Here is a 71,799-nt window from a genome sequence, read left to right on the forward strand (position 1 = left end):
GCGGAAGTGCGAACTTTGCAAAGCACCACTTTGCTCACATGCTCAAAATCTGCTCTCATGCTCAAAGTTTGAGAGGCTGCCTGTTTTGTTTTAACTATGATCAAGGACGAGAGGATGGCGTTAATTAGAAATAGATTGAAATATAAGTGCTTTTGTCGGAGTAATGGAAGTAATGACTTTTCTTTAAGAGCGTTAGCTCTTAGCCATCACGTTTCGAGATTTCGTGGGGTCTGCTACGGCCCTTGATTACAGCGCCGTCTGTGGCAGCAACTACTCATCACGTTTCGAGATTTTGTGAAATCTCCTACCACCCTCAGATTAAAGCGCCATCTGTGGCCGCAACTAGAAAAGAGCACATCTCGCATTGCGACTTGTAGCGCGATCTACAATAAGATTGTAGAAACAACCACCTGCCGCGTGCCAATGATGACGCCACGGTACAATATGGTGGATAGAGGCGGAACTATGTGAGTATGATGTCAGGGCACGAAATGACAGCGCCGTTTGTTTCTCGAATCGAAGACAGCTGCCATTAAAATGATTGTGCCCTCTTATCCCTTCCCTCCTTCACCGAAATATATCCTTAAACTGGTAGGAAAACTGTCCCATTACGGGAACGCTATACATGTGTTCATTCGCATGTGTTCATTAGTTCCACCGTATATACTCCGACAACAACGGGAACCCATCCGGGGACACTTGTATGCCGAATTTGGTAGGCAAATGAAGCCCTATACGTTGCAGTATAGAAATAAAACCACCATTGGTTAATAGGTAAACATTGTATACATGCAATTTATAATTGAAGCGTTACGATATCCCACCGCAAGCCGAATTCTAGGCCCACCTGGACCCCCCTCCCCCCCCCCCCCCCCCCCCCACACACACACACGAAGCTAATTTCGTTTGGGACGTATCTTGAGGGGGTGCAACTCGACAATGGTAAACGTGCATCGCAATTTCTCTGATAGATGGCACTAGGTGGCGATTGTTACGCTAGGCGGCGTGCGTGCACGCGTAAACGAGCATGGTGGCAATCCACCTTGTTTCAAAGGATATTACATTCCCTTTCTCGACACGGCCGGTAAGCGCTCTAATTCCTCTGTGTTCACACCCTCTCCCCCGTAGTATCACTCGGAAGGAGGAGGTACCCGTGCGCCGGATTTGGGCAGGGACGACTCTGACATCATCTGTCCGTCATCGGTGGTGTGCAAAAGATCTGCCAGCAGCTGACAGGTGCCCTCATTGTAGCGCTGCACCGGACATTTGTGATGTGCGGCACTTGTGCACGTGGCCAGCGACGGCTGCTATTATAAAACGGCTCCTCAAGGAGGTGGGCCTGCGGTGGAACCGTGAACGTGACTATGTAAAGTGGACTATGAACAATCGTTTCATCAGCAACCTCTGTGACTACCTCAGCGCAACAGGTTTTATGTTCTTCATTTAACTTTCAATCTCCCGCATTCCTTTCTCTTTTTTCAACTTATACCTCATGGCACACTTTTCGAATAAAACAAAGACACGAGCGGTGCGTTCTTTTTCGCTTTCTTCGTCTAGTAAACCAAACAGCTAACGCTCGTTACTTCAACGTCTTCCAGACGGTGGCGGCCATTTTTTTTTACAGGCAAGATGCAAAATAGGAATTCGTAAGCACAATAGTTGGCAGTGAGTATTCACGAAGAGAAAATATTGTGAGCTGCCGACAAATGACGTCAACAATCAACACGTTTTTAATGATACTAGAAAAGTTACTTTGGCTAACTGAGTCAATTTGCTTGTCTTCAACACTCGCCTATAAACCTAATCTCAGCGGCGGGGGTAAATGTTAACATAAAATGTAAAAGGCACTGTGGCTCAGTTGAATCCGGGTCACTTGCAGCGTCCGAAAAGCCTTGACCAAGCGTTCGGTCAGCAAGCGAGCAGCAGATCTCTGGGTCATTTTTTTTCAACATCGAAACTGAGCCCGCCTGCCATGCTAGATCGTTTTCATTTTATTTGCTTTTTTACTGGAGTCGAACAAACAACGTCATCATGTCTAGAAGTAGAAGGTATTTCCTTACTAATGCTCGTTGATTTGTCTCTTTTTAAGGTTCGCCGTTCTTCTCAGTACATATTTCTTCTGGGTTGGGGTGATCTCCAATAAAACACTTTGGCTTGAAAATTAATTTCGAGCCCAAAATTTGCTCTCATCGGTGTTGTTATTCCGTACAAACAATGACGCAGTCCACTTCCAGAAGGGTTTTGCCGTCACTCATCACGCTAGCATCTCACAAATATTTTAGCGCAGTTTTCACATTGAATGTATAGGCATGTGTATACATCAGAATGTATAGGCAAAGGTTGTGTAGGCGTTGCATCAACTAAACCGAAAAAATAAACCCAATATAGTTGGCGCATTATTTAAAATATCGCGCTGCAGCTCAAACTCATCAATGGTTGAAAGGCTATTAATGAATTGCTGAACGTCTTTTACCTCGCCCGTTTCTTTCGTATGTTCCCATTCCGCATATTAACCCCATCCACGTAATGTGCAGGGTCGAAGTGACCATTACATAATTTAAGGCATCTCTGTCTTATGCTACAGCGTTACGATTGAACAGTCGCTTGGCCGTCTGTTGCACTAGTAAAACATGACCATAGGAATACATTCGGCTATAAGAGTAGCGCTACATCAACGTTACTTTTCCTCCACGTACATGCTGACGATATGGACATCGTCATTCCTAGACTCTGTCTTTCGTCTTCTAGAGGCAAAAATGCAAATGCCTGTAATCCCTTACTCCTGTTTGATGAAGGACGATAACACATAGCGCCACTCACTTGTTCAGTAGGTCACGCAGGCAGTACAGTTGGGAAATCTGTTCAAATTTCCGGTGAATCCACCCGTCAAGAATTGACCGCAACATCTGTATTTCCAACCTGAGTGCCATATTTTGAAATAAGGCGGATTTGTCCCGCGCCCTGGATTGTTGCATCTAAGGTCGAATTCTTGAGGCCATTGAACCCTGTGCTGAAATAAATTCCCCTTTCATCATTTTTAAGGGTGAGAGAGATAGACAGAAAAAATTTTTACTGAACTACCTGGGTGTGGTGTTTATTTATTTATTTGAGATACCCTCAAGGCCAAAGGCATTGAGGAGGGAAGTGGTTAGGGAAGAAAAGTACATTTATAAATGGCTCCTAGTTATACACTGTTAGCTAAAGGCAGTCTACAAAGCGTGTTATATTCATAAATTATATAATCTTAGCCTAGGCACTGCGAAAATGCGAATTATCAATGATGGAAGTCAACAATCCAGGAAGGCAGTTCCAGTCATGTGAAGTACAGGGGATGAAAGACTGCAGGTAAGTTTTCGTGTGGTAAAAAGCGATGCCAACTTTTTCAGCGTCGGTGAATTTAGGCTGATGGTGCTTGGCGCGGAAAGCATGTTGTCCAACACGTGGTCCAGCACGTAAGGGGGGGTGAGGTCAACCCGTGCCAGAGTGCTTCAAACCAACCACTCCGCCACTGAGGCAAAGCGCATATATATATAGCCTCCGCGAGGCGACACCTCCGCTCCCTCTACACCAGCGGAGCACATCTTGTGGTGCGAGAGGCGACTGCAGCGGCGTCAACAGCGGCGCCTTCTGTTGGACCGCGGCTGCGGCGTTGCTAGGCAACGGCGGCTCGAGGTCGTTTGTGGGCCACGCATACGACATACGGCGCGACGAGCCGAAATGGCTCGCTGGCTGGAGTAGTAAAGCTTTCGCTTTAAAATCTTAAGAAAGCTGTTGCGCACTGAAGCATTGCTTCCAGAACCTTAATAAAATGGTTTTCGTAAAAATTCCTGGGGGCACTTTGTTGAGCTAAAGTGCAGTGAGGAGAAATCTTTTAGCGCGGTGTTGCTGCTTGTGTCGCTGATGTGTGGTGAAGATGTTGATTCAAGACCACACAATTGTTCGCATCACGAAACTTTTGCTGACATTCATTAGCGCGCTCAGCTTGGTTTCTGGAGACACAGGAGAGCGTTTAGATGGCATCCTTACAGATCGGCGTTCAGGATGCGTCTGGCAAAATTTCCTGGGCAGCGTTACTCTCGAACGATGGTGGCGCCACTCAATTACGTAACACGCATGAGCAGTAGGCTGAAGCGCACGTCGTGTGTCTGCTGGCGCCTTGCGCATGCGCAGTGCATTATCGTATACTGAATTCCCGGTTACGACATACTACACCAAACACAAGCATCACTAATTAAGCAACATTTATACACTAATTAACAAAATACTGATTAACAAATCACTGATCACTGATCATTAGTGAATGATTAACTAATTCACAAAAGAATAATTACTGATTACTAATTTACTAACTACTGATTGCTATTTAACTGTGAGGACACTTGTCTGTTTAGGTGTAGGAATACGAAACCGTGTGTTTTGAGTAAAGGAAAGGTTTTTGAGAAAGGACTCAGTAGCTCTCAGGTTTCGAAATCTCGGTTACAATGTGACACTTTCCAGCGAACATCCCCGCTGGCTAGTCATTAGCTTATAAAGGCTTTCGCCCTAATAGTATCTACGTCGTAAACAACAATATAATCAGCGTCCAAATGAGTTAGAATCACCGCATAGCCGAGATAAAATGGAGAAGGAATAAGACAAGCACCACTGCTCCAAGTAATGGCGGTTTCTTGTGAATTATAGGGCTTCCGTAAGGCTCAATGCCAAGACGTTTTTAAAATGTCCTCACCGGCATTTATAAATCAAGGTGAAACCCTTGTTTGGGCTAGTAGGTTCATGGTGAAAACAATTAGACGGCGCCACCAAAGGGACACAGAAGACACGCACAGGGGCTGGTCCTGTCGTTTGTGTGTCTTCCCCATCCTGTTGGTCTTGTCGTCTTCGTATCACTTTCTAAATCAAGATGGTGGGCGGCTGGCGGACGGTAAGCACACCGACGTTATCCTGGTCAATCCGGCTGTCCTCGATATACACACGATTATTCTTCATACAACCGCAGAAAACCTGCTTGTCTATCAAGACCCTAACGGTTCCACTTACACGCGTCCGGTTGATGTCACCGAAACGCCGGCCTACCCCAGCATACGCTTAGCCGAAGTGCGATGGTTCCGCTCAGCACTCAATACTTTTATTGAAGACCTTCCTGATAAGCATGACCGCGTGGAGCAGTGAAATACGTAGCTTTCCGATATACGCCTTTTTGTTCGTTTTATTGTCCTTTTTCGCACCGCTTTTCTTCGCTCTTTAGCTCCTAAATTCCCTTCCCCACGCATTGTAGCATGCCAGAGATTTTTAAACGCCGGCTAAAGTTTCGGTTTTTTGATTAAAGGGTTTCTCTCTCACTCTAGACTTCATTTACATCATAGGTCATTGAATCTCGCATTATTGAGCTAAACCATGCTTTTGTAACAAACAAGGTCCAGTTAATGCAAACACGTCCCTAACCCCTCGCAGGATTTGTACGATGCATGAGTTATTCACGGGTCTCTAGATAGGCCCTTTGAAAAGGAGGGCCAACATGAACTTCCACTTACCCATCTCAGCAAATTACTCGCGATTGGTCATCATCATTAAAAACACCATTATTAATGAGTTTATTAAAAATCAGCACAAAAACATCTTGCGCTAATGTTATACTGCCGTTCTGCTTTACTTTCCACAGACAAGCCCATCGAATATTCATACCTCAATTGGTGAATGAAAAAAGTTGCGCGAGTTGGCACATATTCATTATTCACAATAGCGCAGGAAATATGGACAAAAGGAGAGCATGGACAAAACAAGCGCTCACGTTAACTGATATTTATTACGGGAACCGAAGAATGTGTACATCTTCGAAACTCACAAAAAAACATAAACGTAACCAGCATACAAGGCGTGAAATAATGGGCACGTGACAAACGACAAAAACAAAAAAACACTCTGGTAAGTGCAAGATTACAGTGGACGCGCTGGTTATAAGGTGATCCGGGTACCCTCTCATTTTCAGCCTAGCCAACTGCTCAGGCATGCTATCATTGATCAGGTGGGCGCAGGATTTGTAAACGGGTGACCGGATACAATACACTACAATACCCTCTTTTAAATGGTTTGAGTGACCTGAATTGAAGTCTAACAAAGCCTTCGCAGTTCGTGGACGACACTGCCATCACAAGTGACCAGGAAGAGAGCGCAACAAGAGGTAAAAAAATTGGATTCTGCCATCAGTCGGCACTCTAGTGGTAAATTTTAATCCCAGAAAATACTCACGGAATAAATTAACAATGCCTTGAAGACCACGGTTGAAATCGGAAGCCTGAAAAAAATCAGGTAGTCATCCACATATTTTGTGGTATTGTGGTGTCTTGCATCCGGTCAGCCGTTTACAAGTCCTGCGCACACCTGATCAAAGATAGCTTGTCTGAGCAGCTGGCTAGACTGAAAATGAGTGGGTACCCACATCACCTCATAACCAGAGCGTGTAGAAATGTTACGAAATTGGTAAAAAGTGGCACAAGAAAGCAACAGGTTCCCAGTAACTCAAAGAAAGTTGCTGCTGTCCCGTAGGTTAAAGACAAGGGGCAAATTCGGCGTGAAGGTTGCTTTTTCGGCCCCCAAGAAGTTGAGTGCCATCTGGGCACAACAGAAACGGAGAACTGACATTAGCCTGCCTGATAAAATGGGTGGGTATCAGGTCAAGAATCGACCAAAGATCATTTCATGCAATGTTGGAGTTGTTTATAGGTTCCCGCTTTCTTGCGGTGCCTTATAATAGCCAGACCAGATGACGCGTTAACAAAAGGCTTCGGAAACACTTCAATTTCTGTGACAACAGCTCGTCAGAGCAATACATTCCCCTCGCACTGCACCGTCGTTCATGCGGTTGCACCCCGGCATTTTCTGCTACGACCAATCTTTTTATAAAATAAGGACCTATTGGCTAGAGAAATAATGGAAGCCTATCATATGCAAAATTCTGGGGACACTTGCGTCATTTGGCCTTCAGTAGTGGTGTCACAAAATGGGCTACGTTTCCTCAAGGGTGTCCATTTTTAATTATAGCGCGATTAACGACGCGTCCAGTGTTATATTCCGCTGACCAGAGTGTTTTTTTGTTTTTGTTGTTGGACACGTGCGCATTAGTTCACGCCTTGTATGCCGGTTCCGTTTGTTTGTTTTTGTAAGATTCGAAAATGTACATATTCTTCTCTTCCCGCAATAAATTACAGTTGAAGTCAGAGCTTGTTTTGTCTATTCTACCCCTTTGTCCTTGTTTACTGCGCTGCTGTGAATAATGTTCATACCTCATCCCCTATAGACCCCCCCCCCCCCCCCCCGCCTCGCCCTATACCATCTGATATGCTTAAAGAGATTTAGCATCATTTCCATTGTTTTTTTATTTTCCTAAAAGCCCCATGCGGTATTACATAAGTGGCGGGTTTAGCATTGAAAAGTATAGCCTATTTTTTTCACAATGACAGGTATGACGAGACTTTGTCTTGGAAATTTTATGGGTTGATATGGGTTGATAGACCAGCGGTTATATTTTCTTCACCACATATGCTTTGACCGAGACCAATTTTCAACTCTTGGCTTCATTTTCGTCAACGTCCAAATAAGATATCTGTATTTGCCTATTAGAACTGTAGCTTTCACTCTTCATGAAATTAAAGAGAGTTATTGAAGGTTGGAGAAAGAGCGTAAACGCACAGAAGAGAAAGAAGATATCGCAAGGTATCACCGTGCACAGATGCTGCTGTGAAGCTGCGCACGATGACCAGAAAGAATGCTTATGTTCGCATCTTCAGAAACATAGGGTAAAAGTTGCTGGCAGGTTGGTCGTTGTGTTGGGTTTCAAATCGAGACACTATGGCCTACTCGCAGGTAATGTTGACTGTGAATATGTTCCCAAGTGTGCTTTGTAATACGTTAACTGATATTGTAGCCCCAATAAATCTCTACAAATTCAAGGGAAATCGGGGGTTCATTAAGTATAGCGCACTTTAACTGCTGTGTTGCAGAGCACATACAACCATTTTATAATGTTTTTGGGTACAACAGAACTATCCCTCTTTCTTAACCCTTCAGGAATTTCTGCCAAACGAGTGGTCATTGCATTCATAAGGTACTAATCCTGGCACCTCGGCAATTTGTTTGCGTTTTCTAATTGCGCACAAGACAGAAGAGCATTTGTTGAAATATCTTGTGGTTAAAATACTTTTTTTCCAAAAGGTGACTATTGTTTTCACCCTTTTAAACAACGCTCAACACACATATTTAGCGGAATGCCTGCAAGGTAAATGATAATATGACGTCTGCGATGCTTGCGGTAAAGTTTATTATTTTTCTCGGAGAACCTGCGCATAAGTGTTTTGCCATTTTTGCTCGGTTGCATTGGAAACAATGGAGAACGAAAACGCTATGTATGACTTCTGAGCAATCGCTGGAGTCGGCCAGGCACCTGTGACTCCAACGGGAAACACTTGAAACCACACTGAAACTAGTGAAATCTGGTTCTCCGAAAGCCTTACAAAAGCACAAATTATTCGGCGCTTTTGTTCTAGCCCATGTTTTCAATCGTCTCAAAACTTTTTTCTTGTGCCGCTGAAGCGTCACATTTTTGTTGAAAAGTCAGGGCCTTAATTTTTGTAATTTGGTTTTGCACCACAAACCTCCGACACTGTTGCTACAGGTGCTGAGACAAGGTTGTCTATTTCTTCAAAATTGTTCCAGATGCATAACATACTTGAGACAATATAAATGTTTAATGAATAGAAATATGCAAAAGGAGCACCTTTTCTTAGTTTCATTTTGTCGCAGCATTCCCAATCTGCCATGAGACGATTCAGTAAACACGAGACCATTCAGCCAATGAAAAATGAGAAAACGTCATTGGGTGGTTACGACTATGTAATGCGAGATTCTGCGGTAGGTGTTTAGGCATTTAGTTTTGGGAATATTTTGAGGTAGAATAGATACAATGATGTCATACTTGCGTAGTTTTAGAGCATTCCTGCTTGCATTGTTGTGCTCAGATAAATGATTTGAGAAACATGTTTTGTCATTTGAAGTTAGAATGTGATCTTTATTTTCCGACATGTATCAGTGTCTGAAGTGTGACTGTTTTTCTACATAAATGTTATTAAGGAGGCCTTGTGGCCTGTATTGTAACGGAAGATGTTTTTCAGCTGCTGGACGAAAGGATTGTTCTGAGAGACGAGATCTATGCATGAGTTTCATGAAGTTCGAGAAGCCGTGGGAAGAGGGAAGAGGGAAGGAAGGGTTCGGTTTCGTTCATGAGTGGTATGAAGTTTTTATGTCTTTATGTCTTTATGTCTAACGTTGGTGTGTCTTGATGTGGAGTTAATGAGACGCTCAAGAAGTCGGCGATGTCTCTGGTGTTTCAGTTAGGTGAGAGATGCAAGACGACTATTATTAAACCGTTGTCCGACTAGACGGCACAGAAATCAATAAGGCCATCTGGCGTGGTAAATAGTTCGATGGGTATTCCTGACAAGCCATCATGCAAGGAGACGGCGACTCCTCCTGCTCTGTTGTGGGTTCTGCGAGCACCACACCTGAATTTGTACCCTGCGATTCAGATTGGGTGTGCCGGATCCATCCACGTTTCAGGAAGGCAGAGAAGAGAGGAATGGCGTAGTACGTAATAGTGTTTTATTTCCTGGGCATGTGCCGCAAGCGAGCGAGCGTTAAGCGTGGAGGTGCAGAAGTGGGGCTCCTGTATAATGGTGTAGCAGTCGGAGGTGATGGTTTGGAGTTTGTGGGATTGCAGCCGACGAAATTCATCGGCTAGCGTCCTGTCGGGATTGTGTTTTCTATGGTAGATTGTGAAATTGCTGTCGACATTTGTGAGGTAGAGGCTGCGGATGTCTGTAGCGCGTTTCAGTGCGACATATACTAACTTTTGTGGATGATTTCCATCGTAAAAGGACACGACTTGCTAGTATGCGCCAACCTGAAATTTATGAATCGATATGACACTTGCTTGGACAATGGAAAAATTTCATCTCCTCACATATATATTTGCCTCCTTATTGATAACGCAGGTAACAGTGCGTCGTTCAATGGGCATCCAGTTTTCTTGCATGTTTTTGTTGTTCACACGTAAATGCCCGGACTTTAGGGCCGCCATGGTTCCAGTCGTGTAAGTTTGGATTCAAGTTCGTCGAACTACCACCAGACGCGTTTCGGAGTGCGATGATGATGATATTCGATGTCATGTAGTGTGCCTAGCGCCCTGTTCACAAGACCATCGAACACGTCCACGTTGAGCGTAAGCATGTATGGTGTGCTAACACAAAGAATTATGATCGCAGGCATATTTCCGATTTCGGCTTTGGGTAGCGTTAGGACCTTGTGTTTTGGGGTTTCTTCCTCTTGTACAGACCTGCACCTAATCATTTTGTTCCCTGCAGCGCATGCCACGGAATTATAGTTGGCTGCGATGACGGTGCGTCTGTTGCAATTATCGCAATCCTTGTTGAATTAAAATAGACGAATGGCACCGGAACAAGACGTTTCTGCTTTCTGGCGAGTGACGAAGTGGCGCTCAATCAGTTCAATTTCTTCGGTGTCTAAGGGCGCTGTCACCGATTTTGGTGAGCATGTTAGAGAAGCGCACATCATTCTGACGTACCACCTGCGTGAAGGAAAAATATGAGAGGTGATGCCATGCTACTTCCGTGTTCAACACGCTGTCCGTCTTGGCACGCTTGAGTAGCTCGGCAGCACGAACGGCCAGGCCGCTGAAGGGTTGCAGGTATTTGGTAGTTATGGTGTGGAGTTTCACCGAACGTAACGCCGCAGTTGCGCCTCCTGTGGCGTGGCAAGATGCCCTTTGTTCTTTTTGATCATTTGTGTCGTCTGTTACTGTCTGCGACGCTTATTTTTTTTTAATTCTCAGTTTTTTACAACAGTCACATCAATCACAACACCAGTCACATTAGCGTCATCTGCGACGCCGCTATTAATCTGACGCCATTTTCCCGCTGAAGGTTCATCGTCTTCTGCGAACGTGTCGCAGCAGTTGCGCTTCGCTGTGGCAAGACGCGCCATCTTTCTTTTTCATTCTTAGTTGCGCTTTGCTACTACAAATATGCGGGTACAGAGAAGGCCCTAGGCATAGAAGAGCATTCTGCCTAACTCTTTAACTGAAGGCAGGAACCAATCTGTTCATGTCACCATTAGCTAGCCATCGCGGGTGGCCGCCAAAGTTGCGGATGCGCGCAAGTGCATGTTCCTGTTCAATGCGAAAGGAATTCTTCGCTGATCAATGTGCGCAGGATTTGTGCGCAGAAAGTATGTGAAGAAACTCTCCACCTAACCTCGAAAGCCCTCATACCTTATCTGGCGCACTGTTGCAGTGGCGTATGTGGCCCTGCACTGGCCAGCGGCTGTTTCGAACAAAGCCACCCATATGCTTATACGACCCACGTTCGCCGTCACATAAGGTGAAATCAGACATCGAGAGCCAAACAGCCCTACAGCATTAATATAGTACTTGACACATTCTACATAGTGCCATGGCGCAACCTTATTATGGTTGCCTTTTTAACCATGGTAATGTGAAACTGATACAGAAGGTTTGAACACCTAGGAGCTCCATAAACCAAGAAACAAAGGACTCTTGGGTTTCTTTGAATCAAAGATGCCTTTACATCATGGGCAGCCAATGTGGTCGCAGTAAGGATTAGTCTACGTAAAAGAGTAGTATAAAGCGAATATTAAAAGCATTTGTTAACGCAATCTAGGCAGAAAAATCTGAAAGTAAATTAAGGCAATGTTGCAAACAGCGTTATATTACTTTAAGCACACTTTCCGTTAGTTTGGTATAAAAAGCAGCATCTCGGTGTAGCTTTGATTCCTTCAGAAGGGATGCCGTAATGTCCCTCTTGTCCATATTTGCATCATGCGTTTTTTTTTTCTTGTAGCTTCGAATATATCGACTACAAGCTTAGAAGATGCATGGATGTTTGCAGACGTAATAGCCTGTTCTCAGTTCCATGCATCTAATTATGTTGTTAACCAGAAAATTAAGCGCGATCATATATTAAACTTTGCTGTTACTAGCACAAGAACCGGCATAGTCTTCATGGAAAATCAAATATTATGACGAGAAGGCCACAATTTTCGGTAGTGTGAAAAAGAAAGTACCGCTGGAGTTTTCTAAAATTACATAAAATGCTTGCCCACGGCACCTTGTGAAATTGAGATTGGCTGAGATGATTTTTTTAAACGAAAGCTTCCATCTTAACAAAAAAAACATGCTTTTATTGTCATTGCTTGTGACCGCTGCAACGGTCATATTAGTAGTGCAGAGGGGGGTCATATTTCTTGAGTCGTCACCAGGTATCTGTTTACTTCTCCAGCTGTTCCATAATCCTGTGCATTCTCCAAGGCAGGTTCTCGATCCAGAAATCCTTAACAAACGCCGGCATAAGCTTGCTCACGATGTGAGTCGCCGTCTTGGCCACATCCCCGGCGCCGTCTAATTTGACGTCCACCGTCTCGATCCACTTCGGCGAAACTCGAACTGGGCGCACGGTCACCTTGCCGTCCACTTCTTCGACATCAAAGCCGACGCAGATCTTGACGTGATTGGCCTGGGTGCCCACGGTTCCTGTCACTCCGCCGCAGTACTTCCATGGAACAGACATTTTCAGCGGGCCCTGAGAGCCCATGGTGATGTCAACGTGCGGCTTGCCATCCTTGCAGAAGACATGTACAGTGCCGTAGCGCTTGAGGTTGTTGAGGCCGGCCAGGGTCATGTCGCCCACGGTGATCCCGGAGAGCACCTCGTTGTGCTTGGAGGAATCGCTGGGACCGGGAAAAGAGTAGTCGTTCGGAACCTTGGCCAGGAATCGGTCAACCAGCTCCTCCCAGTCCTCGTCCGGGATGTGACATTTCTCTGCAGCGCAGAAAAAAATATGGAAATGTGATTTCATCGCGTTTTTCTGAAACGAAAGCTTCAAAGCGTGAATAAGTGTGAAATGGGCTTGGGCAGGGCATGTATGCGAAGAGGCGATAACCGCTGGTCCTTAAGGGTTACGGAGTAGATTCCAAGAGAAGGCAAGCGCAGCATGGGTCAGCAGAAAGTTAGGTGGGCTGATGAGAACAAGAAGTTTGTGGATACGGGACAGGAGATAAGGCAGAGAGGCCTTTGCCCTGCAGTGGGCGTAGTCAGGCTGATGATGACGATGTGGCGGTTTTAGCCTCAAAATAGCGTTCTGTTCTTGCTCCATGGGTCTTTTCGACAAAACCAGCAATGTGTTGCCTGCACAAAGAGCATCACCAATATGTAGTATAGCCGTGTTCATGCGCGCGCATGGTACATACTCCTTAGCAGATTGCTTTCAAGTATGATATGCCTTTTATACCGTCAACCTCTGTTAGCATGTGCCTATCTGGAAACTCAATGAACTCGCTTCAAAGCGTGAATATCGGGACCTATAGCTTGGAGGTAAATGCCGAGCTTTAACTAGCTAATTGAGAACAGTCAAATATTAACTCACAGCTAAGGGAAAGTAAAGTCAGGTGGAAGAGTAAGTGGAACGCGAAAAAGAGGCTGCATTCCTCATTTGACTCGTATGAATAATCTTTTGCTGTTATCAAATTATATGTTATGATGAGTTGAGGTAGGTTGAGGTAGTGCACAACTCGCACGTTTTTCGCTTGTCCTTAAAGTAAGTAATCATTTCGAGTGGCATGTACGTCAAGTCTTCAAGGATGTTACAAGCTGTATAAGACCAAACACAATATAGTCTTTGATGTTAATATTACTACCTGCTGCTCGGGTAGGACAACGCCATAACCGTCAGCGCGGCTGATGGCACATCAAAGTGCAAAGCGCATGCAAAAATTTCGAACATTCGATATTGCCCTTGGAAGCCTATGAGACATTCAGTCAGGCAATCGCAGCCTTTCTGCACCCTTTCTTTTATGTGTTCATAATTTTTGCTGCCTTTGAGTCGTATGCTTTTCGGGAACAACACAATCAGATTAACGCCAGTGCGACGTGATTGCAGGATCATGAATTTTTTCGAGACTACAGGCTGAAACTTTCACAAACGTTTACTTCAGCAAGAGGTTGAGGGATATTTACAGCACCATACTTAAGTATGCAAAAGCCTTGCATAGCGAAAGGTGGCTTGGAAAGAGGCGCTGTGGATTTTATTGTTGGTCGTCATAACGCCCTTTCTTCTGCTGAGGCGCAGGTGCTTTAATTATAAGGTTTCATTTTTCAAAAGCACTCTCGCGACCTTGCCATTGGAGATACCAACCTTCAATATCAAAAGCGGCGAGTGAAACTGCTCGCTATGAGCAAGTCCTAAAAAAACAATTGTGTTTTGAGGCAATTGAAATCGTATGTGAAATTTTGAATGCTGCAAGAGAAGGGGGATGGTAAAATAATTATTAAATATAATTTATGGATGCCGTTTTGGGCACTGGAGCTTTCAGGCTAGAGGTAAGGGCAGTGTGCCAAAGTGGAAGAAATTTCGGTTTTATTTGTTTCCCATGTTTCACTATACCGAGAGCATTTCAGGGTTTAATACTGCGCCATTCCAGCATCAAGAGCGTAAGCGGATTGAACAGCTTTTCGATGTATTTTTGAGCATTCGCGCCTAAATATGAGGTTAGCAACTAATAGTAATAAAATATATAAATTCCTAGGTGTAATCTGACTCCCTGACTGAGTGCCTACGTAATCACTTAAAGGCGAAGACCACTTCGTCTCCCGAAAAGCCAACGTCTAATTTTGAAAACCACTGAAAAATAGTTGACGTCATACGTTAATTTGTACTTGAAATGCTTTTGACAACGGCACTTGCACGGACGCCTGATCAGTTGGTTCTTTTAATGAGAACACAAACAAGCGGCATGACTGTGGCGTGAAGCGAAGTTGCTTATTATGGTGGCGTATGAGAAATATATCTGCGTTGTTGACCGAGGCACTTTTGTTTACTAAAATTGTCGAAGTGATATACCGTAGCAAAAGAAAGAAAAGCCATTCTCCCTACTATCAAACTCTTTTTTGTTACTCTCACGTTTTACGGGACCTACATGTTTTTTCTAGAAATCTTGTTGCCCACTATCAGGCAAGAATGGCTTTTAAAAATCAGAGAATTTACTCACATGTATCTTTGTAATAAAAAAAATCTTCTTTGAAGAATATGCACTTGAAAATTTATGTATGCGATCAAAAATTGTATTTCTATTTGCCCATGTGGGGTATATTTAAAAGTGTTTTTTTGTTCGATGCGACGTGGTCTGTCCATGTTCTTGTTTCGTTTACGAGGCGAGCCACAATCAGGCTTCTTAGTCAGCTAAAAACGGTGAACGAATGAAAATGATGTCAGCACTTTATAAACTAATCTATCAAAATATCAATGAACACTTAGAAGTAAAAATTTTTATTTAATTGAAAGGGCTTGAGAGTGGCATTTAAGATATGCAACAATTTTCAGATACTGCACACACTTAGTTTAGCAACCCCTCCTGATGAAATTGATATAAAGCAAGGGTAACCTATATGGAAGGAACCTATCTATCTGTCCAGGGTTTGGCAGCCTTAGTAAGTTAGGTAATGTTAACCAATGTTTCTTAGTACTTAAATATAAGAAATGCACAAAAGCGAGAAAACAGGGAGGCCTATGCATCTTTGGTTATGAGATGAAAATTGGCAGCTCTCAAGACCTCTCATTTTTGGTGCAAAAAAGCGTTCTGCTGGGTTTCATTGTAAACCTCTGGTCATCTCTCCGTCACGGAATTCTCCACAATTCTAGTGAGACGTGTGTGGGTCATTAAATAAAAAATATGCGTCCCTGTTGCTTTCTTTGAAAATATCAATTATTTTCTGAAAACTCTCGTGTTGCGTTCGAACGGAAGATAGTAGAACCATGACTATCAAACGAAATAACTAGACAGGTGCATTCATTATATTAGTTATCAGCCTATATTCGCGCAGTCCTGACAGTGCCAAAGAGAAATTCTTAGTGACACTATGAAACCCCGTGTAGTCTCGCGTTGGCTCCAATTACTGGGTCTTTCAGAAACAAACATTAAAAATTCTGCTATCCTTGACGGGGATTTGTGGTTAGGTAAAAAGCTGCAAACCATTTAGCCCTGCTCATTTACTTTGTAAAGCGCGCCAATGCCAGCTTTAGATTCTACGAAGTAGCATTGTTTTGGAAAGCTTTCAGCAAATATGTTACCTATAATGCCAGGGCTGGCTTGCTTGTGCTGACAAAAATTTTAGAGCTAATCATACTGTTTTGCGAGAAAAACATATTGCCCTCATCCTTGTTACTTCATCTTGTCCGTCTGTAAAATGTGCAGTGAGCATAAGTATTCGGCTGGACCGATTGATGCTGCGATGGTTTTTTTCTCCAGATGTCATTGTTGCAGAAAAATTGAACTGCTACTGAATCTGCGACTTTTCAGTTTTTTTCTCTCAATTTCTTCACGTACTTCCAGCAACGTGTCAATAAATTGATATTAGACACGACCCTTGACCCAGATGACTCCCGCATTCCAATACGTGGTAAACCTTATGTGTGCATTCTCTGGCTTAATAATGAATTTTCCAAGAATATTAGCAAGGGCATTGGTTACGTGACAATAAAAGAAAGGCGCAAACACCGGTGCCGTTGCAATGCTGGACAAGCGTTACTCTAGGCGCACTTCAACATGACTGCTGAAGTCATCTATGAGCAACATCTGACCTGGAATGGCGGTGACAAATCCGACCAGTAGTAACACAAGCAGAAATGATGCCATCTTCACTTGATGAGCCTGCAAGGGCGACATAATACAAGTGGTTGTATATTTATTGACACTAGAAAGAGGACATTGTTGCGAATGCTTCCTTGCAGCCTAAACGCTTCATGTATAAGCTTTTTTTCTCAGTCCGAAATCTGGCAGTTTTCTATTACACTCCCTCTTTGTGCATTAGTTGGGCGCTGTCGCGTTGATGTACAATGCGTTAAAAGAAGAACATCACAGCGCGTAACCTGATCTACATATGCGTTTTTTATGTAGCACACTGAACATATGGTGTTAGTTGAAAAATTCATGGCGTTGAAATTTGTGCAATAAAAAAGCTTTTTTTTTATCTTTTACAGCGGAATCCAAGGTTTTCATTTTTTTCGCCATTTTTTTTGAAGCCAATGAAAATGCATACAATGCATGAAAACCATGCTACATAGGCACTGTTTTTTTCTTATTAAAAATGTTTAATTCATGAGTACTAATCCTCAACCCATAGTCTTCGTTTAGGAAACGTTCATAGCTGCTATATAGAAGTTTTGTTGCCTCACTTGGTAGCTGCCTGTCTAAACGGCCGTGAAGGACAATTTTCACAACCGCCTAGGCTGATTTGCATGCAAGATGGGAACAATACGTGGTCCGGCTTGTGAAGAGCACTTTAGAAACTTCCAAGAGTCTCTCTTTAACGCTTTCTAATGTAGCTAAGCGGCAGGGTATGGAGCAGGTGCACTCACCCGACAACTGTATTACAGCGCAGTCTCCTCTTTGTGCCCTGAGTCTTGCGGCGTCACACGATGCGCCGAAAGAAACCAGTCCGACACGTATGTTTTGCCAGCGAGGCGACGTTATCGTTTATATACCCGGGAAGAAGTTGGAACCCATATTTAGAAAACCAGCACCAACCGCCGAGACGGAAGGTTATCGCAGACTCGTGCCTCCCAAATCGAACGTTAATGGTCCGCTCTGCACGCCTTCCGCGACCGCCCGCACAATTATGGATGATCTCCGCAGCCACCTCTGTCTGTGGGTTGCAAGGCCAGGCAGGAGAGATCAAGTCGCGCTCAGCCTTGTATTCCCAACACGTACATGCGCAAAATGTGCGGTCGAAACGAAAACAAAACATCGGCACCGAGGTCGCATATGCTTGTAAAAAACACGGATAGAGCTTGTGCAGTGCCATTACAGGAGGGGGATGGGGAGGGGAAGAGACGATTGCATCACCGTCGCTTTCAGTGGCGGAGGAAACGGCTGCTTAGGGATCGCCTTGTCGTCAACTCGGACATGATGCGAAGGCGATAGCCTAGGCAAAGTGCAAGGTCTGCGTAGTCATGCCCAGGAAAGTCGGGGCACGCGTACGTGCGCAAGGTCACCTTGTTTTGGCGTAGTCTCGAAAGCTACATATTGTAATTTCCTCCCGTGCATTTTGGCAGCGTATGGGAGCAGGTAAAGCAGGCAAGTTTGGATGAAGAATCGGAGTGCACTGCGCAAATGACGGCGCAACTGAAGAAAACGTGTGCGACTGGAAATCGAACCTGCGCCGGCGCGAACAGATCAGCTTCGCTGGCTACTGCGCGAGATCACTTGCATATCGCCGCATCCGAACACGCCTCGTGTAAAACTGCAAACACTCTCTCGTGCTGTGCATTGCACATCGTCTTCTTCGTCTACTAATACCCCTGTCAAACTAATATTCGCGCTTGGAGCTATGTGGCGGCAGTGACAAAGAGATGCGCGCTGCATGCGTTGAGATAACTTTGTGGCAGAAGCACGGCATTAGAGCAATACGCGTTGGCGTTGACAACAATGTAGAAACTCGGAACTGGGGCATAGGCCACTGGCGTACATCAGGTAGATTAGCAATGATGATGAAAAAATTGAAGACGCGCATAACCGGCTCCCTGGGCTACCTGAGTCGCGCTTTCAGGTACGTGGCGGTGGTGCCCACCTGCAATGAACTGCGCTTTCTTATACAGTATTTCTTGCTTAGCAATGCTAAACAGCTAGACATTTTTTTCGGCCTGTATGGCAGAGACCTTATACATATGTTAACTAGCGCATATACACAGACACGGACAGAGAGAGGCAACCGGACGTGCGCTAGTCAGTTCATTACCATTAGCGCATCTGCATCCAAGCTTACACAAAGCTGCTCACTGCAAAAAAAAAAAACGTACTACCTTGGCTGTAGTTTTGAGAGGCGCGAGCGGTTCCTTTTCACTTTCTGTTAATTCCTTTTTACATATGGCTATAGACCATGAAACATACTTTATCCCCGACCTCGTTTCAAACTGTCAAAGCTCCAATGAAATGACTGCACAGAATTGTAATTGTGCATTTAAAATCTGGAATACACTCATAAGATGGTAATTCGAGTAATTCAGACGGAGACCTTTAGCATGTACATTTGCAGTCTCATTTCTATGCGCTTTTTATCACGTTGGTCAGTTTATGGTTCAAAGATCGCCGGTTACATGCACGCACTTTAATAGTGTTTTACTGAATGTTTGTAAACAGGCTTGCTAGTATATTATGAGACAAATTTTTCTGGTTGTTTCGGGCATTTATCGTTGTCTGAGTATCTTAATCTATTGATCGTGTTTTCGTTTCTATGGATGCGTCGACCCGCTTTCTTGCTTCGGGCTTGGCGCGGCGTTCTCAGGCAAATTACGTTGCTTCTCGTCTTCCCTTAGGAAACAATAGGACAATAATTCCGTCTCGACATTTATATCTTTCACGAAAACTAGTAGGCTCAACAAAGTGAAAGAGAACTTGTGAAAAAGGAGAGGAAGCTTCGTGATTGCAAAAACGGGCATGCGTGGTCATGCGGGTCACGCGTACTCGGGCCGCCTGAATCTAGGATTGGGGGGGGATATGTGGTATGCTAGGCATATGGGACAAGCTACCGATTGGCCTTCCTTTCTGCTCCCCAGAACAAGAATAAAAACTGTGGTTTTCGTTATTTATGGTCCTGAAAAATATTCAATCAAGCAATCTCAAGTCGAGAGGGTACTTAGGCACCCTAAAGCCTAAATGAGTGGATATGATGATACTATGCTGAAACTTTTGCGGTTCACAAACTACATAAGGAGAAAAAATATCAGGTTGATTTGGTAAGCTTCTATTCACAAAATATGTTGTCATACGCTACTGTTACATACATACATACATACATACATACATACATACATACATACATACATACATACATACGTACGTACGTACGTACGTACGTACATACATACGTACATACATACATACATACATACATACATACATACATACATACATACATACATACATACATACATACATACATACATACATACATACATACATACATACATACATACATACATACATACATACATACATACATACATACATACATACATACATACATACATACATACATACATACATACATACATACATACATACATACATACATACATACATACATACATACATACATACATACATACATACATACATACATACATACATACATACATACATACATACATACATACATACATACATACATACGTACATACATACATACGTACATACATACATACATACATACATACAAAAATTATATTGAAAGATATATGCAGTACATAGTGTGTGCCCGCAGAAGCGCAAGCGCTTGTGGGCGGGCCACGGCAGTCACAACAATGCGCGGTTATTACAAAACGCTGAAATTACACAACTGCCATTCTTAGTAAAAAAAAGAAGAAAAATTAACAATAAAACAAGCCGATACATTGCATTAGTAAAGTCAACAAATTGCCGATTGATAATCATGTAAAACAGAGGAAATCAGCAGTCAATAAACGGAACAAAAATTTCAATAACAAGGAGCGAATTACAAAGCAACTCAGTAATTTCCTTCAATGCAACTTTGCATACACGCTTGCAGTCCAGATTTCACAGCCCTCATAGAATCACAATCCAACACCTTTGCAGATAGTTTATTAAAATAGTAGGGTATATAGAACTGTCGTGTCGTTTTATCATTGATGGTATAAACTCTAGGAACTTTGTAACGCGCTGTGTGCCCAAATGACTCTCGTTTTTTGTCAGGCTGCTTCAACTGCACTGAAAAGTAATTTCTGAGAACTACCACTTGCACGTAATTTCTGAGAACTACCACTTGCACGTACAAGTCGTGCAGAGGAATAACTCCTGCTTTAAGCATTCTAGTCTTGTGGTCGGATCTTTCGTGAGAAGTGCCATACAATAAATTAGTGGAGATTCTGCACAGAAAACTATCTACCTTCTTGATCTTACAAAGCCGCAAGAACCACACACTGAAACACCGTATCTAAGTATAGATTCTCCTAAAGATCTATGTACAGTCTGACGCAAGTTTGCAGATGTAGTGTATTTTATACGATAAAGCTGCACAGAAAAAAAAACGGAGTTTCTTTATTATATAGTCAATTTGGGAAGACCAACACATGTTGGAATCAAGATACAGGCCAAGATATTTAACACTGTTCGAGTAGGGTAATGGCGAACATTCACAATTGGCACAGTTGCTACCATGCAGACGAACAGACTGGGCAAGATCAACATACTTGCGCGGATTTCTAAAACATATTAACACAGTTTTCTTTTTTGTTTAAGTATATCTGATTTCCAGATAACCAGCCTACTGTTTTGTTGATAACGTACTGAAGTAGTTTCAGTACGAGTGAGATTGAGTCATGGGATATTACTAAAGCTGTGTCATCAGCATACTGAAACAATTTTGCATTTAATTTTAGGTTAACCATATCATTTACATAAATATTAAAAAACGGTCCCAAAACAGAACCTTGTGGAACACCGTACTGAATATCAGAGAAAGTACAAAATGATCATTTAATTTTTACTACTTGTTTATGGTGCGAAAGGTAGCTTGCAAAAAATTGTTGGTATGGACCACGGAATCCAATACTTTCCAACTTATGTAACAAAACAGAGTGCTCTACCGTATCGAATGCTTTCGATAAATCAGAAAAAATTCAAAAACACAATGATTCTCATCCAGGTTACCATTGATAAAATCACAGCAATCTTCAAGAAGCTCAACCGTACCAATATTACGACGGAAACAATAGTGTAGTACTCAGACAAGAATACTTCTCACAAACAGATGTCATATATTGGTGAACAATTTTTTCCATCGGGATGCTAATGACTGGTAGTATGGCAATTGGGCTGTAATTTGTTTCATCTGTCTTTTTTCCCGACTTGTAGATTGGTCTTAGTACTGAGACCTTCAGGCCTGGTGGTATTTCTCCTTTCTAAAAACAACCATTAAGTATATGTAAAAGTACTTCTTTAAGTTTGGAGTAATTGTTTTGCAAATCACGCAGTATAATTCCTATCGTAGCATGGTGGCTTGCTGTCAAGACAACGTGTGTTATTTGGCAGAACCAGAAAGTGAAACGTTTTTAATTAATTTACAGGTTGAAATATCTCTGAAAGTGCACTTTCATAAGACAATAGGAGACTTTTTGGATGTAAGGGCACCTGCACAATATGAAAATATTGTCGTTTTTCGTAGTCAGCACTTTCCAACTGATTGCATTCAAAAGAGCGCATTCGTAGTTGTGGAGGTTTTTACAAGGCCGACTGATATATGTGACCCAACTTTCTTTTAGTATTCTGAACAAGCCATATTTTGAGTAGCAACCCGTAAGGTTAAGTTATGATAGTTGCCTTAGGGTCTCTTTCTTGCTACGTGATTTCGCAGAATGACCTAATAAATTGGCAAAAACAAATTTGGCAACTGGTTTCGTCCTCTCTTTACGCGGCTATGCTCAGTGCGTGACAAGATGCGGAGGAGGGCTCCAGCTGCACGCGCAAAATCTGAGGCACCTTTTACACCATTCATGTAGCCAAACAGTAGGTGAAAGAAAATTATAAGCCAAAAAAGTACAGAGATAAACGCGCAGCGTCTAAATGCACTCCGGACGGACGAAGAATATTGAGTGGGTAGCAAGGACAATGGGGAAGAAGCAGCAATTTCTGTATTAACAAATTCCAGGAAATAGGCTGAAAGGAACAGATTTTATTTATAATCATTTGCTGCCGGTGTACTTCACTTTTCTGGCAACCTAGGTCAAGGCAAACAGCCCAGAACTTATTAGGGCTTGCTGGCACATGGCATCTTGTATGCAAACAGCGAAATGTCCGAGTTAAAATTGGCAACTTAACCACAGCCGTTTTTTATTCAGTACACAAGGAGAAAAAGCAACACAAAAAATTACAAGAGGCTAAATTTTCGTGCCAAAGGTGTCGGTAAGAGGTTATGGTATTAGGTGCAGAAGGTTTACACGTTGCCGCAGTAATCAATGCGCATAAAAGTAGAACGTAGTAGCCTAACGCAGTCACATTACAAGGGTCTCTTGATATCAACAACCACAAACACCAACAAAAAGCGTGTTGCAAAGTGGTAGCGCTCTTCTGGGGTCAGAAACGAACACGAAAGCTATTTCGGCCCTCTCATCTACAAATTATCCCTTTCTCAGGTTCATATAGCCATTAATGCTCAGACTTGGGAGAGTTAATAGCTTTTCGGCTATGTACTGATTTAATTCGTGGTCTCGTAGACCATAAATATCGTTCGCTCAAGTTTTGTGGACCTGCAGATTTTCTGTAGGCCACCCCATTTGGGACTCTTAATAAACACGCAATAGTGGCGGTCTATTTTTACAAACCAGGGAAAGTAATTATCGTCGTAAAATTGGGCGCATAACATGGAAGGTTTTTCTCTATTGTCGAATTTACTCTTACTACGTGGTACGCTAACAACAAGAAAACGATGCCCCAAATTCAGAATAGATTTAACGTGTTCCTATATCTCCAAATATTAGTTCCTCACATTGAAGAATTGAATGTGCTGGCTGGGCTAAGAATGCCTATATCTTTAAGGTAAATGACGAAGTTCTATATCACAGAGAAGAAAAAAACCTAGGCAGTTTTATCATAATAGGAAACATGGCGATTGCTAGAACCAGCAACACATTAATAAGTGTTTAGCTGGAAAAATATATTCTTAAATGTGCTTACGGATCTTTTTTTCTAAATACGTCGGGGTGCTGTAGTGGCTATTGGATTCGGCTAGTGCGCCCAAGGGCGCGGGACGGAATTTAATGGCGCAGCGGCCGCAATTTGGTTGAGGCGAAAAGAAAAATTGACCGTGTGCTAGGGGATATCTCTTCAGGTTAAAGAACACCAGTTGGTCGGATATATTACGATGTCCTTTGATGCGGAATAACTAAATGCTCGTCGATGCTTTGGAGGGTTAAACCACCCCAAGCTTAGCAAAATGCGGTGTGCTAAGTTTGGAAAGTTAAACCGCTCTATGCTTAGCACATTGCATTTTCTTTTTTTGTGTTACATGATGGTTGCCAGAAATTCGTAATAACCTCAGTGCTTCTTGAAGGGAGTGTTTGCTAGTGCTTTGTTCAAATCTTTTAACATTCAAAGGAATTCCTATTTTGCAAGTAAATAACATTGAACACAAAGGTGTTTCGCGAGAGAGCAGGAAAAGCGAACGAATAATACTACTAACATCCCGAAGTTCGACTTTAACGGATAATCGTCTTTGAGGTTCTGCACTTTGTGACAACTAAGCACGAAAATGACAAAGCGTTTGTAGGAATGACATGGTTGATGACAGTAAGGTTGTACGCGAAGTGATTGACGAAATAATTGTGCAGTGCATAAGGCGGTTGGCGTTAGTTAGTTTGGTGGTAGATTCGGTGTTAACTAACAACTCACCTTAATGCATGTTATTGCGTCTGTGGCCCCAGCGAGTATGTGCTCTATGCCGTTTCCGTTTCTCACCTCCAGATTAACACACCGCAGAGGCTCAGTGGTTGCTGCTTTGGGGTGCAAAGCTTCATCAAATTGTTTCAACGCTTACCGCGTTTCGATCAAGATGAAATTCTTAAGCCACCCGTGTACTGCCCGATGTCATTGAACAAAAAAGAGCCTCATGTGGTCGACATTACCTCCGCCTCCTGCAGTGCTGCACTTTTTTCTCTTACTGCCTTTGTCGGTCGAATGCTGAGAGTAATTCACCAAGGTGGAGTAAATTTGTAATCAGGGAGTAATTACTCAATGGCCTCCATTTTCATTTGTAGCCGTATGGCTGTTCAAGAGTGAATGCCAATGAGTAATTTATCTCTTATCACTGCCTTTATCTTATCCTTGATCTTTTTCTTTAAGAGGTGCGATTTCGGAGTCACAGTCAGGCGCCTTTCCTTTCAATACAACGAGTTATTACTACTATATTAATTATATTCTTGTCTCGCGGTAAAAAATGCGCGTATATTTTTTACTTGGTTTTTTGAGGAATGGAAATGATGCAGTAACAGTATCACATATCTCGCTGGACGCCTGAACCGCGCAGTAAGGGAAGGAATAAAGGACGTCGTGAAAAAAGAAAGGACTCAATTGCTTTAGCGCTGTACTGCCCGCTGAACCGAAGAATGCTCCCCTTGTTACTTGATGTCGATTGCGTTACATTAGTTTCGGGAGTGAGCCCTCCAGATTTGACGCTGTGCATGAAATGGGTTGGGCTGCATGACGTCGACATTTATGTTTCCAGAAAAGATGACTGGCGAAGAATGACCGAACTCAGGGAAGGCGGACGACCATTTTCAGGACGTCTTCCTGAATGAAATTCATGGCGTTGCCACCCTTCTCTGAGGACGACGAAAGCACCAGAAGGCGCGAGGCATTCACGGCGCACCCGTGGTGGTCAAGTGGTAACGGGACAAGTGCTCCATGAGCCATCCATCAGTGCGAGGTTTTGCGCGGATGGGGTACTGCAAACCAGGGAAATAGGCGTAGACGATTTGCGCTGTATAAACATTTAAAGACAGCCATTCAGAGAGAGGGAAAGCGCTGAATTGCGGTTTAAAGGGTGCTCCCTTGGTAATGAGAGGGGTGTTAAGGCTATGTCTGCGGTAGAAGCGCCGTCCGCGAAGTCCCGCCAGATAAGTTCAGACTGGAATTCGAGTGCTCAGTCGGCCAGCCCGATCTAGGCGAATTCACATAATATTACTACGCAAATGGCGCCTGCGTGGCATCTTTTATATTGCTGATATTTTTATGTTTAATTTTCTATCGACTGCAAAGAAGAGACCTACATTTATCCCCTTCAGGCGCTGGGTCCACATATGTGGACGCGACTTAAGCCTCCTCATGTTTTCGTATGCAAGTAGAATTTCCACCTTTGAATACCGCGCTCATATCAATTTGTCTCTCCTTGTCAAGTATGCGGCGCCATCTCTTGCAGCCAGAGCGAAATGCGTTTGAAAAAAAAAGAAAACATGTGCATCACGTTTTTTTTTTTTTTTTCTGACGGGACGAGAAAATAGCTTTCATTATGGCATTCTATCTTTACAAATGATCGTTAATGATGCAATTTAGGGCTCGGAATGTGTCGATAGGGTAATGTAGAAACGGCAAGTCAATTTTTATCGTCGTAGGTGAAGAAAAAGTCCTGCAGTAAACGTTGCGGTTTTTATCAAGAATTATTACAATATGTATAAACCCAACACGGGTAAAAATAGAAAGTGGCCGCACTACACAAGGGAGGATGAAAAAGGGGAACCCGTGCAACCACACCATTGTCAGTTCGGAGATGGCCGCTAAGCTACAAGGCTACAAAACAATAATCAGTCCATTCGTAGAACGAAGGGACAGTTTGTTTCAGGTCTCTGACATAAACTGTTCGAATAACGACCTTTAAAAAGTATTTCTCATTTTTGCAAAAATTATGTGTAAAGCAGGTCGCAAGATGCTCTCTCCCTCTCTACCTCTCCAGCTGTGCTCAGATCAATCGAAAGCCCATCGATGCAGCCGGACTTGAAGCATTACTTATGATGGAAGCCACCATTAGCCCCAGCTTCTTAACACGTTAATTACACAACGGTGCCGACGTGAAAGCTGCACATCTAAAAGCCACGTTCGGAGCCAGATATAGCGAATATTCCTCTGCCTGCCGTCACAGAATGACTGCTTTTGTCTGTTTTATAAGTCATGAACTGCGAAATAATTCCCTGAAGTGTTTATTTCCAGAGCTAATCATTTATTCATGTCCAGCGATCAGTTAGAAAAAGCAAGCAAATGTAGCAGTGTTTATGTTCAAGTATCGGGTTTAACGCGCTAAGTCCCAAATGTGGACGCGAATAAAATGTGCTTAAATATGAATATATTTGCGCATTTTTTGCATTTCACTACTACTTAGACTACTAATCGTCATTTATTCACAAGAAGATTTTTCCTTTCAGCAGATCTAACTGGCGCCTAGAGGGGTCATATTGGCCCAGGCATCTAGAAGTGCGAAAACGTTTTTGAGCACGAAGTTGCGCGAGCGTTAACACGTTCATAGACTTCTTTTCCCGCCAAACGGCACCTATTTGCGACTTCACATTTTTTTTAATTATGATGCTATTGTTTTGTTGCCCACTGACATCAAAGGTTCCGCTGGATCCGCGCTCACCAGCCGTCCTGCGTTGAACATGTGAGGCTCTTTGCGAGCTACGCTACCACTGTACGTTTGCTTCACAGGACACAGAGCACCAAAACACTTCAGTTTCCGGCCATCACAAATAAGCCCGGACTCTTGTCGCGCCACCATCCTCATCTTATCCATAACAGATTGCGTTGGAAATCTGGGGCACTTCTAGATTGCGGCAACAAGCGCCTCTCAGAGCTGATCCCATGCTGCCTCACGAGAGCTTGAACTCGAGATAACATTGTTATAGCTTTCTCTACACTGACATAGGTGGATAAAATCTCCTTTATACGTTCCGGTAAGGGCAGGTAGTGGCATTTGCCTAAAACCTTGCGGAGGCAGTCTTCGAGGAAACGCGCACTCGTGACAGGTACCGGTGTGCTACACGGACATCTCAGGTGAGGTAGCCAATGGAACATTTGGTTGACTTGCACTTCGTAGTTGCTCAGTTTGCTGTAACCTTCATTTCAAGCAGTCTGTGTTTGCCGTGTACTCATTGGTATAAAATGCTGGCTTCATTATTGATCGTAATTCAAACAGAAGTAGTTTTTTTGAAGCTCATGCAGCTCAAACTCTCATTGATCTGGTTAGCATTACAATCGTTATCGCCACATGAATCGAAGGGCAGCCTTTACTGAATCAAGCAAATTATATTGACAACCGGCATAAAAAAAAACTGTGCAGAAAAGCACTTCGCAAATGGGAGTTGAAAGCTCACTAAATGATTTACATCGCAATATTGGCAGAATGAAGTATGGTTAGCTAACTGGATCCCGAAATATAAAGTTTTCTTCACAGAACAGCGTAGAACGAGGCATTTACCCACCAGGCTAGCGGAAAAGTCTGTACGATGATGAATAATTGTGACTCATAATGTTGTACCAATTTTCTAAGAGGCTGCACAGGTACTTATGATGTAGTCACAGCTTCTGTGACTGCATCTGGATGATTGCTAAATTCCAAAACGCCAGTGAGCTAACCGACGCTATCGCACGTTAAGTAACACATCTTGGTTGAAAAAAATCTGGAAATATCCTGGACAAAGTGTGTCACAGCCCACATGAAGCTTACGGATGTTAAGCACCACATTCTATGCAATTCAAGGAGGTGGGTCTCTACCATGATTTCTCGCACCATACAGGAAATGTTATTATGAGACGTTTATTGCACTCTGGGTTTATTGCTTCAATGAGTGCATTAAATAGCGTCCTCTTATACTACGAGAAGGTAGCTATATAATGTCGATTGTGCACAGTTTTCGCTTTAGTAAATAGCGCTTAGAGATACTTTTGAAACCCATCTACAAAATCTGACAAATGTGAAGTAACCTTAGTGGTTGGATTTATAGGGGTTTAACGTCCTCAAGCGACTCGGGCTATGAGAGGTGCCGTAGTGAAGAGTTCCAGAAATTTCGACAACCTGGGGCTCGTTAGCTTAAACTGACGTCGCACAGTACACGGGCCTCTAGAATTCCGCCTCCATCAAAATTCGACCGCCACATCCGGGGTCAAACCCGAGTCTTTCGGGGCAGCAGCCGAGCGCCGCAACCACTGAGCCACCGCGGCGGCTGCTTTTGTAACCTACTGTAATATACACCTCAATGTTGATGTCTAGAACGTAAAGGTACTCTCGTAGACCAGAAGATGCGGGCTGTAGGTTGTCGATTGAGTTAATGTACAATATAAAATATATAATTAGCGGCCGCTTAACAAACTGGGAAGCGGTATTTTTTAATGCACGCATGGTGATGGATCTTCCGAGCGCCGTGGAGATACGGCAACATGAGAGCAAAACTTTTATGAAAGGGCCCAAGCAGGATAACTCTACAAATTACCTGCTGGTTGCTAGTTGGTTCATTATAAGGCTTGTATCAACAAGCGAACACTAAGAGTGAGATGACGCCCGATATATACAAGCAATAGCACGTGGTGCATGTTCGCTGTCTTAATAATGCATTGTTTTGCGCTTGATATAGTTCATCCTTTTGAATAAATGAACAAGGCGCAAGCAGGGACCGCCCCCATCAAAAGTATACAGCCCAAGAGGTTTGCTTGTGATGCCTGTCCGTTGCCTCGTTATCGCTCCGCAGCGACCGTAATCTCTCAAAAAAGGAATGGCTTTACATCCTCAATCCAAACAAGGTTGGAACTGTTTTATGCGCTAAGAAGCTACGCTAAACAGATTAGAAGCAGACCCCTTGGGGTGTATACTTTTGACGGGGCTTTACATCTTAGACATATTTCTTCTACGTTGCGCTCTTTATTTATATTTTACAATATACTGCATTAATGAATTTTCTGTGTTTTTCCACCCGCCGCCTTTGCTGTTTTCCAACAGCAAGTGTTTAAAGAGTTAGAATGGAGTGCAATGCGTGCTAGCAAGTGCTGTTGAACGTTTGGCTGCGGTCACGTAGAGAATTTCAGCCACATATACCTGACATTATCGCTATATTTACTGGTATAAAAAAACGTGGATACCACAACGATAGCAATATGCAATTGAGAATACAACACTGGTGCTCAACAATACAAAATTTTAGAACAGCAGAAAGCCTGCAAGCATAAAGATTCATAATTATTGTTGCGTCCTCTTAAAGCCTTGCAAGAGTTGTAAGAAGGCGAAGGAACGTTTTCTCGAAAGCATGCGGCATTACGGCGGGTAAGAAATGTACACATTGATTCTTTTTTCCTACAGCGGTTACCAAGCGGTTTGAGCATCCGCATCGCATGCGGGAGGTGCGGGGTTCGATCCCCAGTGCCGCCGGGTATTCACTGGTTATAGAGTGGCTACGAGCTTTCTCGTTTGGTGCTCGTCATTTTATATTGGATTGCTTGAGAAATCGGTCTTTGATCCCATCCCGAGTAGACAAAAACACCTCGTGGCAGTCGCTCTTTGGCCAGCTGGCCTTGCCTAATAAAAATCATTACCTTCAAAACTTCACGTTTTCAATGAAATCTTCCTGAATGGGTGGCATCACCGGCATATCTGTGCAGCTTAAGTCTGAGCAAAGAATACCACAACAAAAAGTGCTGCATAAACGAACTTATCAGACGTCAGCGCTGCAGCCTTTTCTCTGTTCAAACAGCCCATGCCCCCAAAAGCGCTTTATCGTTAAAGCATTTCGAAACTGATATCAGTGAACATAACGATGAAAATAGAAACAGTAATGTGGTTACTGCCCTATTTTCGCCTATGTTGCCGTGTTCTGTCCTCAAATGTGCAATAATATCTGATGACTGCCATTTTTTTCTCAACATCTTCATAGAGGCACAACTTCGGGCTTAAGCATGGACGAAGCACTATACAGATACGTCGATGGCGTATGGATGCACAACTTCTTTCGCGACGAAACAGTCCGTTCGGCCATCAAATACAAGCCTCGGGATGGAGACGTGATCATTGTGACCTACCCAAAGTGTGGCACGAACTGGACGCAGTTCATCATCTGGAACATCTTGACCCGTGCAAAACCTTCTCCCGACGTCGGTGAATTCAGCCTCATGTCCCCCTTTCTCGAGATGACCGGAGCCGGGGCAGCTGAAAACCCCTCGCGAATTGGTCCCCTCGTCACCCATCTTCCAATGAGTGTCTTTCAACCTGTTGAGCACGCAAAATATGTGTACGTGGCCAGGAACCCCTACGACTGCGCTGCTTCCTACTACCACTTCATCATGGGCATCACGCCAAAGACCGTCACCGATGTCTCCTTCGAGAGATTTATTTCTATGTACCTGAATGGAAAGGTAAGTAGCCACTGCATGCCCGGTCCATGGTTTCGGTCGTGGGAGGGCAGCCAGTGAAGATAAGTTTAAGTGATTTTTATGATGGTTAACTGCCTATGTAAGGCGACCAATCTCAGGCGACGTGACAGATAAAGTAACTGAGCAAGGGGACGTAGTTATATTTACGTAAACATGCACAATGCAATGGCAAAAAAGGAAGAACATAATTTATGCAGAAGAAAGAATGAGAAATCATGAGTTGAAAACTACGGCTGGGGCGTGCATGAAGCACTTAGAAGCGACGTGCTAATTAGAAAAGGCACAATATTTTTTTCAATAGAGGTCCCTATAAAACCTGTAATAAATAGCTTTACAATTAAGCCACACGAGTTCTAGCTCGTAATTCCGGAAGCTTGGCATTCCAGACATTTTCGCGAGCCCATGCAGACTGACGATGATTTTTCCCTTGAAAAATGGCCGACAGCTAGATTTGATGAGAAAGATGAGATGCAAGGTTAGAGAATGGAGCGCTTTCACTGAGCCGCACATTTTGAAGTAAAAGCAGGTTTACGATTTCAGTTTTCAAGGTATATCTCCAAAGCGTGTAGTATATAACGGCAACAAAGATATGCAAATAATCACTTTACCGTTGTTTTAATGAGACAGGCAAGACTTCCTTAATATTTTAGACCATTTCGGCTGAACACTGCGTCACGGTATAACTGATCACTGGCCGAGGTCACATTTGTTAATCTCACCTCATTACGACTGATAATATTTCACATCAGCGGCACTGAATATAACGAAGCATAAATTCTAAAAGCTAAGTTGCAATCAGTGTCAAATTATGACCTGCGGCGTGAAAATTCATCCACACACAGTTTCTTCAACAAGACGCGCTAAGGACGAAACAGTGAAAAGAAAAAGTTGCAATTCACATACTGCTGCATTTTGGAATTCATTCATATATGTACATTGTGCCTTTTGGTCGTGTAAGTGAGAAAGTTGTATTGAGGGCCTCAGTCTAGGCATCTCTTTGTTAAAGTGACAAAATTATGAAGCATCACTTGCACGACTCTAAATAGAAAATTAACTGGAGCTCACTTGCTACTCAAACAAAATCAGTAGTTTTGGCATGGAAATAAAAAAAGTGCTTTTTATTTACAGCTTTGAGTCCGGGTTGTTAAATTCCAGTTTTTCAGGTGACAACACTGTGAGGTTTTCCTAGTTTCGTGTAGAGGGCAATTAAATATGGTCTCCAGTGCATAAAATTCAAATGCAGTCAAAACAGGCCTTCTTTCCTGATTACCGAATGCCTAATGTTCCCCGTCGTCTTCTAGCTCAGCAAGTTGTCACGATTTACCATCTTCGATGTCATCGCAGTCGGGCCAGCAGATACAAATTTTAGCAACTAAAGTTTCCCGCACCGTAAATATAAATCAAATGCGAGGTTCGGTGCCCAGAGAAGGATTGTGTGATTCTTCGCCGTCAGCGTCATCGAAGCAGTCAATTGCAGACGCGTTGTCATAACGAATTCTCCTCAAGTGCCTATTCACAGTGGTGTTATTTACTCTTTGGCGATTTATTACGTGATCTTTCCGGTCTAAAATTTGAGAGAAAACCGCATTTCTTGCCGTTAAAATCTTTCCCACGAGAAATGTCGTTGTGTTTCCCACGAGAAATGCGGCACTTCCTAAAAAACATGTACGCGAGAACAAGTCCTTCCAATATCAAGTGTCAGAATTTATTCTTTATATTGAAAAAAGGTTCGAATATGTTCCTAATCATTCAGGAATGTGCGAAATGAATTTGAGGGATAACAGACATAATCAACGGCCAAAATGATTTTCTTTTCTAAGCCGCTCACCAGATTCGCTGTAAAAGGTGACTGCATTTGTGAAGAAAGCGCAGATTTACTCTTTATATTTCTGTGACAGTAAAATAATATGCTAGTCTCATTTACAAGCTGCGCAGGTTTCTGAATCTCGCGTGTGAAACGAGAAAACTGTTCAAAAAAAAGAAATAAAATGTTAAGACTCCACTGCCCAAATGTCTATGCCATGACCGAAGGGGATACAGTAAAAAGATGTCACACATATAATCAAAATTTCATGTGGCTGTAACATACGAAAGTTAAATTTATTGATTTTATTCTGTCCCTAAGAAACGTTCTAAGTTGAGCGTACGGAGGATTTATTGAATAAGACGGAGTATGTTGAGAGATATCGACAAACTATTGCCTCCTTGGCTGCAACTTTTTAATTATTCTTAAAATTCGTTTTCAAGTTTCTAGACAGAATTAAAGGCTTACATTTCCGCTCTCTTGGAAGCGCCTGGATGCTGTGTATGGCCGCCCCAGAGGTGCTGCACGTGTATAACAGTTGAAATTGTTTTTACAGAACGGCAATTGTCGACCAGTTGCCGACTGAATCTACAAGGTCTTCTTCCTACACTAGTCGCGTAGCGTGCACGTGATGCATGATATATAGTACGATGATTACAGAACCATACCGAAAGTGGTACAATGCCCAGGAAAACGAAGATAGAGAGAGTTTGATTTAAATGCCGCGAAATCCACTTCTATAGAATACAAAAATTACGTCAAAATGAATACTCATGTGAGAAATTTTAGAAATTTCAAAAAGCAGGTATGTTATTTTAATACTTATACCATTCAATTCGCGGGTAATGGTCAGGAGCACTTTAGAGCCTTTTCATAACAATACCAAACATATTGTTTTACTTTACAGGTTATTTACGGGGACTACTTTGACCATCTGATTCCCTGGTACGAACGACGACATGATGCCAACGTTCTATTCATCACTTACGAACAACTCAAGGCCGACACGAGAAAAGAAGTGCTCAGAATTGGCGATTTTCTCGGCAAAGAGCACGGAGACGCTCTGCGCCAAGACGAAGGGCTTCTCGAACGAGTCCTAGAGGCATGCAGCCTAGAGAACATGAAGGTCTTTTACAAGGGGAGACCCCAAGACAGAGTGAAGAAAATGATTGAGAGAGCAAAGGAACAGTCACAGTCATTCGAGCTCTTGGAGAACCTGCCGCCAGATGAAGTGGAGGTGCACCAGGGCGCCGGGTTCGTGCGGAAAGGAGTCGTGGGCGACTGGAAGAACCACTTTACGCCGGAACAAATTGAAAGAACGAAGGCTTGGATTTCGAGAAAGACTCCAGGAAGTGATGTAATGGAACTCTGGAAAGACTGTGAGCTGCCATAAGCATTTCACGGTTGCACCTACAATCGCCTACTGTAAGACAGAACTTTTCATGTGTTATGACTGAAATTGGGGAAGGTGCTCTTGCGGAAAACTTAAGAAAAAGCCTTTCATGTTTCAGAACTGAAATTCGGGAAGGTGCTATTCCGGAAAAGTTAGGAAAATCAGGGGCACCTCAAAGGTCTCTTAAAATCCCGGCGGAGCTAACTAAATTCTCTTTTTTTTTTCCAGTGCTCATTTTGACGCCAGGCGTCGTCAATATTGTATAATGTTGTTTCTTTTCGTCGTTAATTTTTTCGGTATTGTGTGCTGAGTTGCGTGTACCTCAGGGAGGTTTTCTTTTTGTCAAAGTGTATTTTACACCCACTCCTGCTTAAGGCTTTGCAATAAAGCCAGCAGTCTTCTGTAAATAAAAAATAAATAAATTAATTAAATTGTCGCGTCGCACGATCCACAGGTTCTTCATCTTTTTGTCCGTTTTTCGGTTTTTTTTATTTTCGATTGTGGGTGTTCACTGTATGTTACCACTTTTCGTTCTTCAATCAACTCAGTTGTTAGTCGGAGCTTGTCTTCTCTTTGTCCCACCTTTGTTGCGTGTTCACTCGCCATAATCATTAATTAAATTCTTTATGCCATATTGGATTTAATAGTAATGACTAGAGATTCCTCTAAATTGTTTTTTGAAATTTCTTAAGAGTGAGTAATTTTAGAAGAAAGTAGTAATTTTGTGAGACAGGAAAACTTCCGAGTTCAAAAAAATTGTTCTGCTTCGAGAATAGAGCCCTACAAAATAGGACTTGTACAGGGCAGTCACTCAAATAGGTAAGCTAATCACGAGGGCTAGCTTTTGGCAGGGCAAGCAGTTGATCAACAACTCGTGGTGTGGGTAAATTTCTGTCTCCCTGCTAGCAGCAAGATGTTTGCGAGAGTTCCTAAAATGTGGTAATCCAATTTTCGACCCGCGCACCAGGAATCACTGTTCTTCATCTACGAGGATTTTGGGGAAGCCATAAAGCTTCAATTTGTAGCCTTTGACTGTTTTAGGGCAGATGCTAATGAGTAATGAGTCCTATAATAGAATAAGCTGATACAATGTGCTCTTTTCTATCAGCTTAGTGCCGACAGTACCTTTGAAATTTTTAGCGGGAACTTAACTTTTGCCTTTCGTGCCCTAACCCGACAAGTGTTACAGCCACGCCCTGATTTGGGGTTGCTGAGATGTTACCGTCCTGTGGCTCCTGAGGGTGTCGAAGCGTTATACCCGCAAGGAGAGTGTAATTTAGATTGATGACGTGTCACGGCCTTTGAAGGCTCTAGGATTGCTAAGTTTATTAGTTTATTTCAATGTTTCGTTAAAAGGTGGAATAAAGAAGATGTCATTCTGTCCCGCCTTGTATAATGTACGACACTTGCACCTACACAGACGCCGCGGTGGCTCAGTGGCTATGGCGCTCGGCTGCTGATACGAAAGGCGGGGGTTCGCTCCCGCAGCGGTGGTCGAATTTCGATGGAGGCGAAATTCTAGAGCCCGTGTACTGCGCGATGTCAGTGCACATAAAGAACCCTTGGCGACTGAATTTTCCGGAGCCCTTCAATACAGCGTCCCTCATAGCCTGAGTCGCTTTGGGACAATAAACCTCATAAACCATAAACCAAACTTGCACCAACACTTCCACACTCACCGGATCTCTCTACTTCACTGTGCGCCATGAAAACTAGAAATAACAATGTTAACAGATTTATTCATAGAGTTCAAACCTTGAGCACAAGGGCTGATATAGGAACTCTGACAGATTTAACACAGCCTATCAGTAGCGCCAGCACCACCAATTTCGTAGAATTTGTTCATTGATCTCAAATTGAAAATAAGAGACACGTTGTATGTAGTTGCACAGTACCAGCACCGTTAGATGCCACTCAAACCAGGCAGGAATCACGAATATTTCATCCAACGTAGGGCGTACTTAGGCGCCAGTCTTAAAAAAAAAAAACTCCTCCTGCTTTAACAACGCAGCTTTAATAACCTGCTGTTCCGGAAGAACTCCCACTTTCGAGGGGAGATGATCGCAGGAGTTCAGTTTCATTGTTTGCCATATTTATTAGTGTGCCTGTTATTTGCGTGAGACAGTGAGATAAGTCTCCTAAGAGGGCAACGCAGATCGTAGCGGCGCTGTTTTCAGTTCATCAGCTCGTGCTTGGGTGTTCGGGATGGAAAAGAGCACACTGTAGAACCAAAGTTTTAGATTAAAATTTGTCTTTATGCTAGTTGCTTCATACTTGACTCAGAAGACGGCAGCGCAGAAAACGGCACGGAACACAGCAGTAACAGAGAAGACAGGGCAGGCGCTGACTACCATCTCTTGGAAGTGAGCGCCCATCCGCTTTTTTGTTTTACTGCTGCGTCCCATGCCTTGTGTTCCGTGGCACTGACTACCAAGAGTTGGTAGTCAGCGCCTTTCCTGTCTTCTGTGTTACTGCTGTGTTCCGTGCTGTTTTCTGCGCTGCCGTTTTCTGAGTGAAGTATGAACCAACTAGCTCAAACACAAATTTTCGATGAAATAATGACAAGCTGCCTTGCAATTTTTGTGTGAAAGTGTGTCACTTTTAACTACCGGAGACAATATTGTGCAGCAGGTATGAAAATCAATCTGGGTGAAAACGTAACATGTCTGCGAAATATCTCCTTATTTCAATAATACACCTGAGAAGACGCCCGTCCAACTAAAGCATGAAGAAGTAATTTCTCATCCATGGCTTATTAACAGAAATATATCAGTTTGGGTTGCCGTCCACGCGTCACGGAGCCATTTTTCTCTTTAAAGTGCTTCTTGCACGTCAGTTTCCTGAACTGCAAAAAAAAGGTACATCAAGGTTCGATAAACTTCTCTTGTTTGGTTACTTTGTGTCACGAGCAAAGGCAAATCATTGCCTAGAGCATTTAAAGAGACGATGATTTCTGCGGCATAGGAGCGGTCAAATAAAGACATACCTATACTACTTGAACGGTATAATGTTCCAGAAATCCCAAGAATGGACCTTTCTTTATATAAACTGAAACCCAATAAAAAACTTTATTCTTATGTTCGTCGTATCGCAACAAAATTGGTGCTGGCTGCTTTCAAAGCTGGCCAAATACACATGCCTTATTGGTTGCTTGTCGTTTGAAGACGAGTTTGCGACTCTCCCATAAATGACCGAAAACATAACGATGTTAACGACAGCAGTTCTGAAGGGCATATAGATTCGTATGCGTAAGTACAACGACGTACACAACAACACCGACAAAAAATGGCTTTGTAATGGTGCGATAACAACTTTAGCTGCCGCATGGCTTTGATCGACAGGCGAACCAATGTTTCCTGTGGTGATGACTGATGAATATGCTGTTGAGACCAGCATCATTACCAGGCTGTAACAGGGCGGGCATTCCATACCATCAGCACTAACAGATGGGTATTAGCTAGTAACATGCAACAACTTTCATGCCATTGGTTCCCGGGAACGTGAAATTAGGTGCGATTAGCTGTGTATGTGGCATGAGTTGCACTAATAATGAACAGATAAAGATCGTTTAGGTGCAAAGCCTGCTGCGGACAGGAGAAAACAAATACAATGAAGAGAGCGGAAAACCGGTAGAGTTGAAAAAGTTCTAAAGAAAAGGCAGAATTCCAGAACACGACCGAAATCGCGCGCAGTTCATACGAATATTTTCTTTCACGTCTGGGCGCATTCGAGGTGAGAAGACGGGAAAATTTTCGTTTGCAGTACTGCAACCATTCCCGCAAGAAGCCGTGTAAGTAAATATCAAGGCGTCGCGTCTCCGTCGATTTATAAGTCACCGAGGTGATTCAAAACAATCAGCTTTGAGTGCCTAAGAGGTAGGCCTGATGTTTGCTACATCGCCCTCTAGTGGTTTTTCTTAGCCGTCGGCTAAAAAGATAGAGACATTTTTCTTGTCCTTATGAGATTACGGACACGCGTAGATGCGATTCAGTACACCGCCGTTCACCGTGCTTCATCACCTGCAGCAGCGACACCGTGAGGCTAGCATATTGAGGCAAAGATTTGCAACCTTCTTTTGGTTAGGCACATTGTGCAGCACAGTAAACCTTCCTTAGGCAGGTTATATAGAAAATGCGCTCTCAGGGTAGGTAGAACTAGGAAAAGCGGTGAAGAAAGGTCAATGTATGAACACTGTCACTTATTCGGTATTGTTTATTCGAGCGGTGATATGATATAGCTTTAAAACACGAAACCTTTCTTGCCGCAATTTTCTAGGAGCACTAGCTAGCGCCATCAATACGTGTTATTCTGCTGCGGCTACTAAAAAGCACGTTTACGTCTTTCGGTTCGAAAATGACAATTCTAAATAACGCTGTGCAGAGACTTGTCCCTCTTGTCAAGAAGAACTCTACAGTCCAAGAAGCTATGCAAGTAGAATCTGATAAATGCTCCGAAGCTCTATTCATGCAAAATTACCTGCACAAACTTAGTTTTGTTTCGCTTACCGACTACAAACAAAAGGACCCCCTTCGAGGGTTATTGTGTCTAATTACTGTTTGCTTTATTATTTTCCAGTATTGTTATTGGATTCTTGCCACTGGTGCATATAGCGTTGAAGACACAATTGGCCAGAAACTACGGTGTCGGCGTTCTCGGCGTCGGTGTTTTGAGTGAAAAATCATGAGCATGGATCTGGAAGGTGGTTCCCAAAGAGCAGTCTAGGAGGTTGGTAACGCACCTAGGTCACGTGACCTTGCAGCGTCATCACTGCCCATCGGATAGTGAGCAAACGGCCCCTGGTGGCAGGTGGCACTTAAATTAATGATTTTTCGTTCTGGAAGAGCAACCTATTGAATCGCATCTATGGTGTCGGTAATCTCACAAGGCCCACCACTGGGAGCACCTGCCATTACTGCCATCGCTTATCCACTGCACCACTGCGCCAAGAGGGGTTTGAGGGCTCCTAGGGATCTACGAATGTAAAGTAGAGAATGACTTTGTGCATATACGAGAATTAACCAACTACGCTATCGCGTTGTAACCTTATGGGGGAGTTTAAGTGTCCGCTCCAACTTTTGCTACAGTGTTTTGTGCGCCACTGCGCAGCGAGGACGTCACAAATCCGAGGACCGCCGTTCATTCCTCAGCCTTTATTGGCAAGGATGACCTTAGGCCTAAGGGAGAAGTGGGAGGATCAGCAGCCTGCATAATTACTATCTTGCTCTTACACGCGCAGAGTGCGCCACGGATCCGCAATTTCCAACCAGCCAGCTCGGAGGAGAAACGCCACTCAACTTTGCTTCTCCCATGTCGCCCCCCCCCCCCCCCCCCCTCCCGCTATTTAGTTCTCTTTGCTAATATCCGCAACGTCAGGGAAGGGTCGGCTCCCTTAAGTATTGTGGCAGAGGAGGGGTATTAGGGCAGAGCACTCAACGCATTGTTGATGGCCACAACGCTTTCTAGTACTCCATCAGTTAGGTTTTAACGAATGCTTTCTGTTATCACAGTCAGCACATCTTAAATTGGTTTTTCTTCTTCATGAGTATTTACGAAGCCTGAATTCTTAATTTTTCTTTCTATCAATGTTTATTACCTCATTGATTTGCTCGAATGCACCAAACCGTGATAACTGAAGACCCACTGCTCTACTGACCACAGTTGGCGATAATAAAGCAGTAAAACTGCTTGCACAATAGGAGGAATGCACGAGAAAAAGGTCTAAAGTGTAAGGCAGAACCAGATTACACTTGGTTTCGACGAACGGCTACGTTGATAGCTCAGAAGCGAATAAAAGCATTTCTGTTTTGAAACGGGTCTGCGATCTTCTCAACCTGACAGAAGTCAATGCGTACCGTCAGCCGCAATCTGATAAAATACCTGTTAGCTAAATGCCCCGTTTTTTTTTATAAAGAACGTCCAAAATGGCGCTTTGTTGTTTTAAAGCTTACCGCTGTTAAGAAAGACTTTTATTGAAGCAGTATTGACCACATGGAAGTATGCATAGATACACCGAACATCCCTGCATATTTTTTCACATGTCTCATAGAATGCTTTCTAATTGCAAAAAAAAGTTTTTAGATCTACCTAAACATATCGTAAGTTATGACCCGCCCCCTCCCTTGTACCCTAAATCAGTCATGTCGCTCGTCATCTGTTCGAAACTGCATATCATGTACAATCCTTTTAAAAAATTATTCGTGTTTCCATCCAAGGTAATGTAAATGATCACTGCTACCCGCTCCGGCTTATGCTTTGCGAGTTATTGCATTTTATTTGGAGGGTGCTGCCATGCAAATGTCTGTCTCTTGTTTCCCGTGTCAACCTATCTAATGTAGTTGTACCTTTACTAGCCTTGAGTCTCTGGTACTCGACTCTGTTAGCTTCGATCGCATAACTTGTAAGGCGTGGTTGTTTATTTTCGTTATAATTCAAATATTTTTACCTGTGGAAGACAGCGGGAGCAGCGGGATTTGATCCACGGTCTTTTTGCACGCGATGGAGATACCATATATCCACGCCATGACTACAGGGAAGCTGAATTTGTGGGTATAAGAAGGCCGAAGCATGAGTACGACGGAGTTAATTAGGGTTCAGTAGGAGAGAATGTCGTCCTCAAGTAGCCGTAGTTGCTATGATGATAATGATATCCGTAAGCCCTCTGTGTCACGCCTTTCTTCCTATCTTTTTGATGCGATAGCAGATGTTCATTCAGCTTGGAGAAAGCATTGCTGGCATCGAGAAAGCAGAGCTTAGAGACACTAAGCGTAATAGTACTGGCATTTCTTTTCTTTTACGGCGCTACATTCTTGTATTTGTTGCTTATGCAAGCCACCTCCACATGATTTTGAAGTGGCATCACTTAGGTGAGCTCATACGGAATGCCGGTTTTTAAAACCTCTTTTCTTGTTCTCGTTAGCTTCGCTATCTTTGTACACTAGTAATTTGGGGATACATGCAGTGTCCGTAGCGAGATCTACATGAAATCGGCTGCGTTCTAACAACATATGCTCTATTGTTTCCCCACGATTCAGCACACACTAAGTTTCAGTCACTACCGTTTGAGGATATTACTTTTTATTGCCTGGTGTTCTAAGGCAGCCTCATCTCGCTTCAAATGATAGGTTTTCCTCTTTTTTCTTTCTAATTTGGCCTTGGTCGGCTTCTTTTTCACTGAATCGGTCCAGTTCGCAACATCTGGTTTCATGAAGATGCCAAGTATTATTCTTCATGTAAGATTTCTCCGAAGACTTCAAATGACAGTGAATCCATAAGCTCCTGCCCTGTCTCATTTTTGGTTTTGCAGTGAGGACCTAACGGTAATGTCCCTGCACCTCTGTCGTTTATTTCTAAACCCGATTGCACTCAGGAACAATGGCGCATTCCCGGAAGTGAGCCCTGCACCAGTAATCATTTGCGGGCACCTCTCAGAACTTCGTATCGAATGCACCCCATAGTTTTCTGTCGTTCATTATCGCGGCCATTCTCCAACCTTTCGCCTCATTATCTCATTCATGAACTTCTATGCATATCTTGGTTCCGTTTATCTGTATTACGAAATATATCCACTCGTCTGCACAGGCTATCCGATGGCCTTTGTAGGAGTGTCTGATTCGTGGTAACATATAGCCGTCCTCATAATAGTCTATCTCTCTTATGCATTTTTAATGCGACAGTATTTGAGTGTCGTCATAACAAAACCCCTCCGCCGGATGTCAGGAAATTGCTTGATTGGTGAAGATAGTGGTGATCTCACAGGTGTCACTTGACCACCAAAGACCAATCACAGCGCGTCGCGAACTTCTAAAATCCATCACCACTGTAGGAGTCGAGGGGCCGTGACAGTATTGCCATCGGAACTTCAATTGCTGCAATAACATTTATATCAGAATGTCGGGGTCGCTCTGTGTCTACAGGTTTAATGGTTGAACAGCCGAGACATTCGGTAACTGAGTAATGATTTCTGCGGCTCAGCACAGGCTCGTTGGTTAAGTATCAGTTACATCGGTTACGGTAATGTAGGTGACCGGTGAGATGCCAAAACTCTCGTGTATACACATTCCGGAAGGCTGCAAAAGAATCTCAGGTAGCCTAAGTTATTCTGGAGACATCTATCACGAACGACATTATTGTTTACAGCGGCCCTTTGCCCCGGGGTGATCGAAAGATAAACCCTTGTATTTTTAAAGATGTATATTCAATCCAAGGAGGCAATTAGGGTACGCCTAAAATTTTTTTCTAATAATCATGACGGGGAAGAAAATCTTCGTGGAAAGACGCCAAAATGTCTTTTTTTTAATTCGAGGAGAGTGCTCTGAGGCATAAATTGAGAAAGAGGTAGCGGAACTCAGGAGATAGAAATTTAAAAGAAAGAGTGTAGAACAGTGTCGATGAGGTAGTTGCGGAGGTTTCCGGTGAAGTCATAGTCACATTCGCTGTTCCACCGCAGGCCCGCCTCCCTGAGAAGCCGTTTTCTAATAGCAGCCGTCCCTGGGAATGCTTGTCGAAGCAAGCGAAAATGCATTAAGAGTGCACATTACTTAGCGGGGACGTCAAAGCATAAGCACTTCGGTGGTGAGAAGCAGCCTATGGGACCTATCTCAAAAGCGACAATAAAGTTGTTTTTTTTTTCAGCATTTCTACGACTGATGTCAATGCATGTTTCCTCCGTAAGGTAGTGCACATGGCAGCTGCTGCCAAGTACTGGCTGAAAAGCTTCGAAAAACGTTCATTTAACGACAAAGTTAAAATCAGTAAATAAGTGCATATACGGAAGAAAAACGAGTAATGCCCATAAGGGCCTTTAGGGTATCTGAATAAAAAGATAAATGTACAGCGCACTTAACAAAGCCTTCAAAAAGCAAATTGTTTTCAGGAGGAAGAGAGTACCATCCAGCTGTTAAGTGAAACCACAGCAAAGCAGATACGAAGATCAGTAATGTGTGGGTTTGGTCTAGTCGGCAATCTATGATTTATACGAAGCCGGAAGTTATGCCCTTCTTTTGGCCGTTATGATGCTTGGTAAAAACACATTAAGATCCTGTTTTATTTCCACCTTACTAATGCTTTATTAAATTATCGCATTCCATATGTTGTGCGAAGGAAGACTGGGCAAGCAAGAAACACCATGAATTAAGAATATAAATGAGAATACAGCGGATTTAGGAGAGAGTTGAAATTCGCTTCCACGGTTTTTGCTCCACTTAAGACTAAGTGGTACCTGATGGCGTTAGTTAACCGATATGTTGGATGGTTCGGTATGCTATATTAGAAAGCAAATTCAAGCTCTACGCTCATAACAAAAGACATTTGCTCTTGCTTCCAGGTAACCTCTGGAGATTACTTTGACCATCTCCTGCCTAGGTACGAGCAACGCCATGACACCAACGTAATGCTCATGACTTACGAGGAGCTCAAGATGAACACCAGGGCGCAAGTACTGAAAATTGCTGAATTTCTCGAAGAAGAACACGCTACTGCACTTCTTCAGGACGAGGGCCTTGTTCGGACAGTCATAGAAGTGTGCAGTTTGGAAGGCATGAATGCATTCTTCAGTGAGACACCTGAAGGTAGGATGAAGAAGTTAATTGAAGCAGCACTGGTGAACTCTAAGTCTTTCGAACTGCTGAACAGTATGCCGGCGGACCACAACGAAATGCATGAAGGGTCTGTATTGGTGCGAAGAGGATTCGTGGGTGTCTGGAAAAACTATTTATGCCGGGAGCAGATAGAGCGGACGACAACTTGGATAGAACAAAAAACAGGAGCAAACGATGTTATGACTCTTTGGAAGGATTGTGACCTGCCTGGAGGATTATACTCCGAAACGTTTCAAAACCTGGATCAAAGCAGAAAAAACTAACGAAATCTGTCAATGAACCTGTAATGATCAGCGGCGTCATTACTGAGTTATGATAGATTTGAAAGCAGTGGAATCCAAGACGCATTTACGATAAAAGTGCTGCCAGAAAACCCACGCTTTTCGTGCGGTCCCTAAACTTCGGTTTTTATTTCAGGCGACAATAAACTTCGAAGTACTTGGAATAAACTAATTGCGATTAAAGTTTTGTTCCTGAACCTGGCCTTTACTCCGTATCTTTTACAGCTCCACTATTGGAACGTTGCCGCATCTCTCAAATGGAGTAGTTTATTTTTAAAAAGATGACGAACGATTTAGTGTGGTTAGGCCATATGCGAATTAGTTGCGCTAGCTCGTTGGTTTTCATTTCAGTTTCAGTTTGAAGCTTAGTTCTCAGAGTCAAGCAGGCTTAAGGCAAAGATCAGGCTTCAGACTAAGCGCCCTACTGAAACTTTTCATATTTTCCGCTCCTATACAACTATGAGAATATAGAGTGCATCAGATATAGAAATATGTATGAAAATTCAGATCTTGTCAGTACGGAGCAAATAAGCATTCCACATAATCTCCATACTGTTCCTATATAGCGTACATGGCGTCATATAAAGCCTGTAAGCTTGCAAACGTGCTTCTATATAGTCCATACCGACTTGCCTACTGACTCCATAAAATTTCTTATGGAGGCGTGTGAATTATGGAGCTCGTCATATAGAAACTTTCAGTTGGGAGGGCAGGTCGCCACCAGCCCACCGTTGCAGGTGTACCACGTGCCAAAGTCGAGGAAACTCGAGACAAACGTCGGGGAATTCGGTTGGTTATGATCTTCGTGTTAGGACATTAATAGCTTAGTTTAAAGTACCTTCAAAAAGGGCACTGTTTATTTCACTGCGCCTGGAAACATTCCGTTTTCACAAACGTATTATAGTCGGGCAGAACTTTTGAAGACAGAGAGGCCCCGCTCAGATGACCGAAGCGCAGCAGCCAATTGCCTCCGCGACTAAAGAAATAGTCCCGCTCAAAAATTGTGACTGCTTCTAAAACGCGTATTTCTCGGTGTTTATAAACTTTGTGTATCTTGATGAGAGGTTTGGTGAAATTATCATGATGGAAATGCTATAGCACATGCCGCATCACGAAAGAAAAATAACTCCGTGCCTTCTACAGGGCTGTGCGTCGTCTGCTGCAGAGCAAGATCGAATGCACCGAGCGACGCTCCAACGACGCCCTGCTAGACACTCGGCTATCTTATCATACTGCTGCCAACGATCCATCGTTTGCGCGCTGAGCTGGCAGCAACGAATCTTTGGGTTGGAGGTTGCGTTCGCAAATCTTTTCGGTTGAGGAACTCGTTGTTTTGGTTTCATCCGTGCACGCTTTTCTCATTTATCCTGATAATGGTTTTGCTCCATCACTTCGTCACGTCCGACGAGAAACGCAGGGGCACAGTACACAAACACACCCGCCGCTCACAGTAGGCACCAGACTTTGGCAAACTCTCCTCCTCGTAAATTCACTTAGGAACAAAACAAAACACCATATAACAAACATGTACGATGTTTGTTAGCAGCGGTGTATCGCCGCGGGATCCTGTTTCCAGACGAAGCGCAGCGCAGCGTCACCGATGTTCGCTGTAATCTTTTTTAGTCGGCTCACGGCTCAGAACAAACGCACGCGGCACATATTGGGCATCGTAAGCTCGCAATAATATTTCCGGCATGACAGACACCCACAAACAATTCGAATTCACTCTGACGAAGGGAGACGCACACAGCTGATGCGACTCGGCCAGTCCGAAGAGAGGCGGCCATGTTAGGCATGTTCTCCGTCGGCGAGGTCACCGGCCGTCCGGCCCATGACGTCACTTAAAGTGCGCGCCTATTGGCGGAGGTTCGTGGGCATCCGCCTTTGAAGGGCAAATGCCGCTGCCTTCTAAAGTTGTAGCCGACTATAGTGCTCTCGAGCACTGGGCTTCTGTCATTTAAGATACCCTTCAATTTTGTTAGATGCTGGCCATGGATTGCCACAACTCTTCTGCTTAAGACCCCTGCAAGTAACACGTATTGCTTATCGCGCCATCCTCTAGCTCTTATCGCCGGCACGACGCCATGCATGAGTTGGCTGCAGCTTCCAAAACAAATGACCTCTTCCGACTAACGCCCAGCAGCCTCACGAGGGGTTTAGGTAAAGATATCACTATCAGCGCTCTCGCAGAACTGATATCGTCAGGAAAAATACGACAGGCAGGTAGCTGCGTTTATTTCCAAGTTTGCGCAGGCACCCTTCGCAGAAACGCGTGCTCAGCAGAAGTATTTGTGTCATACGTGGAATATTTAGGTAAGCAAGCCATTCCACAGTATTTGCAGTTAAGGCTATCCCGGACTACGGTAGCTGTCTCCAAGAGCAGTCGATGCTTGATGTGCACGTGATGTTCTCAAATGAAACCCGATTCGTGTATCCTCTCCAAAACTTACTTGATGAGTTTAATGATTCCCGGCTTTAACTTCGAATGCTGTGATTGTCTGAAGGGTCGTCGCTACAAGAATCATTGGGCAGCCAGAGATGAATAAACTTAAGCATAAGAGCAGCCAAAACAAAGTCCAGAATGTTGTAAAAGATGCAATTTTTTAAATGAGCAAGAATACCCCGTTGGCATTTTGCTCGCAAATTCTGGAAAAGGCTTCTTTAGGTAGTAGTAGTAGTATGGTGACCTACTAAAATCTGAATATATCAAACTGTATGAAGTTTCCGATTCAAAGTGTTTTGCGAACTAAAAATTGCCCAGACGTCAGAATATTGAAGAATACAGTGCAGTTATCAATCAATCAATCAAATCTTTATTTACATCATCCAGATGTTAGGGGCGCAGACAAAAAGCTCTCACTGGAGCTTGATTGCGCGCCTGCGCCCCCGTACAAGGTTACAGGTTTGCTTGATTACATATGTTGGCAGCAACTAACATAACAATTGCGTTTGAGGAAAAATAAGCGAGACACAACTGACTCGGAAAAAATTAAAAAGGAGATAAAAACAGACAAAAACAGGAAAAGAAATAAGATGCAAAAATACTGGTTTGTAAGACTAACAAAAAGCATTTAGCAATAATGGTAAGAGGTAGCTGAGCATTTGACGTCCATAGTTAGTTCGTATTTGGGGAATGAACCATTTATCGAGGTTTCTTATGGCATAAGTGTGTTCTCTAGGTGTTAGTTGAGACAAAGTTTCAAGAAAATTACGATAGGTATTACTTCTCCTATATCGTTTTACTAAGTTGACATTATATAGCTCGTGTATTGGAGTTATGTGGAAGGCATTAAAAAGGGGTTTTGTCGTAACGTCGCGGGGGATGCTTGCAATGCTTCTTATGGCTCGTTTTTGGATTACATGTAACCTGTTTCAGTTTGAGAGTGTAGTAGTTCCCCATACCGTGAAACCGTAGTTTAAAACGGAAGCAAACATGGAATTATAAAGAATTAGTTTCAGTTTTTGTGGCAAAAAATAGCGTAGTTTACTTAACACACCAGTTATTTTTGACAGCTTGTCCGCTGTTTCATCGACATGTGATGACCACGATAAATGCTTCTCAAAATATACTCCAAGGCTTTTTACGACGGAGACAACTTCTAAAGGCACAGACCCAATCCGAAGTGAAATGTCGCTATCGCACACTATTTTATTTCTTGGCCTAAAAAGCACGACTTTTGTTTTATTTACGTTTATAGATAGTGAGTTGACGATCGACCAATGATTTAAAAGATGTAAACACGTGTTTGCTTGTTCAGTCAGATTTTGTATATTGCTAGAGTTGTAAAATAAACTGGTATCATCAACATATATTATAAATGTTGGGCGTGGGTCAATGAGAACGATGTCATTATTGTAGATGATAAAAAATAGAGGCCCCAATATGCTTCCTTGCGGGACACCTGCTAAAACTGATTTCGGGTCGGATAATTTATTGTTAATTACTACTTGTTGTACTCGCTCAGATAAATAAGAGTTCAATATGTTGTGAAAAACGCCACGGAAGCCATAGAACTCAAGTTTAGCAAGCATTGTCTGATGATTAATAGAATCAAATGCCTTTGAGTAATCTACAAGTACACGGAGAGTTAATTGGTGCTGTTCGAAAGATTGCAGGATTATTTCCTTTTGAGTTAAAAGCGCTGTATCTGTGGAGTGGCCACTTCTAAACCCATGTTGATGAGGTGTCAATAAGTTATGTTTGATACAAAAGCTAATGATCCTTTTGTACAGCAGTTTCTCTAGGCATTTTGAAAAAATGGAGAGGATTGATATAGGACGATAGTTCGACAAGTTATTTTTCTCGCCACCTTTAAAAACTACTGTCACCCTAGCAACTTGCATGGCTTGTGGGAAAACTCCCTGCAGAAAGCATAGATTAAATATATGCTCTAAAACAGGACTAATTAGATCAATGGTATGTTTAATATGTTGAATTTTTAGATCATTTACGTCCATTGTACTACTCGTTCGGAGAGCAAGAAAACAGCTTTCAATTTCACTGCGATCCGTTGGTGATAAAAATGCACTACTGTGATTTCTAGATTTAAGATAGCTCAGGGAATCAGGATTATGTGCACTGCTAACTAAAGACACGAAGTAATTATTAAAAGTATCTGCTAGTTCTTTTCCCGAAAGTTTCTGATTTCGGACTAAGATTTCTAGCTCCCCGGGTTCCTGTTCTGTACGGTTTAGAACTTTATTTATTTCTTTCCACATGAGGTCGCTTCGATTTTGTACGTTACCAGAAAATAATTTTTCCATGTATTCCTTCTTGGTTTCTCGAAGAAATGAAGTTACATTGTTGCGATATGATTTAAATCTGGCTAAGTCGTCGGAAGACCTAGTTCGAAGAAACCGTTTAAAAAGATTATTTTTCTTTTGAATCATATTTAAGCAACGACGATTTATCCAGGGCTTGCGCGCTTTACTAGGCCTCTTAGTTGTTTTATAAGGGAAACATTTATTGTACAAAAATTTAGTGTGTTTATAAATGTGTCATATGCTTTGCTAGGGTCAGTTATTTTGTAGACGTGATTCCAGTCGACTTTTCGTATTTCATTACTGAAATTTTCGATAGTTTGTTTTGTTATGCACTGGTATGTCATATAGGAAGGCTTACTCTTTCGAAATGCCGTTGGCAACTCGACAAAAAGAAAAATTGGCAGGTGATCACTAACTTGCGCTAGTACCACTCCAGACTTGATAAATTCCTTTGACAAGGAATCCCCTTATTACCAAAAACTCCACCCTTTAGAGCATTCGGCCTTGATGGTATAATAAATTAGTAATAAAAACGATACACAGGAAAAGTAATTATAATTTATTATTTCGCATTCGTTTTCCAAGTGGTTGCCAGAGTGCCATTTGTCGCACCTAAAAGGAAGTGGAATAGCAAGATATTTTAAAATTTAATCTTGTAGCTACGGGCTCCTCAATCGCCGGGCGCCTCTTGAAGGCACATAGACGACCTTAATACGTAGCGTCGTAGCGCCAAGGACACTTACTTTTTCCCACATCTAAGAGCTGATGCGGGCTGCCCTGATGGTCTGCTACAATTGTCTAATTACAACCAGGCACCTTGCGGGTAAAGGTTGAAAGTTAATTAAAACGTTTTTTTATATTACCCAACCAAACTTACGCATTTGGGACGTCTTCCAGTGCTGTCACTACTATCAGGAATGGTTCTTTTACCTGAAAAGGTTACTTGTTAACATTACTTAATATCTTCCAGCAGATAACCCGTATTGTACATTTCGGCTATCTCTGTTTCGTTCGCAACCTTAGATGCGAACAAAAACCTGATACCTTCCATATCCTTCTCATTGTCTACCATCAGGAGAGAAATTCAAGCCGAAGAATGGACGAAGAATCATACAGATACGTTGACGGTGTATTTATGCACAGCTTCTTTCAAGACGACGCAATCCGTTCTGCCATCAGTTACAAGCCGCGGGATGAAGACATCATCACTGTAACCTATCCCAAGTGTGGGACCAACTGGACACAGTTCATCATCTGGAACATCTTGACCCGTGCAAAACCTTGCTCCAACGTGGGTGAATTCAGCCTGATGTGCCCGTTCATCGATCTGACCGGAGCCGAGGCAGCCGACAACCCTTCTAGAACCGGGTCCATCGTGACCCATCTTCCCATGAGCGTCTTTCAGCCAGTGGAGCACGCCAAGTATATCTACGTTGCCAGGAACCCTTACGACTGCGCTGTGTCGTACTACCACTTCATCAAGGGTATTACCCCAAAAACTGTCACCGATGTCTCCTTTGAGAGATTCCTCTCCATGTTTGTCGATGGAAAGGTGAGGTTTTACTGATGGCTGCTCTCATAATTTTAAACGAATTGAAAGTTAGCCTTATTGACGTAAAAAAAATAAATGGATGACGAAGAAGTGGAGGAAAAGGCGATTGCATGTCTAAATGAGCATCAACCACCCATGACGGGCTTAAGTATCTCATAAGGCATGAATAAAAATTTAATGTAGTTTTCGGACAGTGTGAGCGTACAAAACATGCTTTGAATTTAGGGCTTACCTGTTGACTGTGTCTCGTAGATGCGAAGTTTTGGCTTCTTTATTTTAAAAAATTTATTTGCAAAAATTGATATGAAATATGATTGTTGCCCTCAAATTCTTTGTTTGTTTTTTTCACGCTAAAAATTGAGCTGTGGTTTAGTCTTCCGGGCGTTGTTTACTGCTTTTAGAAAAATATTTTACGGGTAACTTTTTCATTTCGAATATAAACACGTTATTGATAATAAGGGTGTGACTTCAGTAAGTCGTGTACTGCTCAGGGTTTATTTCATTTGGCACAATATTAGTAAAGACAGTGCAGTGAGAAAGCATTAACGCAGCCAACGAAAACAACACCCTACACTTTGGGCTTATTCAAACGGATCGATCAGCAGTTCAGTGGAGGTGGTTCCTGCAGACTATAGCCCTGAATTGGAGAGTGAAGCGCACCCGCTGACGAATGTGTTCACATTTTTTTATTCTATATTTTCGGCAGAATAGGGATAAGCCAATTTACAATAATTTAAATGAGCACAAACCACATATATGCAGCCCGTGGCGCCGATCTGCCGCAAAAGTAAAGATCGGAGCGCCTGATCCAGAATGAGATAACTTATAATGCGATGCTTTTTGGAAAGATGCCGGGATCTAGTTTCTGCTTTATGACTCCGAACTATTTCGTGACAAGTAGGAGGTAAGCTATTTGATGGGCGGGAAATGCGCCTCGGTGAACCTTAGGTGGCGCAAGTCATATAGTGTTCCTCGTGTTGATAGGCCTAAAAAAGGAATTTAATGTGTTGTTTTCTGCTCCACATTTAAATGGGTCCTTTCTTGCAAATAATTCCGACAGCTAGGCTGGGATTTTCGAGAGAGCAACAGCGTGATTTACGTCCACTCAGCTCTCAAGTGCGCTTGTTTTGCCATTTTTAGTGCTCCCCTGCTAACTTGTCTACCGCCTGCGAAATAAAAGTTGCGGGCTATCATCCTACGCTTCAATGAAGGCGATTGTTGGTCACATCGAGTACGTCATGCTGGATTATGACATGCTCCGTTGGACTTCGCCACTTGAGGATTTTTTGCCGCACGGCATCTTAAACATAGCGACGATGGCGTGAGGTGCCACGTGAAAGCAAAACGTGCAGACCTCTGCCGTCGATAAAACTGAACGCGTCCACCCAGCTATTGAATATTCCCGTCAGTTTTGTTGGAGATTCGATAGGCAATGACGCATGCATCGGCCTATGCATAAGGCTTATACAATGGGTACAAGTTCCCCTGGCCTAGTGCTCGGCTTTATCAGGGAAAAATACTGGGGAAATGGGTCTTTCACCCCACTTTGAGCAAACGAAAATAGTTTGTGCCACGACGCTCTTTGGCAGCAGAAGCCCTTGCGCCATAAAAATTCCCTATCGTCATCGCCTTCAATCAACGCCTTCCCTCTGGTGTATCATGTATCGTCTCTTGGCCCTCGTAAAGCTATCTGAAGCAGCTTTTTAGTCAAGGGTACATAGCACATATGGCGAAATAAAATGAATTGAAGTGCCAGGGCCGTCCAGCCAGACCAGATATATCCGCTCAACATCTGTGGACACACCTGCCGGACAGTACTCTGTCAGGCCTGCATTTAATACACTTAATCCTGGACACAAGAACGCTAGCGAACCAGACTGTGTCTCTTGTCTCAAAGCAGGTAAATGCTGTAAGTATAAGCGCCTCTGCGTGGGCTTAAAAAATGAAAGCATAGCATGTAATGTATCGTCCCGCCGTTCGTTGCGTTTTTGCCGAAGGAAGCGCCTCTCGTAGAAGATAGGCACGGCGGCTTCGCTTCAGAAAAATAGGGGAGGCAAAGCGCATGCGTAGTGCTTCGCTGGAAAAAGTGCACTCCGAATGGCTCTTTTGTTCGCAGTGTAGCACCGTGTCGCGATAGTGGCACTTCAAGAAGCGAGATGCAACTGCTTGAAGTGACTCTAAATTTGCCAGTCCGAGATCCCCTAACTATATCCCTTCAGCGGGGGCAGGCAGTAGCGCGCTCATTGGTGAAAAGGCGCAGAAAAGGTGACACCGCCGGTAGGCTATTGGGACGAAATAGACGTAACAGGCCCATGAGCACGGCACAAGGGAAACGCAAGCGAAAGCACATGAGCAAATCACAAAACAGGGGTTATGTGGCTGCGTGACAGTCCCTTGTTTTCTACATTCCGCGCTTCTTTCACATAGTATTTTATTATTCTACATTTTTCCGTGCAAATTACCACTATATCAGTATATAACTCATACATTGCAGAGGGCAAGTTTTCTCCGGCAGAAAACCCTGCGTAAACTTGGAAGCGAACAGGGCCACCGCGTAGGTTTCCGCGGGCTGCCTGCCCACACTTGGGTAACGACTTTGTCTCTACCTCTAGGTCGGTCTCGCGGTTTATGAGGCAAAGATTTCTTGTTGTTTTTGAGTAAAAACACCTCATAATTTTAGCTATCTGTTTTCCCTGAGCAAGGAGCCGTCACCAAAGAAGTGAATATATATGCAGGTGTGTTATTAGTTTTTGGTTACACAGACAAAATATCTTTAGGTTTTCACAGAAGTCCACACAAACGTGAGACTTTAGGAATAATTTGCCATATGCGCTTGATATTCTTCCTTTCTGTTAAGTTGTAACCTTCGATTTAGCGAACGTTGAAAGAAAAAAAACGCAATCATTTCCAAACCTTGTGCACTCACTGGGTGGGTGAGGTTTTTGTTTGAATTTTTCTCAGACAATTTAGCTTGAGATAAACAGGAAAGGGGTGTACCTCTGCTGATGGCTTCTGCGGTTGGTTTCGGCGTCAAATAAAATATTGTATAAAAGAGTGAACAGAAGTCAATATTTAAAAAGATGCCCAAAAATATTTCCGCCTTGGAAGCAGCTTTCTTATTTGGGTAATTTGTTTTAAAGCGCTGTATTTAGATCATTTCGGTATGACCTTTGTGAGAGACGATGCACTTCCTCTACCGCGGTATTTGTGTCTTCATGGCACAGCTGTAAAATGAAAGGCAGAGTGCTGACATCAAAGGGAAGCTACGAACAAGCTCTTTGTGCAAGTACCTGTATACTTTCACATTGTTTGGGAAATAATCGGAAGCACACAACTCAAGCACCGGAGTTAGAGGAGGAGGCAGAACAGTGGATCTTATTCATTCAAGGTGACTTACAGAAACTAGTATACAGGTGGAGCAAGTATGTCACCACTCGTGTGGACTTAATCGAATTGTTATATGGGAGAGGAAAAGAAGAACGTTCAAGTTTTGTTTTCAAGATAGCATATTTCTCTGCTACAAAAAGAAAAATAAACGTAGCGAAGGAGGTTAAACGCAGTGATACCTCTTGAAAGTCGCAACAGAAACTGAATATATTTCAAAGCGCTGTTATGTCACGCCTGTTTCGGCTCAAGTCGTTCACAGTTATACGTTAAATTACGAACACTGGCATTTCATTTTCTTTACAGGTTGTTTATGGCGACTACTTAGACCATCTCATCCCTTGGTACGAGCGGAGGCATGATGCCAATGTTCTCTTCATTACATATGAAGAACTGAAAAAGGACACCAGGGAACAAGTTCTCAAAATCGGGGACTTCCTCGGTGAAAAGCACGGCGCGGCGCTGCGCCAAGACGAAGGGCTTCTGGATAGGGTTATTGAGGCTTGCAGTCTGGAGAAGATGAGAGTATTATTGAAGGATAAGCCACAAGACAGGATAAGAAAATTGGTTGAGACGGCAGAGGAAAAGAATCAGTCAAGCGAGCTTTTGAAGAACTTGCCGGAGCAGGAGGTAGAGATGCACGAAGGTGTTGGATTTGTGAGGAAAGGAATTGTGGGCGACTGGAAGAACCACTTCACTCCTGAGCAGATCGAGCGAACCAAGGCTTGGATTGCGAAAAAGACTCAAGGAAGTGATGTGATGACTCTCTGGAAGCATTGTGGCCTGCCGTAAGAACTCGGAAAGAGCACGGGTCTACCCACTGGCCCAAAGTGAGCCACAATCGCTACCTCGTGCTGAAAGCAGGAGAGTGCAAAGGCTAGGAGAGCAAAGATAGAGAGTAAAGACTAGCGCGTGCTACAATAACCCGGGCCTATCCCGAACGCAGTGCTATACCGGGCCAACACGTGCCGTAGTGCTTAAAGCACTCCGCCGCATTCCAAATATGTTTAACATCTTGGGTCCCAATAGGACCCACAGTAGATATTACCGACAACGATACCAACCAACCAACCACTCTCCGCACTCGTCTGTTTCATCTTTTGCAGACCAATATTTATCGAAGCATGTCGAGTTGTAGATCAGTTACGTTCTTGCCGCGGTTAAGTGGAACCTTGCTCCATAACCTGAATTTGCTAAGCGTTAATGATATACATAGATACCAGCTTTGTAAATGTTTGATTCGTGGCAAACTACAGCACAATAATTATCTCATTAACCTTGGTGAGTTGGAAATCAAAGAGCCATCGGTTTATAATACGCGAAATCCCTTATACTGGAAAGTAGAGCATTATCGAACTAATTATGCAACACAATCTCTAAAATATCAGATACCAACTCTTCTCAACAATTTTCTTCAAGAAAATATAGACATTCTTAACATTCACCTCAAACATTTAAAACAACTTTTTTTTTTCCTTCATGATAATTCACGACACTATTTTTGTAATGTCCTTATTAGTTTTATATCTTAAGGAATGTGCAGCTGTACCATACTTTTGTGTCCGTATCGCTATTTTTAATGCTCAGCGAGTAAGAACCTAACCGTTTTTTTCTTTGTTTTCCTATGTCAAATGATGTGCAAGACATTTTTATGTGCCTTCATTGCTTCACGTCATAATATGCTGTGCTACTCATGCTCCTTCCGTACCCATAACTTCTTCATTGTGTACATTGTCGACTTGGCCTATCACTGCATTTTGTGTTTGCTCCTAACCGAAATTTGTTTTTCTTTTGCGCAGATACTTGAATCTATTGTACATTTGTAACTATTGTCTTCATTATTCTTTGTTACTAGTTTCTGATCGGTGTTCTGTCTGTGTTCACTACTGTTTTGCCTTTGAGGGGATAAGGCCTTAGTCAAGCTGCGCAGCTTTTTGCCTTATCTCCTCCATTATATGTAATGAAAGACCAATAAAAAAAAGCAAGACTACCTGACCGGGGTGCAAGGATTCTGTGGAAATAAGCTTCGCACTTCATATATACTAAAATTCATTAAAGAATAAAATATTTGCCTGTCTTTAATGTTACTAAATTGCTTCCTTTTCTCAGCCGACCACAGACAGCACTTCCTCTCTATAGAAAAACATGACTTGGGCTGGTGGGCATGGAGGCTTATTTAAGGAAAACCCGCGAACAAAACAGCGCGAAGGATTCCCACACATCACTTCGTGCGTCACTTCGTATTTTTCGACGCGCTTTGTGCGCTGCTTTTACCTCCATGCCTTCCCAGTGCTTCTCTCCCACTTAGCTTTTATCTCTTTGTTGCACTGCACATGACATGAGCAACAGTGACGGCCAGTTCCCAGATTTGGTATGTCTTAACATTGCATGTCTACTGATTTCAAGAAGTACTTTGATTTGGGCTAGTTGGTTCATATCTTGAAAGAAGTTAGGACGGCGCTAAAACGACAAAGACAAAGAGGCACGAACACAACAGGACGGGCGCCAACTTGCAACTTAAGTTTATTGCACCAAACCCCTACATTTTATGCATCAACTGAGCCGTATCACAACAAGCTTATCACACAACAAAACGCAATTTCTTCAATAGTCAGAACATCGGAAGTAGGCGCTACTTTTACAGACCAGAGACGCCTTCTGCACTATCCACTTGATAACAGCATTATTCTTACTTTATAAGTCCCCAGATTAAATGATTGCGCAACCCACATGAAAGCAATTGATCATCCAAATGATACACACACGCTTGGGCAAGGAAACCAGCGCGCAAACTCAACAATCGTGATTTAACACAAAGAGTGAAAATGAAAGAATGACCAACAACAAACGCGGAAAATTTGGTGGACATGAAAACTTAAACCTTCGGGGGAACCTCCCAGCGTCAATGTACTATAATTATCGTCAAAAATTAAAAACCTTTGAGAAAACCCTCAGCGTTTAGGGCTTGTATTGTGAAGCATACCTGGAGTAAATTCTTCTACCGTTGCAGCCATGGAAGGTTGCATAGAGGTCAACTTTTGCGTAATGGCTTGCTTGTCGCTTATTATTTCTTATATATGGGTCTTTAATGAGCGTGTTTTTGGACATGTTAATTTAAAGAGGTGAAAGCGAATTCTCATTGCTTTGTTTTAATTAAAAATGCCGCGTTGCCACATAGTTCACCGAGTATCCAAGACGACTTTAAAAACTCACTCAAGCAAGCCCAACTCGCCCATTTCTCCATAGCGCTAACAACGAAAGTATGCTATTCGATGGCACATTGAGGTTTTCAAACATTAAGCACAATACATTACTCCAAACTAGGGACGCACACAAAAAACAGAAGCATATAAGTATGCAGAGAAGCTGATAAGTAAGGCGCATAACATAAAGAGGAAAATTTATTACTTCCTTTACGGGACGTTTAGTCAAGGGTGCCACAAAGCCTGCGACGTTCCTCGTGCGGTTCACCAACCACAGTCAATGAAGTGGCAGTGGATCAGCAAACTATTCCTCCCAATGTGCAGTGACAGTGTGGAGGTGGCTTGCGATGTTGGATAGCCTTTCGCATATCCACACATTGTGGTAGAATGTGAAGGGTTCCTGGTTGAATGGGCACTCTGGTGCCAAACTGTCTTGGTCAGTGGAGAACAGAAGCAGCGATTGGGGAAAGTTGGGAATGTGCACGAAGGGAATGGTTATGGTCATGCTCACTCATCTATGTTGGACCTGTCTGCCGAATCGTCGGCTCTAGAAAATTCGACGCAGAGCAGAAGCGCCCTCATTTCCCTAGGAAGGCTAAGATGCCCTGAGGAGGCCGACTGTGTCTTGGCTCACGTGGAGGGCCAAACATTTCGACAGAACTGCCTGTCTGGCTGGGTTTGATAACTCATAATAACCTATGACACGTCTCTAGCAAACTTTTTACTTTAAAAACACAATGTTTCAAAATAGCTCCGTCATTCTTCAAAGGTGACCGGGGCTGTGGCTATCGTCTTTAATTACAATGAACGAAAGAAGGGATGCGGCGATGTGAATGGTACGAGAGTACAAGACGACGTTGACACTGGGGGTTGAGGCTGTGAGTCAAGTTTCCGGTCTGTGCGGTAATGGTCGCTTGCGCCTTTTCTTGCACGTGTTTCGCGAGTCCTGCAGGGTTTGCACTTCTTAAATACGGTTGTCGGTACTTGCGTGCACAGCGTGTGCTTAAGTCGATGACGGCCTTTTGGTACGGACCACATGACAAATAGCTGTTAAATCTGACGACGGCTAATAATTTATCTAATATTCAATAATCTTCGGTGGTTGTGAGCGACCTGTGCAGCCTACGCTCCCAATATACTAAAGAGGGCAGCCATAGCTCTACTACGCATTATATTTTCCATCCATGAGCTGGTTGGTTTTTAAATTACCAGAGAAATAAGGCATATTCTTTCTAACTTTTAGAGCAATAGATATTCCTCTGGAGGTTTCATTGACAATTTAATGACATTTGTATACTACGCAAGAAGCAGCGTGCCTATTGTGCTTGATCTCACTGGCTGTTTTTCACAAATATGATGCAATCAGTCTTACTAGGCGAGAAACCATTGACAGCTCTGAAAGCTGTTATAAAACAAAGTATTTGAGCTCTGGTCATATATCAGGTTTCGAGGAAGCGCGAATCTTCTTTGAGGAAGTAAACCGAGCTGATCATCTTTCTAAGAAAATGGGCGCTGAGGTCATACGTAGTGGAAGTTTCGGGGCTATGAGAGGTCATCGCGAACAGCCTGCTGATGTGCGAACTTGATTCAGTACTTCGACAAATCTATGAGACTCTAACCCTTATCTGCGAAGTGAGATCAGTAAATGCAGTAAACATGGTAACGACAAGGAAAAGGACATTGTCTAAAATTTAGGCGGAGTTCACTTTATTTGAATTCAGATTAGTAAACCCAAAAGATGACCGCATGATGACGAAGAAAGAATTTGAAGACGCCCTACTCAAGTTATATGTATCCCCAGTGTAAACTATGCAACTCTCTGACAAACATCCTCAAGATAGTATAGCTAGAATTCCTTGATCCTCAGCTAGAATTCACTTCTTTAGTATGTTACCAATATTCTAGACATTCGTATAATGGTACGGAGCGCTCTGAACAGGACTACCCAGTTTATATTGTGTAACTATAAGAAAAATTTCTGCCTTAGAGTAGTTGAACTAACCTTTCACTACAAATATTTTAAAATAGCTGCTCTGTTGACATTTACTGTCTCCTACATAAGTGTGCAAATTTAAAAAAAGTCATTCTCTTTTCATCTTCAAACAATGCAGTTACTGTGCAGACACTGCAGCTGTCAAAATAATTTCGACAACATTTAGCCAACATACGTATTCTAAATTAATCCTCATTACCGGACTAAAATTCATGTTTTAGTGGTCACACTTTTGTTAACTTTATCGCACATAGTGTAACAAGTTGAGAGTGTTTTCTTTCTATATTTTTTGCTTTGGGGTTCGGTTTTTGCACGATTATTTGTATTTTTCCCACTTGCAGTTTCTGCGACTTTCATCTTGCATAACACGCTTACCCAACGCTCTGGGCCGGAATCTCCCGGGTTCTCTAAGTCAACGAATAAAACCACGTCAGTTTCAACACTTAATGAACGACTCAGGGGAACTCGAAACAAAACCTAGTTTTGGGCAAAGTGAGACCATAAGCACTTTTTCTAAGCCTTAGCTTCACCGATAGTGCTGCACCTGCTCGACACTGCTGCACCTAAATTGTGTTTAGCAGCCCTGGTAGTCACAGATGGGTAGTGCTTTTTAAACTGTAATCCATAAAATTTCATTAAATTTCAATTTTTTAACGAATTGATGCTTTGTGGGCAAGAAAACGCTAAAAACGATTATGTAACGTTGAACAGAAAATGCACACATACAGTGAGGCATACCTTAGTCAAAGTTGAAGATATCAGAGTTCTCGGAAAGAAGGCAAATGTGAACGCAAAGATTCCGATGTAAACCGAACATATCATTCTTCTTACTGGGATAAGTCTGAAACTGGACTTCAGTATGGGGAACTCTCATCCTCATCTGTGCGTGTATATGGGTAAGCCAGCGAGAAAATCATTACTTGCCCGCTATGACTCGGGAGAATGCGTCGACGTTGCTTTTTCGGTATACTTGCATGCTCAACGACGCATTGCTCTGTAGTTCTGGAATAGAAACAGTTAAAATTACGACAACTTTAACCTTTGGTTAGTTTTGTTAGGAAGAAAACTCGTTCGTTAAAGCATTTACAAAGGAATTTTATGTTTCCCACAAAAGGATTGTGTCAAAGACAAAAATTGCTATTGAGACTTTACATATGCTTTCTAGAACAAACCTGAAAAATGCAGTCGTATTTCTAATGACTAAAGGTGCTTTTTTCATATTTCATATTCGGAACTTTGACGTTCCCCATAAAGAGAATGCTATTGTCTTCTAAATAGCTTTTGTAGTCTTTGCAATGAGACTTCCTTCTTCCTGGCATCTGAAGACCTCCATATAGCTGCCTGAAATGTTTTCGCTAATTATACAGACTAACTTAAAGAGAAAGCCGCATTTCGTGAAGAATTTTTCTTTCACCTATCTGCAGTTATACAACGCTGAGAAACTCAAAACTGAAGGACTCATCAGGCAGGCCTACAAGGCAACCCTAGGTTTGCCAGCCAACACCTCCACTGAGAAGTTACTGCAACTCGGCCTACACAACACGCTCGACGAATTGACTGAGGCCCATCGTAGAATGCGAGAGCTCAGGCTCACTAGAACCAGTGCGGGTACAGCAATCCTAGAAAGGCTCGGAATAAACGCGGAACCGCTCAGCGCAGACACTCGAAAAATCCCGTCCAACCTCCGAAGGATAATCACGGTAAAATCATTACCGAAAAATATGCACCCGTCCATCACGAAGGAAGACGCAACGCCAGAGCAAAAGGCCTAGCTAAGAAACTTGAGGGCCGACAGGACGTACTCTACGTAGACGCGGCAGCTTACCCAACACCCGAGAAAGCATTCACGATAGCCGCGGGGACCGAAAAAGGCCAACTCATAGCAAACGCGACAGTACGCACCAACTCTTCAGAAATAGCCGAAGAAGCGGCAATCGCCTTGGCGTTGACAAACCCGCGAGCAGTAGCGATTGTCAGCGATTCAAAAGCAGCCATTGGCAATTTCGCCAAGGGCAGAATATCTCCCATCTCCTTGGAAATTGTCAGGAATTACCCGAAAGACAGGACAGACGTGGAATTGGTTTGGCTACCGGCTCACTCGTCCAACCCAGGAAACGAGGCAGCCCACGATAAAGCTCGAGGATCTATCGGCCGAGCTGTGTATGTTAACTCGGACGTCGAAATGGCGAGAGACGGCCTTAATACCTACCATGAGATTACTTAGCATTACAGGCTAGAAAGGCTAACCTTCCCTGCTCTGCGTAAAAGCCTAAACAAAGAACAAGAGGTACTGTGGAGACAATTTCAAACAAAAACTCTCCCTAATCCAGCTGTCCTAAGCCATGTGTACACGGATAGATTTAAGCCGGAGTGCTGCAAGTGCGGCGTCAAAGCCACCGTAGACCACATCTTCTGGGACTGCCCGAGAGATCCAACACCAATATCGCTCATGAGGTTCGCGCCCCCGGGCCCGTGGGAGGCCTTGTTGCTCAGCTCCGACCTGGAAACCCAAGTGCAGGTGGTGACGAGAGTCCAAGAGGTCGCCGCCAGTCTCCACTGACGGCCACCTAACAAGATCAACAAACCGATTTATAACTCAAGCCGATAATAAACGTTTTTCAATCCAATCCAAAATTCACCGTGTGAGCTCTAACACATTATGCGCTTCAAAAGCCTTGATAGGAAGAAAAGCATTTCTTAACCAATGGCTTTTGCTGGTTATCTATGATACGAACGTCGCACCGCGTGGTTCCATTTAATTATCACGTGACAGCACTCTTCACGTGCTTCACGCTGCCTTTGGCAACTTCAGGTGGGTGTGCTCAAAGGAGCGTGTCCATATTTTACATGCATGGAGCCTTTCGCTTCATGCAATCTTTGCTGTCATCGGATGGAACGCGTAATCATGAAGTGTCCCAGACACTTCGAAACATATCTTTCAGACACCGCACGTAGCCGGGAGATGAGAACCAGATAGCACCCGGCGGATCCAAGATACGCGGCACGCCCTTGAAAAGGTGGCCGCGACCGTGCTGCCCGATAACATCCGCAAATCTGTGCGCACACATTTTATGGAATGCGAGAACGTTTACGCTAGCCGGTACAATGTGCGAGACTGAGAAAGGAGCACCGCCTGCCACTGGAGCTGATCACGCCCTTGCGCTGTGCATTGCACGTCGTCGTCTTTTCATCAACTAATACCACTATCGAACTAATATCGTCGCCAGCAAAGCAAAACTATAAGCCAACCACGCTGAACATATGCTTTTGCATGTCTACTAGGTTTGACTACGTAAAAGTTCTACCGGTTTTTTCCCTCTGAAAGAGCCCCAGAACTATTTAATTGCGACGAGGCCCAAATTATCCCCGTTTCCAAAATATATTTCCTAGTCTTCAATGACGCAAAAATTAATATTATAGTGTGAATGTTTTCCGCAGTCATCATACCGTGTCCAGAAAAAAGAAACATCGCAGAACAGTGCATTCTGAAAGGTAATAAAAAATTGAGAAGCGAGCAGTGGCGAGGGACTGATAGGCTAACAACAACAACAGAGCGCATGCGCTAAGCCCGCATCAATTGAAATTATATTGCATCTGCCATCATGTCGCCCTGTTCCTCGGCTTGCCACCCCGTAGTATCAATATGCGTGCATATATGCCCTTTTCCTATTGCTTCCTGAAAGAATTGATACTCTCAGTGATTGCGTGAACTCTTGTTGCTTTATATACAGGGTATTTCCCCTAATATTTAACATAGTTTTTAAAACAAGGATTTTTAATCAGAAGAGCTCTTTTTTAGTAACAGGGCTGTCCGCGGTGTAGTACAACAGAATACAGCTAGGTTGTGCTGACTAGGAGGCTGGTTAACTAATATTGAATGTTACCTTTTTAACTGTCACTGTTAGGCTTCTTAATAACTGAAAGGCGTGTAGCCCGCCGTAATGCTCATACGGAGTAGACCACCGTACTATTGCAAGAATATGCCGTTTTCGTAAATTTTACTTTCACCCCATGATCAAGTCTATTATCAGCCCTGCGCACCGCATCTCCAGCCGCACGAACCACCAGAAGGCAGTTTGCCCTCCCCCTGCCCGGAATAGTGCTCACCTGTCATCATTTTTTGTCCGCAGTGCTGAGCTTTGGATTGACTTGCCCAACGCTGTCGTACTTCATTTCGACCCATCATCATTCAAACAATCCATCGAATCAACTGTGGGCCCTGAACTCCACTCCCACATGTAATACCCCTTTAATGGGGCATTTGAGGTTGTAATAAACAAATAAAAAATAAATAAAAGGATTTTTTTTCATATCAGTCTTTAAAATTTCGAAAACGCGGTAACGCTCAGCGTTGCGGCCGAAGAATTTTTGGCTAATTCGACTTGTTACATGCACTGGAATAGTTTCTTTGCTTGCGAGCTTCTCGAAAGCACATGTACTTTGGCGCGATGTAGCCAAAATTTCCTGGGCCGCAGCTCCGAGGGTAGCCGCGGTTTCAAAGTTCAAAAACTGATACTGATATCAACTACGGTTGGATACACGCCCATAAGTAATTAAGGAGCCCAACAGTAATACGTAAAAGGTAACTTCAATATTAGCTAACCAGTCTGTTAGTTAGGACATCATCGCTTTATCCTGATATACTACACCTTTGACAACGCTATGCTGAAAAAAGCTCTCGTCTAACTCAAAAGTCTATTTTTAAAACTTGTGGAAAGTCTTAGGTGAAACACCCTATATAAAGCGAGAGGATAAATCTCTTTTAAAATGTTCATCTTAGCTGGTTCAAAAAGGAATACATTTCAATCCTGCTGCACGAAAACCGGAGAGGTGAAGAGAAATACAGTCACTGGATAAGTTTCTGAGGTGAAAGGCTGTTTTCCTGCACGCAGACCATTCTATATAAAGGCGAAAGCCTTTAATGGCTCATACACACGCGTCCGGTGTAAGGCTGCCTGCCACGAATAACGCGGCAACTAATCAGGGAAGCAGAAAAAAATGGCATCACCAGGTAGAGGGGACAAAATGTAGCCCCCACACCAAGTTTGATCACTGTAGACTGATTAGGTAATCAATCGTGGCCAATTATAGCGAAAAAAGAAATAAAAGAACCAAATGCGTCCATATAGCGTGGACGTCGATATAGGGACAGGAGAGGATGACATCACACCCGAGGTCGTCACGGTAACGGCGCGCGCACTTGGCGCCCCCTGCGCACCACCGCCAGAGAAGCCAGAAGCTAGAGAAGAAGATAAGAAGAAGAAGGCCAGAGAAGCAGACCGCAAACACCAACAACGTCGTCTTAATCAAAAGTGTGGCAAGGTAGAAGCCTTTGGGAGTGCCACTGGTATGGGAACCTGCGAAGCTAGAATCGCAGTCGGCAAGGCCAAAGGCTTTCGCCTTGTCGCGCTTTAGATTGCCAAAGTGCTCGCACAATTTTTAGTCATATTAAGATAAGCTTCCTGACCTACTTTAGGCATCGGAGAACTTATCGAAGCTAAGAGTGCAGAGTACAGAAGTCCGTAAGCACAAATACACCCCTCCGAGGAGACGGCGTAGTGGAGACAATAAAAATGGTGCTTGCAGAAACTCTTTCACCGAATTCTACTCTGCCGGCTAGCTACCGAATTCGTATAGGGAATCTCACTGCAATGAGCAGCAGGCTTTGGTTCTCGTTGAGCGCTGGTGTTCATCAGCCCTTTCGTCTCTCGGAGTGTCTGAAGTGTTTAACTGATGTGACACAATTATAGTTGATAAGTCGCTCACAAACGAAGCATTGTTTGCATTTCCGATGACTGAGAACCAAAGCTAAAAAATAAAAAAATTACTGATGGACTCCCTTGGGGGATGTATTCGAAGCAGTTAGATTGAACATAATAGCCAAAGATCTCCTCATCATCATCATCATCATTTATTGAACCCTTAAAGATCCCGTCTGGGACATTACATAAGGGGGGGGGGGGGAAGACAGTGATGTGAAACGGTCACACAAAGGCATGTAAGCATAAAAAAGCATAACAAGAATAACAAGAATAACAAGTTTGACGTGAAATTAGCGTCAGGTGATTCAAATAGAACAGAATATACATGGCAAAGCAGTAGTATATAAATTACACATTAAAAAGTACGGAAATTAAATAAGTGGGAAAACACTTGTGGGGGGGGGGGGGGTGTCACAATAACACAAGCAGTTCAAATTGCAGGCAGAGCATCGCGAGGGAAGTAGCTATAGTTGGATCAAGTGGTCTGTTATTAGCTGCCTAAATCTGGTGGGATTAGTTTCGATGACAACGGTTTCAGGAAGATAGTTCCATTCCTCTATGGCGATGGGAAGGAAAGATTTGTTGAAAGCGTTGGATGAACCATGCAACCGCTGAATGCTGAGGGAGTTGAATAATCGGCGAGATGAGCGTAAGGTAGTGGATAACAAAGTCTGGCGTAGTGCGGGGAAGTTAAAGTATAGTTTGTGGAAAAGACAAAGAATTGATACTTTTCTGCGGAATGCTAATGGTTCAAGGCCGAGAGACGATTTTAGGTTGGTAACGCTGTGTCGAGACGAATACTGCGACGTTATGAAGCGCGCTGCCCGATTCTGGATAGCTTCGAGCAGTTGTATTAAGTAGACCTGGTGAGGGTTCCATATTGCTGAGGCATATTCCATTTTAGCGCGAATGAATGTTTCGTATGCTTGTTGTCTGATTGGTGCAGGGGACATTGATAGTGATCTTCGGATAAAGCCAAGAGCTCTGGAAGTGCTTGCGCAAAGTTACATGTCGATAGGAGTGGGACACACATTTGACGTTCATGGTCAGTAAATGTCAAGGTGAAAACAAACACGATCCAATCACTTGTAGTGCTAGATAACTCAATACTTTAGCGTATTTCTAAGCTATTACTGATAAACCTCACATCCAGTATATGATATGTTGCATAAATTGCATGGTATGCGCTAGAGCAGGGCACAGAAAGAGGGGTTACGTGCACAACCTGCTTTTAAAGCAGCCAACAAAGACACCAAGAAACAACACAAGCAGGGAAGGCCGCTGAAAACGGACAGAGCTAAAAAGAACCCTACAAACAGCCGGAATGTGGGGACAGGGCGGCCTTCACGCGTTATAAACAATACGAGTATTCTGTTGTCACTTCTTTGCGCGTCGACAATGAAAGAACGTGTCACACTACAAGATTTTTTTTAGTCTACGTCCGGCCTTTGTGCATTGTGTCTTCGTCTATGTTGGCTGTAGCGTGCCTCTAAACCCTCAACTTGGAGCGCGTGAGAGTCCGCCATGATCCTAGTCTCGTCTGCGCATAGCTGTTATCGTTAAACGCACTTTGTAACAGAAGTGGCTTGAAATCAGTTTCTAGAGAGATAACCGAACCCCGAGTTGTTATTCTACACGCAGCACGTTCGAGTGGTTCGGTCGGTATAGCACTATCGCGACGCTGACATACTTTGCAAGCAAGAGAAACGTAATCAGCTTTTAGTGCCGACGTGAGAAGAGCCCGGTGTCAGTGCTTGTTTGGGACGTTTACTGAGCCGGTCCTCGAGAAAACTCGCTGTCAGAGAAGAGAGGTCTGTGAGAAGCGGAGTCCTAAGGTATGTTCATGAACCCTGTCAATGCTTTCGGCGTGCATATGAAAGCGGTCCGTTCTTGATGTATAAACTGTTTCTGCAGATTAAAACTTTTGAAAGACTTGTTATAAAAGTTCCTATTTAAATAACCAAATGCGCTCGATAAGTCCGGTTATTCAGTGTTTGTCCGGCCTGTGGTTACGGAAATACATTTGAATGTTCCGAGTAGCCAGATGATTGCTCTTTAAGGACACTGCAGCCTTAGAAGAAGCTCGGCTGAATAGATTTTGTAATATCTTTAAATTTGCTTCAACATATAGTTCACTGCAGCAGCGTGGCTACTTGCTATTTCACTTAATAACTCAGAAGGAATGAACCTTCTCCAAAAAGAATTGCTACCCAGTGCTTTTTCTGAATATTTTGTTGTCCATCTGACAAAATTATTGTAACCGGTGCATGACTTTCACAAGTTCTGCTGCTTCACGGCGTAGGGCGAGTTCTCTGATGCACTTCGGGATGGCAGTTATTTTTGCATGGACGATTATAAGGCCGAATGCCGTTTATAACGCACGTTATCCGCCATGTCTTGCGCCATGCCTAAATATAACGCGTCGCTTGTGCTTGAACGACGGCGAAATCTGTCTGTTGATATTGGCCATCCCCGGCCAAGAAACCTGCCAGGAACATGCCGCTAAAGCCAGTGGAAATGGGAACGAACTTAATATTCCGTATTAGCTAAACTTTATTGCAGTATCAACGCTGCCGGGGCTTTTTTCTCTTTAGGCGGCTGGTTGTCCAACAAAAAATTTGCTTTTGAAGGCGCCATTGACTTTTCTTCTCATTGAAGCAAAATAAAATGAAAAGAAAGCATACGGCACAAACAAGGTTGTTACGAAATTCTTAAAAGATTTAAAACAGTGGAAATCAAGGGTTTGCACAGAATTTCGCTAAATGACCTCCGCTCAAGAATCGTTAATGTAAGACGGTGCCTTCATGAATCCTAAAAATTAGGCTTTTCTTCGCGTCTGAATTGCTCCGAAAAATTCTGGAGGCACTAATAGCCTCGAATCAAACCAGAAAAATGAATGCTGAGCTTGAGAATTCATCTAAGAAATGCTTGTTAGGCCTTTCTGCTTTTTGAACCTGGATGGATCATCACGAGGCCTTTGCATTTTCTTGGCGTCCTGCAGTGTGGCGTGTTAAGTCCTTAGATGTAAAAACCCTTGTTCTTTTTATTTACCGCCTGGCGGCTTCACGCATGCCATTTATGTTGTACACAAGCGAAAGAAATGAGCATTTCGGGGTTCGAACTGAGGTACTCCAAATCATTTCGGATGTTCAACAAAGCCGCCATAGCAGTATGACTTTACGTACCAGCTGAGAAGGGCTCATTGGCGGCGCTTACAAGAAAACGTTGTGCCGTACACGTTTACGTAAATTATGCAGTACATGCAGTTTTTGCCGCCCAGATGCAGATCATGATATATGAGAGAATCTGGCCTGCATTGAAGGCTCTACTTGACATTCTTTACTTTTCACCGACTGCGTAAGTTACACGGGTGATCGTCAATCTATGCAGCCAAGTGTTTACTTAGGGCGTAAAGTGGTAGTTCTCAGAAGCTTGTCACTGCCTCTGCACACACAGAGTTTCTTACTATTAGCTAGAGGGAAAGATGGCGGCGCTGCACTTGAACCTCCATAGGCGCGCAAAGCATCATGGGGCGATGAGCTACTTGGTGCAGGACCGTAATTTTTTTTTTTCAGGAAAACAGAGTTTGGCGTTATTGAGATGTCCCATTCCGTATCCACGGCACGCTCCGCGCGCAGACGACTTCGGCGTAAAAGTAGTGCTCAAAAGCCATAGTAGTGAAAATGCAACAGCACACGACGCCAATAAAAGGTTTTTGTTTTCCGGAATGCTGTGGAAAAACCTTCTAAAATGTTGAAGTGAACATTTCTTTTCAAAAATAACTTTCTTTTTAAAAGTGCGCCTGTTAAGTACGAAATATTGGCTTTTGTGGTCTACAATGCTTGGCCAATAGGAGAGCAAGCCATCGCTTATTTTGAGCAAACTTTGCATATGCATGCTTTTCTGCTCATTTGTTACGATTTATACACAGGATACTGAATGATAGGACATTCTTGGTTATCGAACAACGCTTGTTTTTTTCATTTTTTTTTTAGCCAAAAGTTGTATTTGTGCAGTCGGTAGCTCTCCGCCTCATGATGCTTAGAGCACCCATGGTGGTACAGGTGGTCTCGAGGAAGCTCTATGCAAACTCCCATAGGGGAAGAGCCAGCTTTCCCTCTAGTTAATAGTAAAAAACTCTATGTCTGCACAGCACTGGAAGGCCTATGTCCAACAACTGAAGAAAAAAAATGACGGACGGTTCAGCTTTGTTATGCCAAACGTCAGTTAGGCGCGCTAGCACTTCGGATAGCAGTTCGGTTCAGGTTCCAGGCTTGGTTTAAGAAGGCAATGCGATAGCGGTGTGTTCTGGATCTATTGCGCCCGAATGAAAGTTGATGAAGACAACGACATCCGAAGCAAAGCCTAACAGACTAGCAGTTAATTTACGTGGGACGTTCGGCTGAGGCGATGGTATAGTGGTTTAATGCAGTGGCTAGCGAAGCTGATATCTTCGTGCCTCCATGGTTTCAAAACCCACTTGCGGGCGTAATATGTTTTGCCGTAGTGTATTGCATATTTACCATAAATCCTCCTGACTGGTTGCCCACAAGCGGCACCTGCCAGCGGCCTCAGACAAGACAACGGTAAAATCGGTGAGCAGGAGCCATAGTGTTCGCACACTAACTAAAAGCTGGCAGGAAAACTGAATACAACGTCGATCCTTGAATGTTGTGCTCAAGACACGTGCGACACGGAATTGTGGTCGGTGACTTTTAAACTTTAAAAATCTCTCTAACTACATCATTGCTACATATTGCAGAACTCTTAAAACAATCTCGTTGGATGCAGAAACCTACTGCTGGAAGGTAGTAGTAGGGCTTTAGTTGCTGCATTATATGCTGCCCGTGTATCAGATATTCTATCAAAAGTCTACAGTTTCAATCATCTTTCTTTGATCCAACTAAAAATAATAAAACATATATCCCCTTCGGTTACAAAGCCAAACGACAGAAAGATACGGGGTATCGACATACGGAACAGACGGGCACCACTGTCATATAATAAATAATAGATTTAGAGCAGTGGATATGACTGATTGATCCTCCGCTGAGCACACCTTAACAGTATGTGCATACTGCTATGCTGAAGCAGACGCTGCCATTCAGAGAAACCTTCACAAAACTTCTGTGTCGAACTCTTTTTTTTTTTCACTGCTAACTTCGTTCAAATATTTCCACTGATGAAAAGAGCGAAAATCTGATATAGAAAATGAAAACAGATATTACACTCTATGGCTTCTCTGAACGGTAGAAAGGATATATTTGCACGCTGAGGAACCCGCAAGAAGACGAAACTACTCTGCTCTCTCATATACCGCCATCTCATTCTGGCTTACTCTCTCGAACTACCTCCTTAACTATGCGTTTCAGGTGTCCAGTACCTAGATTGAAAGTTCTGTTAGGAGTTTCACTTTCTGATTATGCTGAATATTTTTTAACGTGTGCTTAGCTTTCGCACTAACGGTACATCTGTCGTATTAACAAAAATTCTAGAAGAGAGAAACGGATGTCAAGTCATGGACAAAAGTTTTCGGAATATGGATTCACAGAAAATTTTTGTTTCTTCACGGTCAAGAGAAGGAAGTCATGTGCGCATGGTAGTACATGCGTTCTCTGTCTGCAGGAACATATACCAACTCACTAGGTTGAAAGAGACAACGGCGGAATGAATTCTTTTACGCAAATCAACATCCCGTAAACATTTGTCCATCAGTGTAAGCGTAGGTAACCTTTTCTTTCCGTTATTCATTCTTTGGCACAGAAGTTGACGCAGTGATGGACGAAGAATCCTACAGAGACGTCGATGGCGTGTGGATGCACAATCTCTTCAGAGATGAAGCAGTTCGTTCGGCCATGAAATACAACCCACGCCCTGGAGACGTCATCACTGTAACCTACCCCAAGTGTGGAACCCACTGGGTGCAGTTCATCATCTGGAACATCATGACCAAAGCAAATGCTGGTCCCAATGTCGGCGAATTCAGTATCATGTGCCCATTCCTGGAGTTGATGGGAACCGAGGCTGCCGAAAAACCTTCGCGCATCGGTCCAATCGTCACCCACCTTCCAATGAGTGTTTTTCAGCCGGTGAAGCATGCCAAGTACGTCTACGTTGCCAGGAACCCTTACGACTGCGCTGTGTCTTATTACCACTTCTTGAAGGGGTCTACGCCTAAGACCATCACAGACGTCTCATTCGAGAGGTTCCTCTCCATGTTCTTGAACGGAAAGGTAAGCTGTGAATAATTTCTCTTTGTAGTTTTATCGCTGCAGTTCACCATTACCGGTAACCCAGGACAAACGCTGCTGCGCGCTGTAGCAATAGGTGGGCGCTGTCTCAAATTCCTGGTGATGATTGTATCTTGACCTAGTTGCCCTCTCTGTTTTGTGCAGGTTGATATCTCGCAATAGTTTGCCCGTTTCATTTCAACGAACTGTCTACTGAAGAGTTCGAAACAACTCTTGTATTTATACCGCAAATTATGGTGAAAAATAAGAAGTCAGTAAAATATTTTCTTGTGCACGCCATCCTCCGAGCCTAAAGCTTCAACCTTGAAATATTAAGGCGATAGCCTTCTTTGGCTGCGGCTGGGACGGAAATTGTATATGGAAGCTGTAGGCGGAAGTTGTCCGCAGAAAATGAAAATCATAATTTGTGTGGCAAATAAAACAAAAATGTAGAAGTTTATTAAGCAACAGCTGTTACGCAACGTAATGAAATAAACCAGGAATTAAAAATTAAAACTAAAAGTAAAACAACTGCAAAAAAATAAAAATAAACAAAAATGAAAACAAAACAAAAAAGTTAAAACAAAAATACAGTAAATAACATAAAATAAAAAATAAAGGAAGAATGATGACAGGGAAAGGCTTTCGCATTTGTGCTTTTAAGCAGACTTAAGTGCAATCCTGTAATTTTTGTTTTCGAAGAGAGACATAATGAGGCGACATAAAAATGTTGGAACGCAGAGGTTAAATGTATTTAAAAGGCATGTCTCAACGTGCTTAACAGGTG

At 43.2% G+C, this 71,799-nt stretch overlaps 4 protein-coding genes across 5 annotated transcripts in view; 3 read left to right on the forward strand and 1 right to left on the reverse strand.

Moving 5' to 3' along the window:
* Positions 1-12,219: 12,219 nt before the first annotated feature.
* On the reverse strand, positions 12,220-17,636 carry LOC144132852 (uncharacterized). The gene is made up of 3 exons (XM_077665554.1): positions 17,496-17,636; positions 16,719-16,788; positions 12,220-12,904 (listed from the first exon to the last, which is right to left on the reverse strand). The coding sequence occupies exons 2-3, from the start codon at positions 16,771-16,773 to the stop codon at positions 12,354-12,356; spliced, it is 606 nt and encodes a 201-aa protein (XP_077521680.1). The 5' UTR covers positions 16,774-16,788; positions 17,496-17,636; the 3' UTR covers positions 12,220-12,353.
* Positions 17,637-27,538: 9,902 nt separating this feature from the next.
* Positions 27,539-44,281, forward strand: LOC144132853 (sulfotransferase ssu-1-like). Of its 2 annotated transcripts, none has more exons than XM_077665555.1 (3): positions 27,539-27,687; positions 30,555-31,032; positions 43,570-44,281. In XM_077665555.1, the coding sequence occupies exons 2-3, from the start codon at positions 30,577-30,579 to the stop codon at positions 44,104-44,106; spliced, it is 993 nt and encodes a 330-aa protein (XP_077521681.1). In that variant the 5' UTR covers positions 27,539-27,687; positions 30,555-30,576; the 3' UTR covers positions 44,107-44,281. The 2 variants fall into 2 exon arrangements, with proteins under 2 accessions (XP_077521681.1, XP_077521682.1); XM_077665556.1 differs by lacking the exon at positions 43,570-44,281 and adding an exon at positions 33,762-34,807 and having other exon boundaries at positions 27,547-27,687.
* A 1,907-nt stretch (positions 44,282-46,188) lies between these two features.
* LOC144132854 (sulfotransferase 1C2-like) lies at positions 46,189-55,841 on the forward strand. Its single transcript, XM_077665557.1, has 3 exons — positions 46,189-46,437; positions 49,964-50,440; positions 54,131-55,841. The coding sequence occupies exons 2-3, from the start codon at positions 49,985-49,987 to the stop codon at positions 54,614-54,616; spliced, it is 942 nt and encodes a 313-aa protein (XP_077521683.1). The 5' UTR covers positions 46,189-46,437; positions 49,964-49,984; the 3' UTR covers positions 54,617-55,841.
* A 10,415-nt stretch (positions 55,842-66,256) lies between these two features.
* LOC144132855 (sulfotransferase 1B1-like) overlaps positions 66,257-71,799 on the forward strand; it is an 8,679-nt gene continuing 3,136 nt past the window's right edge. The window contains exons 1-2 of the mRNA XM_077665558.1: positions 66,257-66,617; positions 70,546-71,015. Of these exons, the coding sequence (XP_077521684.1) occupies positions 70,560-71,015 (456 nt within the window). The 5' untranslated portion in view covers positions 66,257-66,617; positions 70,546-70,559. The remainder of the gene's footprint in view (positions 66,618-70,545; positions 71,016-71,799) is intronic.

Source organism: Amblyomma americanum, chromosome 5 (genome assembly GCF_052857255.1).
Source record: "Amblyomma americanum isolate KBUSLIRL-KWMA chromosome 5, ASM5285725v1, whole genome shotgun sequence".
Lineage (NCBI taxonomy): Eukaryota > Metazoa > Arthropoda > Arachnida > Ixodida > Ixodidae > Amblyomma > Amblyomma americanum.

What these genes read in the sequence shown, in the direction of transcription:
- LOC144132852 (XM_077665554.1), bottom strand. Translation starts at nt 16,773, where the DNA reads ATGGCATCATTTCTGCTTGTGTTACTACTGGTCGGATTTGTCACCGCC. An exon ending in ATTTGTCACCGCCATTCCAG is followed by an intron (nt 12,905 to 16,718) that starts GTCAGATGTTGC and finishes TCTGCGCTGCAG; the next exon opens with AGAAATGTCACATCCCGGAC.
- LOC144132853 (XM_077665555.1), top strand. Translation starts at nt 30,577, where the DNA reads ATGGACGAAGCACTATACAGATACGTCGATGGCGTATGGATGCACAAC. An exon ending in CTATGTACCTGAATGGAAAG is followed by an intron (nt 31,033 to 43,569) that starts GTAAGTAGCCAC and finishes TCTTGCTTCCAG; the next exon opens with GTAACCTCTGGAGATTACTT.
- LOC144132854 (XM_077665557.1), top strand. Translation starts at nt 49,985, where the DNA reads ATGGACGAAGAATCATACAGATACGTTGACGGTGTATTTATGCACAGC. An exon ending in CCATGTTTGTCGATGGAAAG is followed by an intron (nt 50,441 to 54,130) that starts GTGAGGTTTTAC and finishes TTTTCTTTACAG; the next exon opens with GTTGTTTATGGCGACTACTT.